Below are 71,822 nucleotides of genomic sequence, written 5' to 3' on the forward strand. Positions count from 1 at the left end.
CATATTTCTAAGTCTTGTTCTTCAAGTGTTTTAATCATTTCCTTTGCATTTTCTCATTTATTGGGATAATTTGGTGCTATGTGACCTTCTTCATCACATATAAAACATTTACATATTTGTTTTTAGGTTTTAGAAGTTTTCTTCTAACAAATCTTTTATTTTATTATAACCAATATATTTTTATTTCTGGTTTCCATCTAACTAGTTTATATCTTCTATTTTTCTTTTATATCTTTTATAAGTAGTAGGACGTCTGTTTTACATCCAAATTCTCATTCATTTTCTAAAATTTTTGTACAATGTTTAGTGCTTAATTTATGCTTAACTTGTTTAGAAGTTTTACTTTGTAGACAATAAAAGTTATTCCTTCTTTTGCAAAATTTATTCTATTTCCTATAGAGTTTATATTTTCGGTTCTACACCACTATTTTACTACGCTTTTCTAAATAAGAAACATATTTTTATACATATCTCATCCCAATGTGGTAGTAATTTATGAAAATATAGGTTTTCCAAAATTCTATATTTTCATTTTTTAATTTTTGATATTCAAGAAGAAATTTTTTAGAAAATTCTTCTAAATATCTTATATCACATAATTTAACTTTTGACAATATATAACTAGATATACTATCTTGATCTTCTTTTATCAAAATAGCCACAAAATTCTGTTTTCAGAATAAAAGTTAATCCTTTTAAAAGATCTTTGGGAGTTCCTATCTGATTAATTAACTGCCATTTTTGTTCTTTTCCTTTATCAGATTCTTCTCATCTTCTTGGAAATTGTAGAACATCTCCTTGAAATGTTCCAACAAAATAGTTTAAATTTTTTTCTTTTGACCACATATTGTTGTTGTTTACAACAATAGTCATAGATTGTGCCCAGTCATCTATGGTTTTTTCATAGTCTACTATAGGAATGTTAATTAAGTCTAAATATATTCCACACATTTCTTTTATTTAAATTATTTATTCTATGTGGAACCTGTTGAGTAGATGATTCTCCTAGATTTTCAGTTTTATTTCATTTGTAGCTATATTTTCGATTTTATTACCAAAAATTCTAGTTGTATTTTCAAATTTTTCAAAATCTTTATTAAAAGATCTCAGATAATCATCATTTTGAAGATTTGACTCTATTTTTCTTTTTCCATAAGAATCTGTTTGATCAAGATCCATAGATTCGGTATTTCTATATTTTCATCTTCATCTGTTGAAATATTTTCTTCATCGATTTATAACTTGTAACATTTAGGTCTTCTAGGTTTATAGAATTATTAGAATTACTAGAACTACTACTGCCTCAGAAGCGCCATAATTTAACATATAATGATAGTTAAATAAAGTAAATAAATTTTTATGTTTTTCATAAAGTTGTTCTATTAATTTTAAATAATCAACTCTTTCATTTTTATCGAACTCTTAGTAAATTTATACTTCCAATGTTCTATAAGTTTTTATAGGATTTGAAATCATATTCTTGTTGATGAGTATATTTTCTTTTTCATGTTTTTATTTGTTGAAAATGATTCTTCCAAGAAGTATCTTCTTCCTCGATAAGGTTAATATTATATTACTATTTTCATAATATAAAGGTCCTAAATCTATTGTGACAAATATTTTGACCTAAAATATAAACTCTCCTAAGAAAATAAAATTCAACACTAACAATTTAATTTAATTCGTAGTTGAACTGAAAAACAATAAACTAAAACTCTTAAAGCTAATTAAAAACTGGTTTTACAAATCCTATATAATTGAATCTCTAATTAAACACCTTAATTAGGTTGTTTATCAGCATTACCAAGGAGCAGCATCCACTAGTGTTCGACACTACTCAATTCATAAACATGTCATATATGGAGTTGGCAAATTTTGGTAATAAAATCCTTAGGTTTTAATCTTTGTTGATAGTTTGGACGTGTGCAAGCCCATCTTTGATATCCAAATCGTTTATAGTAACATATCCTAAAGATTGGTTTGAATCAAATTAAGGAAATCGACTTCGTTCTATGAAGAGATTGGATCAGATCGGGTAAACTTGGAAGCATATCTTGAAGATTCAAGAGTTATCTAGGACTCAAAGATATTATATATGTTGATTATCTTGTTGCTTTATTGGGATGATTGATTGTAATCCGGATGGGATATTAGCAAGTCTTGATTTTTTATAAATTGAGGAGACTGGTATAGATAATGTACGAATTTTGAAAGTACCTATTCCTATTCATTGAGTAGTATTTCTTTAGAGTGTTTTGAGTGTAAAATCAAGTGTGGTATTTGGTTTTTATCCTAAGTTTTCAAGGAGGAAACTTAGAGGAGGGTGTGAGTGTTAGAGATTGTAATCACTTGTTGTACGAGTTACTAAGATAGTGGATTATCTCTCCGAGCAAGGTCCTGCAAACAGAGGAAAACTAAACTACATAACATATCGTATGTTCATTGTTTTTCTTCCTTATTCATTTCCAATGCTTGAAGCAGATGACACTTCTCTTAGCACTGCTCCTGGCATTGCTCAATATTACTTGCAATATTAAATATCTTAAAGAAAATTTCACTTAACATAAAACTCTAAAACTTAACTCTAAAGAATAGCAATTGATGGCTAAAAAGACTTTCAAAGACTCTAACTCGAAAAAAAATTTATATTGACTTGTATAAATATTTATATTTCGCAGTCTTCACTATAACAATTAAAATTTGAACCCTTGGACTTAAATTGATACATTTAAAAATGTATTACGAAGTTAAGAAATATAACTTTGATCCATAAGAAAACAACTCATCCCAAAAATATTCGTATGGCTCGCAAAATTATAATATCTCCTTTAGCAATGTATTATTTGCTAGATGCGATTTTGCACAAGTAGTATGCTTTGGGACCCGTTGTCTGTCAGAGTTGACTATTTCCATCTAGACTTGGTGCTGAAGTAGGAGGAGATGCCCAACTTCGGCTTATTTCATTGATGATATATCTCTTTTATGAATATCTACTTTTCGATTGCTAAGAAGACATGTAAAGCACTTAAAAGTATGATTTGGAATAACAATGTGGACTACTTTTTTTAGTCCTTTTTCTTCTCTTTTTTTTAAATAATTATTTTTATAATAATAGTAGTAGCTTGCATGATGCATGTGGAGAAGCATAACATGCACATGCGACTTCTTTTTACAAGGATTATAGAATTGGAATTTAGGTTGTTAAAATCGAATTAATTAATTGAACTGATTTAATTCGGTTAATTGGTCGGAGGTCGGTTAATAATTTTTTTTAAAGTTTGATTATCAATTAATTCGATTCAAAATCGGGTAATTAACCGAACTTAATAATTAATAATACAAATTATATATAGTTTCAATTCTGTCAAATAAATATTATCATTTTTTATATGTTTTATACTTGTTTTAATAAATATATATATTTGGTTAATCGAATTATAAATACTCAAGAAACTAAAAAGATTGTTTTTCATTTGGGGAATCATGGCCCTTGCCTACCCCTTCTCACTTCGCCCCAAACTTATAGTATCGAAATAGAGAAATGTTGTAAATACTGAAATTCAAACCCTAAAGTCCTTACATGTCATCTCTTAAAAAACATTTACTTAAACTAACAAATAATTAAATTAAACTTGAGGTTTTAAATGGATTTTGTTTTTTTTATAAAAGAAAATTGCAAAAATTTTGTTAATATATTCAAATTCTAAATTTATTAGATCACAAGAATGTTTGCATAAATCAGTTGAGGTACATCATTCAACAGTGTTGCGAGCTATTAAAGAAATGATTCAACGTCCTTTGAGAATTAGGGTGATACATATATTTAGAGAGGATAACCTATTTGCTGATGGTTTGACAGTAATAGCATTCACAATACCTCTGGGCATGTGTAGATATATGTAACTCTAGATAAAATTCTTCAAAAATTACATGACGATTGTTACGGAATAACTTGACTTCGTCTAGTCTAGTTATGATTTTACATATACCAAAAGAAAATAGGTTTCCAACCAACCCTTTTTTATTCATATAGAAATAAGAATTTTTTTTAATGACACTTGGCAAAGATTTGTCATACACTTAGAATTAGAATAAGGACAAAATTTTCATACCAATTTGTCAAAGGGGAATGGCAGCCTGGCAGGGCGCCGGCTCCCCTAATTTCTTTAAACTTTTTCTTGGAAAATTTCTGTTTTAGTCCCCCTACGATCTACATTTTAGTCTTGTTTATAAATATCATTATTTAAATTTTGTTAAAGTTATGCTTTGGTCCTACTTGAATTTTTATTTTTATTTTATTTTATAATTTTTAATTTAATATGATAAATTTAGCTAATCTCAATTACCTTTACATTGATTATTCATAAAAGGAAAACAAATTAAAAATGTAAACCATTACAATATGTAATTCAAACTTTACATTTTGCTTTTGTTCATTTACGTAATTTTATGTTTTTCTTCTGTAATATGAATTGAACGTAGTGAAGACCAGATTAAAATGATAATTTTAATTTAGTTCTTTTATAATTTATAATAATAAAATTACAATTTAACCTCAAAATGATAAAAATTTGCTTTAACCTTTTAAAAAGTATAAAGATATAGGCTATTAAATGATAAAATTGTATTTTTACTATCGTAAAAATATACAATTTAATAATTCGACCTCCCAAAATTTAAGATATTTTAGGTCTTTTGCAATAATTAAATAAGATGCAAGTAATACTATAAATCCTATCACACGTGTATGCATGTGCAAACCGTAGATTTAGAACATAAATATGTGTTTAAAAATAACATACAATAAATAATGAAACGTGTATATATACAATTAAAGGGGCAATAAAGTGTACATAATAAAATTAAAATGTATAAAAATATTAAAATAAAATTTTGGTTGAGCAATAAATTAAAAGTTTTGCTAATCCAATTGGCACATGTTCATATCCCTTAATATGCACATTTTACTGGTTTTTAAAAATAAAATTACTAAAATACCCTCAAATAATATAATTTATTTTAAATATAAAGGGACACTAAAGTAATTTCTCTAATTGAATTGGGACTTGATTGATGCGTGACGACCTCACTAAAAAATTTTATAAACAAATGATGATTCAAAATTGAACTGAATTCCATGGAATTATGACCAACTTTTTTTCTAATTTAAGAAGTAAAAATTAGTAAATTTAGCAATTTCATATGAATATTTTCCTTTATATTTATTTATTTGTTTTAAATATTTACTCTTTCACTACAAAAATTTAAACTATGATCGTAATTGTAAAAGTAACAAATTATCGTAAAAATCGAAAATTAGTATAACATTGTATTGCATATGTTAATTAAATATTTATTTCCACCCTAAAACCTTAAGCAACCTCCACAAACCCTTGCCGGATCTTCTTTCTGATCGGCGGCCGCAGTCACGGCTGCTGACCGGTGATTGAACCTTCATTGACTTATATTTTCTACTCTGTCTCATCTTCATATCCTTAAGTTCAATCTCCATTGGGAACCTTCCAACTCCAAATGCAAACAAATACCACCTAGATTTAACTGGGGTTGCCAACATTGATTCTTTTTTCAACGAAAAATTGAACTTTTCATCGTTGGATCTCTCATTTTCAACCCCAAATTTGTTCTTCGAAACTGATGCCGGCATTGAACATGACTTGTTGAAAAAACCCTTCCTGATCCGTGATTCCTTTGTTGATTTTGATGAAGGAAAAGTCCTCGACTTGTTGAATGGACGCCGTGATGAAATTTTCCAGGGAAACAAACAGCCGAAATCCTTCTTTTTCTCGTTGTTTTCTTGCTTGATTTTGCATTTCAGCCTCTGGGATTTGTTGCCAACGTTGGGTTGGTCTTCTCTGTACGACATAACTTTCCCACAAAAGATTACGTTGTTGCTATTTTCCGGGAAAATCGTAGCAGGAGCGGGAAAATCATCACTGAAGAACTCGAACAAATCACCATTATTATTGCTTTGCTGATTCCTCAAATATTCATCATCGTTCCAGAACTGATTCGAATGATCATCACCGTTCATTGCAAGATCACAAAGAGAAAGTGTTTCCTCTTCATTAGATTCATATCCAAAATCCTGCCATGAATCTTTGATTTGTTGCATGATTCACCCACCTATTGAAAATCAAAGAATCAAAGAAACTATAATATAATGAAAAAGGAAGATGAAATTGAAAAAACTTTGATTTGATGGAAGAATAAATTTCACATATATATACACATTATAAAAATATAGACACTAAGATGGCTTTCTAGAGGAATAAAAATAAAAAGTTATAAGATATTTTATATATCTATTATATACATGTATATATAGATACGACTTCTAGAAGGTGCCTTTTCTAGATGACTTTCTTTTTCTTTTAGTAAAAATAATATATTAAATTCAAAAGCAGTTACTTTGTTTATCTCAGTTTATATTCTAATCACTTATATTTAAAATGTTATATTTTAGTTATTTATGTTATTAATTTGTTACGAAGCAATCACTCTGCCGTTAAGCTCCGTTACCTCTCTAACAGCAATCCTACTTAGATGTCTAACTAGGATGATAATAGTTTTTTCAATCAAAATGGAAAAGAAAAATGAGACAAATGGTTTTTCTTTTCCAGTTCAAGGTATAAATAATTTAAAATTTTCAATTAATTAAATTTATTTAATTAAAAACCTATTCTCGTTCCAGTTAGCGTTTAAAACCCATTTGGACTGCCACGTAGGATTACTATTAGGGAGGTAATGAAATTTAACGGCAAAGTGACCACTTCGTAACAAATCGATAACGTAAGTGACTAAAATCTAATATAAGGTAAACAAAAGTGATTATTTTTATAGTTTACCCATATAATAATAATAATAAAATCTCTCCAATATTATTATACTCAAATTAATAATAAATTGTGATTAAGAAGGGTCTAAACAGGTCAGCTATTGTTGAGACCAATGAGTGGAGCATATAACATTAAGAATTTGGAAAGAATACTTTTTTTTCCTGTGTGAAAATGTGAAATTATTGCGGTGGAAATTAATTAATCATAACTTTTGAATTGTATAAATTTAACATAAAATTCTCTTAATTGAATAAATTAATTGCAACATTTTAGTAAAAGAAAGTTGAAAATGTGGAAATTAATTATGCCCTAAACCTAATTATAATCAAGCCAAAATAGGAAGTCTTTATATTTTGGAGTAAAAACTCAAATTTTGTGGCATTAATATTCTCCATTCAAACCAAAAGACCCAAAATTACTGGGAGATACTTGGAAAATAAAGCATTTTCATTATCATAATTATGTTGTATTTACAAGGAATTCAAACATTTTATAACCCTTAAAACAAGAAATTAGCAAAGTCAATTCAAAGTAAATGGTGAATTCCATAAAGATTTAACTCATGGAATGAATGTAATTTAGGGACAAACTATTGCTTCTTTGAACACAGCTACATGAAATCAAAAAAATTTAAATTATTACTAATTGAGTCTTAATTTGATTGACATAAATATTGTTGTTAATGCAGGAGGGTGTGGGTTTGAGTGTGCTGAAACGTATTATCCTCCTATTTATGAGTTAGAGAGAGGCTACGAATAGTTCTAAGACTTATGTCAAAAAGAACATATATGATCAAAATATGTGTTTTTTAGTGTGGTGGGAGTTAGAAACTTGTTTTAGAGAAGCCAAAAATGAATAAAAAGTTTTGGGAATTGGAGCACAATTTTATCATTGGAGCCTTCGCGGTACGGGCCATAAAATACAAGTTGAATCCGTATAGAACTATTATTCTTCTATTTAACTTTGATTAGAACAGAGTTTTCAACCTTTAAATAGATTTAGTCGAAACTCATATCGTATCTTTCGTTTTTCAACATTAGTGAATTTCTTCTCCTTTGCCCGTAGGTTTTCCCGAAAGGGTTTCCATGTTCTTATTTTTCTTTTCTTATTACTTTACGATTATTCTACAACCATTATTGACGCTTATCATAACATATTGTTTAAAATATTTTTAAAAGCCCATAAATTATTTCAGTTCCCAATTAAGTTCATATATATATATATATATATATAGTATTTTAAGCAAATAAATTATTCAATTTTAATCTAGTAACCTATAGATAAAAGGAAGACTTTAAGGACTTCCAGTAAACACGTCAATGTGTCTTTGTTCTTTCTTTTTCTTTTGTCAACATTTTATAAAGTAATGTTAGAATGTGTTTAGGTTGGGTAAAAGTAATTCATTAAGATTTTTATGACTTATGAATTACGCTAATGGTGTCTGATTTTAGAAATAACGGTATCAGGTTTAAAAATTAAAAAATAAATAAAAAAGTTAATATTACGTTATTTTGTAATTTTTTAAAACTAAAAGGACTAACCAGCAATTTTTTATTTGTAGAACACCAAGGCGATTGCCTGTCCTTTTCTCCATATGGGGTTGTTGCATTAGATGTTTAGGATTTTCAATTGTTAGTTTTTATTTTAACGTAGACCAAGTCATACTAAACCTACACCTAAACTTTGGTGGTTTTTTTTTTTTTAACGTAGACCAGGTTGTAATAAAAAGTAATTTGAAAAATATTTTGAAAATTTCGATTTAAGATTTAAGTGTTTAGTATTGATATCTAAAAGTTAATTTTAAACATAGTATTATAAAGTAACAAATAAATATTTAGTTCAAATTAGTTAATATTATAATATTTTAGTAAGAATATAAAAATAATTTATTATAATTTGTTTTATTTTAATATATGAAATATAAATTTTAAATATTTTTAAGTAATTAATATTAATTATTTATAAAATTTAATTGAATACAATAAAATTTAAATATTATATATTATATATTTAAAATAAATTTCAATAGAAAAGTAATTACGTGCCCAATATAAATATTATATAAAATACTTTATAATGGTTAAAATTGTCATTTGTTCCTAAAAGTGTTTTTGTCAAAAGTAGAAGCTAGAAAAAACTGCTTTTGCTTTCGGGTTCAAAAGTGCTTCTGACTTTGAAAGTTGTCTGTTTAATATTATTTATGGCTCCAAAATCGCTTTTTATTCTAAAAGCACGTTTGAGAAGCAATGTTAAACTAAGTCTTAATCATAATAAACCAATTCAAATTAACCCATCATACACTATTTAATGAGCTAACAAAATCCATAATCTAACAAATAGACTTTTTATTTTTGACAAAATATTTATTTATGTTATTTTTAAGTGCAATACAGTTCACAATTAATTATAATTACAACCAACTCAATACAAAGCTCAATAAATTGAGAATCAAAATATATCCGAAAAAGTCCACACACGATAAAACTTAAATCTAAAATAAATAAGTACCACACAATTCATACTTGATCACTTAAGGTTTCAAGATCTCAACCTTTATCAACATTTCCGAGACCTTATTAACTAATTTATATGATTTAAGTTTAAATAAAAGTATAAATATTTATTTGATTACTAAATTAATCAGTCAAATTTGATGGGTTTTTTAAAATAATTATTTTAGCCTCTCTTTTCCCTACAAATGGGTCAATTTGTTTACTAATTTTCGACTAAATTTGTTTGGAAGGAAATCTGTTTACTCGTACAAGAACAAAGAATACATCATTGACTTTGTTAGAAATTTGATGTTCAAATTTGTAACTAAAATTTGCTTGTTTTGACCGTAATTTTACCGTAAGTTACCTATTTTAAAGTTTGAGGACTAATTTAAAATTAGGGTCATAGTTTTAAGATATTAAGTGCAAATAACTCAATTTAAGGTTATGTTTATTTCACTAAAATAGCATTCTTGTCTGAAAGTTGTTTTAACTAAAACAAACACAATATAAATAATATTAGTTATAAAATATTATAGAAATGTCTCTTTTTATAATCAGAATTTATTTTATAATAATTAATATCTTGCATGGATTTAATAATAAAAATATTTAATTAAAACTTAATATAAAGCTACATATACGAGAGTAGATGGAAGGGACAAATGAAACTAAGGATGATTTAAACAAATACTTATATTTATATTATTAAAACGTTTATATTTTATATTATAAAACACTTATTATTAAATATTTATAAATTCTATTATATATTTATTATTAACATATTAATGTAAATAGTTTTAATAAAATATAAGAATATTATTCAAAATTTAAAATATATTATTAAAATAAAATTGTAACATTAAATAATGTTATTGAAATCATAAATTATATTAATAATTTATTATATTATTAAATAGAAATATGCATATTTAATAATATTGAAAATTTGAATATTAGCAATATTATAAACTATAATATTTGATATAAATATTTTACAAATTTAAATTTTATTATATGGCTTGATTGAAGTTATTTTTATATAAAAATCAAGTTACTCTTAAAAGATTTTTTTTCCAAAAATTATTTGCGTTTTTAAAAGGGATCAAGTCAATTTATATATATATATATATATATATATATATATATATATATATATATATATTATGTTGATTTTGTTTATTAAGTGGTTTTCATAAAACAAACGTAGAAAAATGTAAAAAGAAAAAAAACATTTTCTGTAAATTATTTTTATGAAATAAATACACCCTAAGTATAGCCTAGTTTGATTACCTTAAAAAAGCTAAAAATATATAAAGATTTTATTAACAAGTGAATTTTGTTTTGGTTGTTCAAGGTAGACCTGTCCATGGGCCGGGCCGGGCGCGGAAAAAATTTTCCAAGCTCGGCCCGGGAAAATATCATAAGCTCGAGTCCGGCCCGGCCCGGTCCATTTTTAATAAACATAAAAAATTATTTTAAAAATAAAAAAATTTTGTTTTAAAAGTATTTTAGAATTAAAAAATAAAAATAATATATATTTATTATATTCGGGCCGGGCCCGGCCCGGCCCGGGTACCCATATTTCGGGCCTATATTTTTACCCGAACCCTCCCATATTTCGTGCGGGCCGTCGGGCCGAGCCGGGCCGCCCGACCCATGGACAGGTCTAATCCACCGGAACACCCAATGACTAATCCTTCGTGTCCGGTAAGCCCAATAACTAATATAATAATTTTAAAATTTATATTTATATTTATATTTATATATAAATATATGTATATTTATGTAATTGAGATATATATATATATATATATATATATATATATATATATAATTCAAAGCAATATAATCAAACATGTGGATATCAACGTGCATCAGTATCAAAATAAAAATGGTATAATGTCTATAACTACTCATAGCTTCTTTTCAACTTATAAATAGGCGGATAATGTGCTTCAACGCGCTCGAACTCATGTCTTCCTGCGTTGACAACAATACGCATGACAATCGAGTTAAGACTCAATCGGTAAATATTATTTTTATTTTATTTAGAATATTAATTTGATTTGATTTGATTTAATTTAGGTTTTTATTTTATTTCTTTTTCTATTCTTTTCAATTTCTAGAAGCTTTTATCATAGTGACAGTTAAAATAGTAGGCTGCTATTATATTTGCTGCTCGCAAGTCAAAATATGGAAAAAGAACTTTCATAGGATCCACCTTTTGATTTTCTTTTGCGTTAAAAACATTAAATTTATTCAAACATTTCTCCTATCACGTGCTATTATAATATAAAGTTGTTAAGCAAATAGTTAGGAACTTTTGGAATTATTCATTTTCATTTTTAAAATTTTATTTTGATTCCATTAATCGGTTTATAAAGAAAATTATGTGTTTAACATTGGCAGAACATCCTTACAAGACTTTTTTATTATTATAAATTTTAAGATTTTTTAAAAAAATTAAAAGAAAATTTTAGCATTTTAGGGTTCGAGACTGTTGTCTGCCCCACCATGACATCATTCTTATAGGCAAAGGCGAAGTTAGGGAGGTTGGTAAGGGCCATGGCCCCCCTAAAATGAAAATTTATTATTTAGGCCCTTTAAAAAAATTTAAAATTTTAAAGTAATAAAGGTAAAATTGCACTTTGGCCCCCCTTAAAATTATAAAAATTCAATTTAATCATTTAAAAATTATAAAAATTAAAATTTCATTTGCCCCCCCTAAAAACTTGTTCTAGCTTTCTCCTTTGCTTATAGGCATGATATTTACATATGATGAGACTCGAATATAAAACAATAAGATTTAAAGTTTCAACCTTATCATTTCAATTAAAGTATTATTGGGTGAACCACTTTTACATATATTTGGCATTACTTTTACGTATATTCTGTTTTGCACTAATTAAAAGATACAAGGCACACAAGACCGTGTCACCTGGCCGTGTGTCATACACGACTGAGACACATGCCCGTGTGGACGAAATAGGCCATTTTTCTAGCCATATTTCTCACCCAATTTGTCTTCAACCTACATCAACACTTTTGCACATCATCAAGCCATATAAAACTACTTAAAGCAAGCCAAACTCAAGTCATAAACATAACATATCATCACATATATCCAAGAATCCATACTTACCAAATTAACCAAATACACATATAAACATATTTATACCTAATATACCAATCCAATCCAACCATCAATATGCTTATGAATTATCCATCATTCAACCATGCCAAGAACACATTAAACATGATAATGCCACATACATATACATCAAATTCAAGTCATTCAAATGGCTAATCACAACAAAACAATTGTATGTCATCATTGGCCAAATGAACCTATACATGCCATTATAACCAAAATAAATTTACTATATATACCGAAATGGGCTGATGGATAGTATGGTGTAGCTCCGACTAGCTTCCAACCTTAACGAGTTTTCAAGTTACTATAAAACAGGGGAAATAAAACAAAGTGAGCATTTAAGCTTAGTAAGTTCGTATAACATGGAATTTAACTTACCATTTATTTACATTTAAGGTAAGCAAACAAGATATATCCAAAGCAATTTGGCCAATAGCCTAAACACTTATCATCATCAACCATGTTAGTCATGTATTTCTTATGAATATCAAGAATCATGAATGAGCTCAACAATAATCAAATTTCCATATATATATACTTCCACATCATGTGTACATATAGCATGTACAAATCATATCCATGTATGTCAAGTATATACAGTTAATAATTCGTCTCGAATTCATATTGTCTTATATCAGAACTTTGTCCGTTGAACCATTTAAAATATTGTTGGATACACGGGTAGTACACAAGAAGTGTACAAATCTGTAATCTGATAATTCATATATAAGTATGCCCATACAAGCATGTAATCAGGAAGCTCTTCCGAGTCATGTAACGAGAAGCTCATATGAACTATATAATGAGAAGCTCTTGCGAGCCAATTATCGGGAAGCTCATATGAGCCATAAACGGGAAGCTCAAGAAAGCCATTAATCGGGAAGCTCATGAGAGCCATATAACGGGATGCTCATAAGAGCTAAATAACAGGACGCTCTTGCTAGCTGTGGTATGTCCGCAACACATGCAAGACCACAACCAATTTGGGAACCCTTAATGATTTAGTACTTGTCTGATATGTGATCAGTACTTATACATGACAATTATACATTTCACATACATATCATTCAATTTAACACATAAATATACAATTTAGTTACATGAACTTACCTTGACAAGTATTCGTAGATTTGTAAGCTACTAATCTGATACTTTTTTCCTTTCCTCGATCCAATTCCGTACTAGGTCTATCTGGATCTATACGAATGAATTTAGCTCAATTTAATAAAATTCACATTCAATTCAGTCCAATACACATCTTTGGCAAAATTACTATTTTTCCCATAGACTTTTAATTAATTATGATTTTGTCCCTAGGCTCAAAAAATGAAATTCATACAATTTAATCCTTATTCCAAGCCTAAATGATTTTCATATATAACAATAGTAGCTCATGTATTTCATAAAATTTAGAATTTTTCTATGAATTTTCCATCTTTTCAATTTAGTCCCTAAATCATAATTTCATCAAAATTCTCTTTACAAAAGTTGATTATCTATCAACAACCTTTCATTTTCTACCACAAAACTTCATAATTCAACTATACTAATCCATGGGAAAACCCTAAAAATTTAATAGTGCAACACCCCTTACCCGTATCCAACGCCAGAATGGGGTATGAGGCGTTACCAAACTTAAAATTTCTTACACATGTAAAACCAGGTCATAAAATTTCGTCATATTTAAAACTTTTCTAACAAATGCATTTTGTCTCTTATATGGGCTTATAAAGCCCAAAACATCCTTTAGGATGGTTCAGGACTAAACCGAGATCTTTGGAAACTTTTGGGAAAATTTAGAAAATTTTTTGTCAAAACAGGGGTCACATTTTAATCTATAAGAAATATGACATATATGACAAAATGACCAAGCCTACTATACAAGCCATAACCCAAAAATTAATGTATCTAGATATACCAAGTATTCCAATTGATAGTGTGAGCAAATCTCCAACGTCCATCGATCCCCAAGCAAACTTGGCGATACTACAAGGCAAAGAAAAAGAGGATACTACAAGGCAAAGGAAAAGAGAAGGGAAGTAAGCATAAATGCTTAGTAAGTTCATACGCAAATAATAAGAAATTAATAAACTTGTGTGGACAATAGAGGTGCTCATGGGCCGGACCGGGCCCAGAGAAAAAAATCAGCCCGCATTCTAGGCCCGGGCCCGGCTCGGCCCGAAATATGGGCCTGAAATTTTGTCCAGGCCCGGCCCGGGGAAAAAATACTAAGCTCGGGCCCGGCCCGTTTTTTAAAATAAAAGGTGGTACATAAAAAATAAATCAATTTCATCTAGGCTTCAATTAAATGCAAATTACATGCTCTATAAAAAATAAATCAGTTTTAATCAAAAAACAAATATTTCTATGATCTTTCATCTGCTAAGAACAATTATTTTCCAATTCAAACTGCATAAATCCAATCCAAATTCATGAATAGAAGCATCTCTATTTCTCAATCCCATTATTTTCCTACTAGTAGATAAACAATATTAGCATAACATTACCATAATTTAATCAAAATTTTCTTTCCCTCCAATATTTTGGTAGTTCACTTCTTTTTCAGAGGAATCAATAATCATAACAATCTTTTGAGATAAGGACACAAATTATCATCTACAAAATCTGCTAATCCTGCATTTAATTGCAAAATGTTGTACAAAGTAAAATAAAAGAAAATCAAATTAAATTCTAAAAGGAAAATGTAAATGAAAGCTTACGGGAAAGGAAGCTATGGTAAGCCAAATTGATTTCAATGTCACTTGTTTCTGCAATTAAACAAAGCAAAAACAAAAAAAAAGATGAGATTAAATGAAAAAAACTAAGCTTGTGATCTCAATAAACATTATAATAAATTCATTAAAGTCGAATCCATGCAATTTCAAAATTCTGAGATCTTCATTGTGATATGACAATATCAACTCCAACCACTATATTGGAGCTTGCACAATTATACTGTCATAATATGACTCAAGTATTTTAACACCCTTCATCAAATAAGTGTTGCCTATTTCCTACTCCTCAACTAAACTCTTTTCAATTAAAAATAACTAGAAACTGCAAGTAACATACATAACAGCTCATCTAAAACAATCTAGCTTAATGTCACTATTGAAGTCTATGTTAAAAAAAGAAACAGACAGAAACATCAAACAAACATTAAGCAAAATACAGACAGAAACTTAAAAACAGAATTCGGCAAAATATCCGTATCTGGTACTCGCACCAAATTCCAGTAAAAGAGATCAATGTAATTAGTAAACATTAAGCAAAATAAAGACAAAAACAAACAGAAAATGGAAGAAGAAGAAAATGTAGTTACCCGGATTAACAAGTTATACCAATTGACTCTTAAATAAATCTAGTTGTTAAGTGTATCACTAAAAAAAATAGTCTGTATTGTTTGTTTACTTAAAAAAAATTAAGAACAATTTTTTGTATATAATTTTTGGCCAACACGTTTTATATATTAATTAATGCAAAGTGTGAAAGGAACGACTTTTCAAACAAGTCTCTAACAACTAAATAGTGCTATAGTTAACATATAATGCAAATAGTTAACATTATCATCAATCGTTCTTGTCCGCTTATTTTTAATAGTATAAGAATTAAACTGTTCAATTTATTCTGAAATTAACTAAGTTACTTTTTCAACAATATTAGATAAGAATTTCCTACATATTTCTATCAATTATTTTCTTTACTTAATGAACGATTTTATATATATAGAAAATGAAATACCAATTACCAAATCAACATCATAAGAAAAACACTACCACATCTTGCCAAATCCATTAATTATTGAAGTCTATGTTAAAAAAAGAAACACACAGAAAGTCAGAAACAAACATTAAGCAGAAATATGGTACTCGCATTAATACAGACAGAAACAGAAACTTAAAAAAAGAATTTGGCAAAATATCCACATTTGGTACTCGCACCAAATTCCAGAAAAAGAGATCAATACAATTACTAATTAGTAAACATTAAGCAAAATACAGCCAAACAGAAAATGAAGTTACCCAGATTAACCAGAAACAAACAGACAGAAAATGGAAGGGAATCATCAAGGGATCCATTGTTAATGATTTCTTAAAAGATTCAGACTCAAAAATTAAGCAAAATACAACGATTGTGAATGGTTTATTTTGACAAAATTATTCTCAAAATAGAGCTCCATTTACCTTAAATTGGGCGGAGGATCGAAGGTGGATCGGTGGACTGGAGGAGGATCTGTGGACTGGAGGAGGATCGGTATTTTGGAATTGGGAAAAAAGGGAGGAGGGCACGATAGGTGGTGGAAGACGGAAGTGAAACAAAATTAAAAACATTTAACTTAAGACTTAAAAGTAGATATTTTAAAAACTATAAAATATATTTATATATTTAATATAAATTTGGTCCGGGTCGGGCCGGGTCCGGGCCAAAAAATTTTCACCCGAGGCCCGGCCCGTTTTTAAAACGGGCCTCGTTTTTTACCCAAACCCATATTTCGGGCCTATATTTTTACCCGAACCCTCCTATTTTTCGGGAGGGCCGTCGGGCCGAGTCGGGCTACCCGGACCATGATCACCTCTAGTGGACAAATCCTCACAATAATTTCTTCAGATGATATAATCATTATATCACATGCTTACACCTTATTACTAATGTTCACATTAATCTGTCTACTTGAGTCATTGTCACTAAATTATTTATTTCTTGAGCTACAGATCTCCGAATGAAGAACTGTTAATTTTCCCTGAAACTAGACTCATAAAATTTATTACCATAGAAATTTCAAAATTTTTGGTGTAGCCAATTGATACAGTTTATTCATTAAATTTACCCCTATTTTGCTGTCCAACAGTTTTGACACTTCTTCACTACGAATCAATTTTCTCCTCGTAAAAAAATCATATGATGTTATCGTTTATTTCACTTGAAAATAGACTTATTAAGTATTTCAAGCATATAAATTATACTCCATAATTATTTTTGTACAATTTTTAATGATTTTTCAAAATTGGAATAGGGGATTCCAAAACTCATTCTAACCCTATCTCACTAAAATTCAAATATATCATAATTCACACTTCTTTTGCTTACTCTGTTTCTTTTATGAAAAAATAGACTCATTAAGATTTAATTTCATATCTTACCCAGTCTCTAATTCAATTTTCACCATTTTTGGTGATTTTTCAAAGTTATACTAATGTTGCTGCCCACAACTGTTTTAATGTCAATTTCACTTATTCATTAATTCTTTGTGTTCACTTTCATTTATACACACTTACACCAAAACATATTATATCTTGGCACATAACAATCAAGTGATCATAGACACATCTTACTCGTTTGCATCCTTATCAATTATGCATCATAATCTGAGCACATTATTTATGAGTCTCGTATACATACCTATGCCTAGTCATAATAATCACATATCCTACTCTTACTTATCTTGAGCATACTCCTTGAATTTCCTGTTGAACTACTTGTAATATTAGGGATGTTCAGAATATCTCATACACCTGGTAGGACGCTAATGCCATATCCCAGATATGGTCTTACATGGGATCACATATCAGTGCCGATGCCATGTCCTAGACATGGTCTTACACTGGCACTCATCTCGAGACGATGTCATGTCCCAGACATGGTCTTACACTGACTCTCCTCTGTCCATGCCGATGCCATGTCTCAGACATGGTCTTACACTAGCACTCATCGGTCTGTGTCGATGCCATGTCCCAGACATGGTCTTACACTAGCACACTCACTGCCATGATCCAACCATAGTCTTTTCCGTCAATTCATTACGAGTTGTAGTACGAATGTACTTGACCCTGCATTTCTCACGATTGATTCTTCAATCTAATCTCATACTTGTATAAAGTTATGATTAGATAACAAATATATATAAAATAATACATCATCTCAATCCAAATTTAATAATCGATCACTATAAACTAACCATATGAGCTTACCTCAACGCGAATCGATCATTTTGATTGACATTTCCCCGTACTTGATCCAAATATCGATTTCTTTGATCTAAAATGTCACATTCATTATTCATTAGATCCGCACAATTTGTGCTAAATAATTTGTCGAAGCTATAATGTCGTTGCACAATTAGTGTTCTCTCTTATTTAACCAAATTGATCTTGGTATCGCACACTTAGTGCCCGTTATTTGACATCGCCATTTTTGTTTCGTACACTTAGTGCCCGTTATTCAACATCGTCGTTTTATTTTCTCACACTTAGTGCCATTCGTATAGCCATATATGTTCCATACTCGCACACTCAGTGCTAAATATTGGTAAATCACATCCACGTCTATTTCTGTTACCTGAACTTAAACACATTCGGCTACATATTTATATATTTGCATGTTTTCATTTCAGCATATATATAACTAATATTTATTTAGAATTTATATCATCTATTTGCTTATAAACTTGCTTCAGACAACGATAAACCGGAACGGAATGATTAATCGACGACTTTTGTTTTCCCCAGATCCAAGTCCGATTTCTTTAATTCTTGATCTAAACATATTCAAATTAAACCATTCAAACATAATTTCATTCAATTCAGTCAAAAACGCATAAATAAGTAAATTTCACTTTTGCCCTTGAGATTTCACATTTTTCACAATTTAGTCCCTATTTCACAAAATACAAAATATTTCAAATTTGACCACACTATTGCTTGGCCGAATATTCCCTAGACTCATATAAGTTCATACATGTCATTTATTTCACATATTTAACACCTATTTTATAACCTTTACAAAAAGGTCCTTTTAGGTGTTTTCATGGTAACACCTTTCACAAAAGTTGTTTATTTAACAACTAAGACTCATTTTCTTCCATAAAAATGCAGCAACCAACATAAAGGTTCACATGGAAAAACCCTAGACTTCCAACCATTTTGCAAAATAGTCCTATCATTAGCTAGCTCAAGCTACAAGGGTTCCAAAAGTACAAAAATTATCAAAGAATGATCATCAAAACACTTACTTGTAAGGAGAATAGTTTGCTAAAATTTTTAAGCTCTCAAACCCCTATTTTGCTGCTAATTTTTGGTGGTGAAGGTGGAGAAGAAAAGATAGTATCACTCTTTTCTTTATTTTACGATAAAAATCAATTTAGTCACCAAATTTTTACCTAACCAATTGACCAAATCTTTTCTTTGTCCCTATGGCCGACCACCACCCTAAAAAAGGCCTAATTGCACATTAGGGACCTCAAATTAATATTCTATAGCTTTTAGACACCTTTAGCTTGTAAAATAGAACTTTCACACTTTATGCGATTTAGTCTTTTTTTTCAAATTAAGCACACAAACAGTAAAATTAAATCACAAAATTTTCATACATATTAATTCACAAATTATAAACACAGAAAATAATATTTAAATTTTTTTACTCGGATTTGTGGTTTCAAAACCACTATTCTGATTAGGATCGAAATCAGGCTGTTACAAATAGTTTTGCAAATCAATCCCCGAGATAGCTAGATTAAGCTATTACGATCTCGAAAACATAAAAACGAGACAAGAATACATACCTAATTAAGCAAAAATAGCTTACTTGAACTCAACATCCATGGCTACGGTTTCCATGTATTTTGTTTTAGGAAAGATGATGAAAATGATTATATTTTAATTTGTTTTCATTTATCATCATTATTTTATCATCTTTCCAAAATTAACCTTAATAATTTCTTAATTTCCAATGAAGAATAATCATCCTTATCTACTAACTCCTCAAAATGGTATATTTTCCATATAAGGACCTCCAATTTTAAATTACATAGCTATTTGATACCTTAAGATACTATAATTCAACTTTTTCACTTTGTGCAATTTGGTCCTTTTCATCAAATTAGACATGTAATCGGTAAAATTTTTTAATGAAATTTTTATACGATATTTCTATCATAATGTAGACCATAAAATTAATATTACAATAAATTTTCTTCTGACCTCAGATTTGTGGTCCCAAAATCACTGTTATGATTTCACTGAAAACGGGTTGTTACAACCCCCCACAATACAATAACTAAATAGAACTAGACAATAAAACTAGCAGTTAAAAAAATATAAGTCTTAAACCCAACAAATAAACAAGGCTAGATTGTCGGAAGGTTTCCAGGTGTTTGTTCGATTACTTGAACGGTGAGAAAAAAGAGCTCAACGAAAGGAAATACATATTAAAAAATGGAGGTCATCTGATGAACGGAAAAGAAGATCGGAGACAAGGAAAGTCGAGGCTCAAGGATGGATTTTGAGGTTTTCAAAGAGTTTTTTGAGAAAACAAACTGGAGAACTTGAAAGAAGGGAAAGAAGACAGTATTCTAGAGCAAGGCGGCTTGAACGGCGTTGGACAATAGCGATGGTGAATGGAGACAACAATGATGATGGTGAACAATAGAAATAAAAATAATGGGGAAGAAGGAACTGTGGAAATTGGAAATTAATAATTTTAATACTTTTATATTTCAAAAAAATAATATAATAATTTTAATAATTTTATATTTCAAAAAGATAATAAGTTTAAAATCACTTATTGACATGGCATATAAGACAAAATAGTGCCACATTAGCGTTTAATTACATTTGGACCACCACATCAACGGTTAATGTTAATCATTAGTCAACTAACGACCACTTCAGCATGTTCGTTAAGAATAGATCAATTTGGCAAAAAAATAAACATTAGGAGTTAAAGTGCTCCAAAAAAAAGATAAAGGACCAAAGTGATCAAATAGCCAAATGTTAAGGGGCTATTTTGGTAATATGCCTTACGTTTAATATCTACTAGTATGGTTCACCCATGTTTTGCGCTGGTAGTGGCATATCTAGGGGGTTGGCAGGCCCCTCCTAAAATGAAAAATTGTCTATTTAAGACCTTTAGAAATTTTAAAATTTTAAATTAGTAAAATTAAAATTACACTTTGACCCCTTAAAAATAATAAAAATTTGATTTAATCATTTAAAATTATAAATATATAGGCTATTAAAAATTAAAAATTAATTTCGACCCTCTAAAAAATTTTTTTGCCTTCGCCCCTGCGCTCTAGGTTGATTATTTATATGTATGTTTGAAGATTGAAGTATACTCTAAGGTTTTTAGAATCGAACCAGTGGCCAATTGGTTAGGCCATTAATTTGTATGGTTTAGTTAAATAAATCACTAAAAACAAAAACTAGTTCAATCTATTTTTAACCCGGTTCAACCGGTCAATACAAATTTGCAAGTTAATCGGTCTAATGCCTCTCTTCAAACTAATATCCAAGCAGGTTTCTAATCTAGCCGAACGGTTCGATTCAAACAACCATGACTCTAAGTCTCTACACGTCATACATTTGAAATTCAGTCCTTTTACTTCTATTTTTCAAGAATTTAATACCTCTACTTTTTGGATTTAAAACCCCGCTTTCAAGTTATATACAATCATGTAACATTTTAATTGAAAAGTTAACAATATTAACTGTTTGAACTAATTAATAACATTATAAAAATATAGTGACCAAATTATGTTAGAAATTAAAATATAACGATTAAATCTCAAATTCAAACTCATTAGAAGGACCAAAAATGAAAATTAATCATTTTTATAAAATGAAAAAACATTAGCATGGCGAATGTATGCCACGTGTCAGTATGAGGAAGGCCAATTTGACCTTCCTTTTATATATACAAATAAGAATTTAATCCCCCTACTTTTTGGATTTAAAAATACTCTCTTAAATTCTATATAATCTCGTAATTTTTAATTGAAAAGTTAACTATATTAACTATTTAACTAATTAATAACATCATAAAATATTAAACTAATTAATAACATTAAAAATTAAATTATATTAGAAATTAAAATATAAAGATTAAATCTCAAATTTAACCATATTAGAAGGACCAAAATTAATAGTTAAGCATTTTTATAAAACGAAAAAAAAAGAGAGCACAGTGAGTGTGTGCCATGTGTCGGCATGAGGAAGGTCAAAACATGATCCACCCATGCTTCGCGCTAGATTTGATTATTTGTTTCTATCAATTTATAAGCTAAAACTTTAAAGATTAAAATATACTCTAAACAACGTTTTCAAAACCTAACTGATAGGTTGGTCAGGCCATAAGTTTGTATAGTTCAATTAATTAAATTATTAAAAGTTCATAAAAATATTTTAAAAAATAAAAATCTAGTTCAACCGGTCCGTACCAATTTACGGGTCAATTAATCTAATGCCTCTCTTCGAATCGATACTCTATCTAGTTCCTGATCCAATAAGTCAGATCGACCGGTCTAGTCCAGTTGAAAAAACCATAACTCTAACTCTCTATACACTTCGTACAATTGGAATTTAGACATACATTTATTGTCAAAAGTTTAATCCCTCAACTTTTTAAATTTAAAAATCAATTTTCAAATCATATATAATCACGCAACATTTTAATTGAAAACTTAACAATATTAATTATTTAGACTGGTTAATAACATTATAAAAATATAGAGACCAAATTATGTTAGAAATTAATATAAAGATTAGATCATAAACTTAAGCATAGTAGATGGATCAAAATTAAAATTTAATCATTTTTATATAATGTAAATAAAATAAAATAAAAACCCCACCATAATGCAGCATGTGCCAATACAGGAAGGTTCAAAGGGTCCTTTCTATATATATAGATGTATTCCTGTATTTTTAGATCTAAAAATCGTTTTAAAATTATATATATTTATGTAACATTTTAATTGAAAATTTGACGATATTGATTATTTAAATTAATTATTAAAATATAAAAATAAATCTTAAATTTCAACATATTAAAAGGACCAAAATGAAAAAGAAAGGAAAATGAGTATGGTGAGTGTGTGCCACATGTCAACTTGAGGAAGGAAAGACCTTTCTTTTATATATAGGTACAATAATTAAATCTTTGGACATTTTAGATTTAAAATACACTTTTAAATTATATATAATTATGTAATATTTTAATTAAAAGTTAACGCCATTAAATATTTAGCTAAGTAATAACATTATAAAATATTAAATTAATTAATACCAAATTATAATAAAATTAAAATATAAAGACTAAATCTTAAATTTAAGCAAATTAGAAGAACCATAATTAAAATTTAAGCATTTTTATACTTTTTCTTAAAGAAAAGGGAAGCATGATAGGTGTGTGCCATGTGTCAGGAAGGTCAGAGGAACTTAGATTAATCACTTATGTTTGACTAAAACTATGTTTTGCTCTTTTAAATCATTATATGATTATTAATATTATCAATTTGTGAATAAGAAAAATATTAGGTCAAATTATAGTGCTAGTCCTCTCTACTTTTTCTTTTTAAACAATTTAATTTTTTCTTTAACTTCCCTTTTTCTTTTCTTCTTTCTTTATTTTTCCACCTTTTTAAGCAAAAAAGTAAACCTCCTTAACAAGCTTAGGGACCTCCTCAAACAATCGAGCTTTAGGGTGTGCTTAGTTGAGTGAAAAGTGAAGGGTTGGGAGGAGGGAGAAGAGAATTAAGTAAAAGGAAAATAAATTTTAAGTATGTTTGGTTGGGAAGAAAAGTGAGAGGAAAAAAAAAAAAGAAGGATAACTATTTTTTATCCCGATGTATAAAAATCAATCCTTCCAAATTGGAATGATTAGGATAGAGAAAATGAGAGAGATGTATATATTAGTTCAAAATTAATCATTTTTCAAATGTTTTATTTTATTTCCTTCTATTTTTCAACTATACTAATTATTGGGTGGAAAGAAAATATAATTTTATTTTCATTTTTCCTCTCCATCAAGCATATCTATGGAAAGAAGATTTATGTTTTCCATCCTTTTAATTTTCTACCCCTTCAATTTTCTATCTTTCCAATTTTATTTCCATTCTACCAAACAAAGCCTTAGTTCGAAAAATCTCAACATTTACGCAACAATAGATGTCTTAGATTTCTCCATAGAAGCAAGCTCCGCTTTGATGCGGAAACCCAACATCTAGCACACAAGAATTCAAGAAGTTGGAATTACAAATTAAAGAAAAAAGAATTGAAAGAGGATCAAATTGATAAGAGAATAAAGTTTTATGGCCATTGATTGTAATTTGGCCCAAAAATTTTACTTTTGGTTTGCGCATCTAACCGGGAGAGTTTCGGTAAGAGAAAAAAAGTTATTATTATTTTTTAATTTATAGGGGAAAGGGCTAAAAACAATTCAAAAGAATAGAATTAAATTAAAGGAATTAATCAAAAGATAAATAATTTATTTTAGGCAATCCTTAATGAACTCTAGATTAAATGGATCTTTGTACGTTGACTTGATTGTTAGGGTGTTTATCATTCCAAATGTGGTTTGAGTTCGAATCGTATGAGTGGCATTACTGTTGCTTTGTCCTCTTGTAATTCACAAAACAACCCGGTAAATGATTGCACTCAAATTTGAATTTTTAGAAATATTGTGTCTAATAATATAAAATTTTGCACTAACAATTTAATTTATGATGAAACTTTATTTAATCAATAAACAAAAAAAAATTAAACACTCTTAAAACTAATTAAATATTTAGTTTTACAAATTTTATATAATTGAATATCTAATTAAATGAAATAAATATTTAATATCTTAAATAAACTTGTAAGTAATATAAAACTCTAAAATTTAAGTCTAAAACATATCAATTGGTGGTTAAAAGGACTTTGAAAACCTTCAACTAAAAACCTGTATTAACTCGTATAAAACTTATGCTCGTGCAATTTTCATTAAATATAGAATATTATAATAGATCGAGTAAACATTATAATATTATAATATATTCAATAAATTTATTTATCTTTACTTAAAAATTATTTATCTATTTCCATAACTAAATTATATTCAACAAAAATTTATTAGCACCCATACAAAAACTTTTTGCTATCTATTTTCACGTCATGCCCCATGCAAGTGAAAAAATTGAAGGACATAACTGTCAAAATGGATCTTAAATGAGGGTATTTTAGGGAAACAAAAGATGTTCGAAACTTTGTGGCTTATAAAACTGAAACGACAGTCTAACGCAAAAACCCTTATCAGCCGCTGGGGTTTTAGCTTCAACTCTCTCTCTCTCTCTCTCTCTCTCTCTCTGTTTCCTCTAAGGTTCGATTCTTAGATCTTAAGTTTACTGAAGTCGTTTTCAGTTTTTTTTATCTACTAATTCATTTGTTGTTTGTTTCCTGGATTTTGATTCTTTCGTTTTGTTCGTGGTTACTGTTTCCTTTTTTATTTTTATAATTTGATGTTTTAGGATCTTATTTGCATTTTTATTTTAATTTCGAAGATCCATATGATGTTTATTTTTGAATTGTGATTTAATTCTTTTGTTTGTGTTTCCTAGATTTTGAGTCTTTCGTTTTGTTCGTTGTTACTGTTTCCTCTTCTTTTTTCTTTTTATAATTTGATGTTTTAGGATTTTATTTGCATTTTAATTTTAATTTCGAAGATCTATATGATGTTTATTTTTATGATTTAATCCATTTGTTTGTATTTCCTGGATTTTGAATCTTTCGTTTTGTTCGTGGTTACTGTTTCCTTCTTTTTTAATTTGATGTTTTAGGATTTTATTTGCATTTTTATTTTAATTTCGAAGATCTATATGATGTTTATTTTTTGAATTATGTAGTTCCTTTTTTTGCTTCAATTCGTTTGTGATTTGAATCTGTTATATTTTGCTAGATTCATTGTAATGATAACAGTCGAAGATTTATTTAATAATTTTATGAGATTTTTCCTTTTCTTTTAAGTTCGTTGTATTGACTTTTTTGTTTTATATGAATTTTTATAAAGTAAATTTGTTATTAGATTTTGTTGAGATAATAATTTCCATTAGTTCAGTCATTAATCAAATCATTCCTCTTTTTGTGTGTGTGTACGTTAAACTGTGAGACTGGAATCATTGTATTGTTTGTTAGGTTTGATATAATTATATAAAATTAGTAGACTATTTAGAGTTTTTGTTTTAATCTTTTGTTTTTCTTCTTCTTTTTTTTTTGCATAAAATTACTAATAGTCAAAAGTGAATCTTGGAATCTATTATAATTGTTATATATGAAAGTAAAATCATTGTATTTCTTTTGGTATAGGTATCGTTTGAATACTGCATCTTCTATTTTTTTTCAATATTTCAAACATGAATTGAAGTAATTAAAAATTAAAATGTTTGTTTGAAAGATAAATTGCATGGCTTTGCTATTACATGGAATTGCATATTAGCATTGATATTAGAATTTGAGTCTTTCGTTCAGTTGTAATTCCCCCATGTTGACGAGGCTAAAGTAAATATTAAGATCCCGTTTTAATCTGTTCTTTGTTTCTGTTTAATTTTGTTTAATAATGTTAGTGCAGATCCTAGCTAACAGTGCATAATGGGTAAGGAGAAGGTTCACATCAACATTGTTGTTATAGGACATGTCGACTCTGGAAAGTCGACCACCACTGGTCACTTGATCTACAAGCTTGGTGGTATCGACAAGCGTGTGATCGAAAGGTTTGAGAAGGAAGCTGCTGAGATGAACAAGAGGTCATTCAAGTATGCTTGGGTGCTTGACAAGTTGAAAGCAGAACGTGAGCGTGGTATTACCATTGATATTGCCTTGTGGAAGTTTGAGACCACCAAATACTATTGCACTGTCATTGATGCTCCCGGACATCGTGACTTTATCAAAAACATGATCACTGGTACCTCTCAGGCTGACTGTGCTGTCCTTATCATTGACTCCACCACTGGAGGTTTCGAGGCTGGTATTTCAAAGGATGGGCAGACACGTGAACATGCTTTGCTTGCCTTTACTCTTGGTGTGAAGCAAATGATTTGTTGTTGCAACAAGGTAGAATTTCTTCTTCTTAATTAATACAGAGTTTTATTATTTGGTTTGTTTTTTTTTCTAATTGTTCTGTTCTATACAGATGGATGCCACAACTCCCAAATACTCAAAGGCAAGGTACGATGAAATCGTGAAGGAGGTTTCTTCATACTTGAAGAAGGTTGGTTACAACCCTGAGAAGATTCCATTCGTCCCTATCTCTGGTTTTGAGGGTGACAACATGATTGAGAGATCGACCAACCTTGATTGGTACAAGGGTCCAACTCTGCTCGAGGCTCTTGACCAGATCAATGAGCCCAAGCGACCCTCTGACAAGCCCCTTCGTCTCCCACTTCAGGATGTCTACAAGATTGGTGGTATTGGAACTGTCCCAGTGGGTCGTGTTGAAACTGGTATCCTCAAGCCAGGTATGGTTGTTACTTTCGGTCCTTCGGGATTAACCACTGAAGTTAAATCCGTTGAAATGCACCATGAGGCTCTTTCCGAGGCTCTTCCTGGTGACAATGTCGGTTTCAATGTTAAGAATGTTGCTGTCAAGGATCTCAAGCGAGGATTCGTTGCTTCTAACTCAAAGGATGATCCAGCAAAGGAGGCAGCCAACTTCACCTCCCAAGTCATCATCATGAACCATCCTGGCCAGATTGGAAACGGATATGCTCCTGTCCTTGATTGCCACACCTCCCACATTGCTGTCAAGTTTTCAGAAATCTTGACCAAAATCGATAGACGATCCGGTAAGGAGCTTGAAAAGGAGCCCAAGTTCTTGAAGAACGGCGATGCTGGATTGATTAAGATGGTTCCCACCAAGCCCATGGTTGTGGAAACCTTTTCCGAGTATCCCCCACTCGGTCGTTTCGCTGTGAGAGACATGAGGCAGACAGTTGCTGTCGGTGTCATCAAGAATGTGGAGAAGAAGGATCCAACTGGAGCCAAGGTAACCAAGTCCGCTGCCAAGAAGAAGTGAACCGAACAAATTTTGGGTGATTCAAAAAACCTCTATTGTAGTGACTACAATAGAACTTTAGTTGTGTCCTTAATCCGAACTATAGTTACATGTTTTGATGGTTATCGTTTTAAGTTGTCACCGTCTTCTGGAGGATCTTCACAGAACTGGGTTCTTGATAGACGGTGGTGAGGCTTAAATGATGTCTTTTATGTGCTCTTATTTTCCATTATATCATTCTCGAAACTTTTTAGCTCATTTCCTGGATTCTTCTTGAATGGTTTAATCAATATTTTATATCATTTTAAATTGTTTTTCATTTGTATTATCTCCATGATCCTTTTTATGATTTTTATTAATCTTTTCTATCATTTCATCAGAAAAGTCTTTTTCTTCTCCGATTAAATTTCCTAATTTAATATATTGTTTTTCAGATTGAATTTCTTCTAATTAATTATTAGAACTTCTTCCTATATTAAACATAAATATATATTCATCGTTACTATCGTAATCTCATTTCGATATTAACTCATATAAAATTTCTTCAGATTTGTTTCCTTTTGATAACATATTTCTAAATCTTGTTCTTCAAGACTTTTAATTCTTTTTCCAACTTCTTTTCTTTTGGTAGAAAAGTTTTGACTATATAATCTATTTTATTATCTAAAATATCTTTAAGTTCTTTAGAAGTTTTTCTTCTAGAAAACCGATCGTAATATAACCAAAAAAATTTTATTTTCTAGTTTCCTTTTGACTTGTTTATTATATTTTTCTTTTTATGCCTATGATGAGTATTAGGTTTTACACCTAACCATCCAAGTGAAGTTTTATTAATACATTCTCTATTTTTAGGATTTTCTCATTAATAGCTAAATTTTTATATTACTAGTCAACATATTGGTTGTATATTGAACTTTACTTAAATCTTTAATCAAATAATCATCTGTTTGACTATCTGATTCTATTTTTCTTTTTCAATATGGATCTGGTGGTTCAGTATCCATAAGTTCTGGAATATTTATAATTGGGGGTTGAGAGTATGAGCGGAAGGGAATATAGACTCTTTATTAACAAAAGGAAAATGTTACAAAAGATAAAACTCAAAAGAAAAGTATTTGGTAATTTACAAGATGTTATACAATTGGGCTTTCCTCCCTATTTATAGAGGAATTCTAAAAATTCTATACAATTGTATTTTGAATCCCGAACAGTGTTTCTGATAAGGATCCGGCTTCTTTGTGGATGTGGTTGCTTCCACGTCTCCATCTTTTTGCATGGCTATGGTTGATTAATATTAACTCATATAAAATTTCTTCAGAATTTGTTTCCATTTGATAACATATTTCTAAATCTTGTTCTTCAAGACTTTTTATTATTTTTCTAGCATTTTTTCCTTTATTAGGACAATTACTAGCTACATGACCATCTTCATTACAAATAAAACATTTACAAATTTCTTTCTTTGGTTTGAAAGTCTTTTTCCTAACCACTTTTTGATTTTTACCGAGAATTTTTATTACCTAGTTTCCATTTTCTTAATCTATATTTTTACGTTTTTATAAGTGTTGGGATATATTTGTTTACACCCAAATTCCCATTCATTTTCTAAAATTTTAGAACAATATTTATGACTTAACTTATTTTTGACTTGTTTAGCCACTTTACTTTGCAAACAATGTAAAGTTATTCTTTCTTTAAGAGTACTTATTTGAATATAAAAATAATAGAAAAAATCATCATTTTTATGATGGTTTGTAGTAAAGATTTAACAACTGCTGGAAAATCTTTTAAAAGATGAACAGAAAGATTTTGTACTACTATTTCTCTAACAAATCCCCATTCGATACTTGTTATATCAAACGGTTCATGATCCAATCTAAATTTTATAGCTGGATATTCTTTACTTATAAAATAAAGTCTTAATCAAGTCTTAATCATCATTAAAACAATGATGATGTAAGCAGTGACAAAAGCGGCCGTGACACAAGCAGTGACAAAAGCGGTCATAAATGCAAGCATGACACATGGAATCAACCATAGCCATGCAAAAAGATGGAGACGTGGAAGCAACCACATCCACAAAGAAGCCGGATCCTTACCAGAAACACTGTTCGGGATTCAAAATACAATTGTATAGAATTTTTAGAATTCCTCTATAAATAGGGAGGAAAGCCCAATTGTATAGCATCTTGTAAATTACCAAATACTTTCCTTTTGAGTTTTCTCTTTTGTAACCTTTTCCTTTTGTTAATAAAGAGTCTATATTCCCTTCCGCTCATACTCTCAACCCCCCCGATTGGTATCAGAGGTGCCGGTGTAACAAGTTTCTGGAGAAATAATATCGTAATATTTATTGTAAGTTTTTGTCTTTGATTTACATTTCTGTTTGTTTTACAGTTGTTTGTTTCAAAACCCATATCTGTTTATCTGTCTTCTTGTTGCCGTTGAGTCCAGGGAGGACGTTAGGCGTTGTGTGAAGACGTTAGGATAACAGGCCGGTCTTAGGTACTCGAGACAAACATTATGGAGCAAATCGAGTGTCAATTTAAAGATAAAACTTGTGATCATATTACGCATATAGACTCTAGAAACGAAAACAACGTTTCATCTCTGAGTAAGGGTATTAATAGTCTTGTTGATATGACTTCTTTTTATTTTGGTAGGTTATTTAGTAAAGTAAGTTCTGTAGAAGAAAAAATAAATAACTTAGGTAATATAAAAGATTTAGACTTAAACCATGAGTCTAAAGAAATATTAACTAGTGTTAATAATAAACTAGATCGTGTTTTAAATAATAATATCGAGTCCGATGTAAATTTAGGTCCTTTATATTACGGTAATAGTCAAGATCATATTTTTGTTTTATCGATGAAGAAAACACTTCATCGATGAGTTGTCATCTATGTTAAAAATTATAAAAACATAAAAAACGTAAAAAGATGATACACGAATATGATTTCCATCTTATAAAACACTTATAGAACATTGGAAAGAAAAATTTACTACTAGTAATGATCAACTAGAAAGAGTTGAATATTTAAAACTAATTGAAGAACTTTATGAAAAACATAAAGATCTTTTAGTATGTTTAATTATCATTATATGTTAAAATATGATGATAGTAGTAGTTCGAGTAATTCTGAAAAAACAGAATTATATAAGAAACAATCTGATGAAGAAAAAACTTCAACAGATCAGGATGAAGACATAAAAGTCTCAACTTATAATTCTAATGAAGAAACCACTTCATCTGAAGAAGTAGACGAAGAAATAAATATTCCAGAACTTATGGATACTGAACCACCAGATCCATATAGAAAAAGAAAAATTGAGTCAGATAGTCAAACAGATGATTATTTGATTAAAGATATAAGTAAAGTTCAATATACAACCAGTATGTTGACTAGTAATATAAAAACTTTACTTGAATGGTTAGGTGTAAAACCTAATACTCATCATAGGCATAAAAAGAAAAATATAATAAACAAGTCAAAGGAAACTAGAAAATAAAAATTTTCTAGTCATATTATAAGTCGTTTTCTAGAAGAAAATCTTCTAAAGAACTCAAAAATATTTTAGATAATAAGATAAGTTATATAGTCAAAACTTTTCTAACAAAAGAAAAGAAGTTGAAAAAGAATTAACAGTCTTGAACAACAAGATTTAGAAATATGTTATAAGAAGGAAATAAATCCTTATAAAATTAAATCGATAAAAATGAAAAATATTTTTATTAGAAAATTCTATAAACAATAGAATAAAAAAGTACAGACTATTATCCAACAAATGAAAATTGGGAAAATGATATTAGTACTTTTTCAAATTTTCAACCTAAAAATACTATACTTATATTGAAATTAATTTTCAATTTAGAGAATATAAAAAATATTCTTTACATGCATTATTAGATACTAGAATATAAAAAATGATGACTTTTTCTATTATTTTTATATTCAAATAAGTACTCTTATTGGTATTTCTGAAAAAGAAAGATTTTTTCAGCCATATCAAATATGGGAAATTCGCAGAATGCTCGGAAGCCCCCGACTATCAGCTGTAAATGAAGATAAAGAATACTTGGCAAAAACAATTGACAAGTGTCAAGAAAATTCAAGTTGTTATCAAATCCAAGCCGGTGTTGATTTAATGGCTAAAGCTAAATATCTTCTTCAAGAAAGAAATTATCAATTCAGAACTGATGGAAGAAGAATATTAGCATATCATTCATATCTTATTGAAGAAAATGATGAAGGCATCAATCTGCTAAAAAAGATAGCAGACATGAATATAGAAGATTTTCCATCTAACATTCTGCAACAAATCAGAAGTACATGGGAAAATTATCATCAATATATATCTACCATTCATCATCTTGAGGGATGAATTATGATGGAAGCAACCGTTAATCACATCAAGATAGATTGATGATGCAAGCAAGATGGAAGCAACCATTAATGCTTGATAAAAACATCCAGATGAAGACAAAAAGTCTTAATCAAGTCTTAATCATCATTAAAATAATGATGATGTAAGCAGTGATAAAAGCGGCCGTGACACAAGCAGTGACAAAAGCGGTCATAAATGCAAGCATGACACATGTAATCAACCATAGCCATGCAAAAAGATGGAGACGTGGAAGCAACCACATCCACAAAGAAGCCGGATCCTTATCAGAAATACTGTTCGGGATTCAAAATACAATTGTATAGAATTTTTAGAATTCCTCTATAAATAGGAAGGAAAGCCCAATTGTATAGCATCTTGTAATTTACCAAATACTTTCCGTTTGAGTTTTCTCTTTTGTAACATTTTCCTTTTGTTAATAAAGAGTCTATATTCCCTTCCGCTCATACTCTCAACCCCCGATTATGTACTACTATAATGATTATTTAGTAAAAAATTTACCTCAACTAAGGGTGTATGTAATTGAGTCGAGTCTAAGCAGAAAGAAGCTTGAGTTTAGAATCAGTTTTGAAACCCGTTTTGAGTTTCTTTAATGGCGATTTAATTTAAGATTCAAAAGTAGTATTTAAATTGGTTTGGTTAATGATGGTTTCTATCATTCGGCTTCAGAGTTGGATCTAAGTAGGAGTAGTTCGAGTTAAGGCTGAGTTTGATATTTTGTGATAATAAATAAAATGATCTATTTGAGTGAGTTTGATTAGGTTTGTTTGTATAGTGAATGGGAAATTCAATTATCATGTTCTACCTTTAAATCCAAAGCTCAATTTCGGTATTGGTTAAAATAATAATTTATCTTAAAAATAAAGAATTTTAATTAAGTTCTTAAGTTATTTAAACTGAATACATATAGGCAATTTTTCACTTTTAATCATGTCGTGGAGTATAAGAACTTCTCAACTAGGTTTATTACTTCTTTTGCCTCTTGTATTAATATTTTCACTTTAGTCCTACTAATTTTTAAATGAATAAATTTATTTTGCTCATCATTTTAGCCACACCATCATTTCTATTTAAGAAAATAGAGAGGGTTAAAATAAGAATTTCACTATAATAGACGAATATGTGAATAAGTAGAATATATTTTAACAAAAATGATCAAGATGCGAACATGATGAACGAAATGAAAGTAAAATAATCAAAAATAATAAAATATCAAAGTTTTCAGTTTTCACTAAGTATTAAAACTTCTATATATATCAACAAATATTAGAGGGGGAAGATACTTTGGTTATCTCCGCCTAGCTTAATATGGTGTCAAATATTAAAATAGGAATAATCAGTAACAAAACGTGTCATTTAATCATTTATAATAAAGTTCCAAGCAAACAAAAATTTTCACTACATCAAAACTGGCAAAGCAGCAGTAAAATGAAATTCCATTTAAAATCCATGAAAGTTTGTATTTCTCTGTAATCAACAGGCTTATTATTCAAGCACTTATCATAATCCTACCCTATAGACCATTCGTCTTAACAATGAAACTTTCACGAGCTCCCGAGACCTGATTCCCCACCTTTCAAATGATCAAATCATAAGTTCTTAAGAGCTGACTCATGAGTTGCTTTCTGGGGTGTGAGTCTTGCCAACAAAGCCTTGTTATGGCAATGCTCAGCATCTACAAAGTAGAAGTTCCCATTGGCCTTAAATGTCACGAATGGCCTGTTGGTCTCGGCTGGACGGATGTCTGCAAACTTAATGGTTCGTGGAATATATGTTGCTAACCAAGACATCATCTCCACCTCAAAGCTGTCTGAACCAGGCTGCCACCGGATTTTGTGGATGTAAGGGCTCACGAACCAGTGAAGTGCGGCAGTTGTTGTAGCACTAAGGAATATCACAGAGGATGCTACTGCACCTTTCACAATCACATTCATATCAGGAGAAGTCATGAATGTAATGACAGGGCCTAACGATACCGAGAGGCAGCAGGTCGAAAGTGAAAGCATCTTTACTTTCTTGATTGTAGAAGAAATCGGACCGTGGTAAACAACCCCGGCATCCTTCTCATTTTCGTCGTCTTCTTTGCTTTTACGAGGACCAATGCTGATTTTGTTGTCATCCTCAGTTGTCTTAGCTTGAGAAGCCCATCTTTTTTGGACACTGAAAATGCTCGTTGCATAGTTGAGGTTCGGCTTTGCATATTGGGTGCCAGACAGTGTTGCAAACCTACAACGATAACCTAAAGCAGCGGAGAGAAGAATAAGCAAGAGAAAATGATATTGTCGCTTATATACTATAATTATAGTAGAAATAACATCCAAATCATAGAACGCTAACAAGAATCATGACTGAAACAAGATTTCATGAATTGTGTATTAACATGGATTCATGGAACTGTTGACCATAACATATTATTCACAATCAAATGACGCAGAAATCATGTATACCTTTCCTGCAATAAAAAACTAAGTTTTTGGTTACAATTTTCAACTTAATCCATGGCAGCCTTCCTGAGTTGTACATTTTCATAGTTAGAGTCCTATACATTTTGAAGTTTGCTTCATTACAGCTTGTGGAACAAAGGACAAAGGATACTAAAGAATTCAAGAATCATCAAATCCCTGATCTTTTCTCATATCCAGAAAAAATGGGGTGGTTTAACTGTCTAGGAGTGGGGAATGATTCTAAGAAACAAATTCTGAATGTGGTTGGACAGGTAGATCAAATGCCATAGTGACGATAAAACACTAGTCACATACATCTAATTTCACGAAAGAGAACTATAAGCAAAGCATAAGTAATGGCAAATTGATGCCAATTACAAGCAAACATTTGCAAGCATCAAGTTGGAGAAAGATTTTCATGAATGATTCAATGATGTGTGACATTTCTTGTTTTTCGTACGACCATACAAGAGCAGACAAATGGTTTGGTTTTACATGCCAAAGCTATAAACCACCGGCTAAACGTACACAAGATTAGACCTGGCAACTTTAGATATGACACGAGAGAAACAACTAAAAATGACATGAAAAAGTAATGCAAAATATAACTTGGATACACAAATGAGCCAAACTCTATAGAACACTAATTACTATAAAATATATAACATGCACGAGATTATGACAGAAAAATAACACAAACACTAGATGATATAAGCCATCTTGGTCAATAAAGGGAAATTTTCATGTAGGATTCAAAGATGTGCAACATTTCTTGCAGTTTATCATACAATAACACCCTCACTGCCCGACCTTGAGCAATGGCGCTATTGATACTTGCAAGTAAACAGTTTGGTTTCACATACTACAGCTAGAAAACACTAGCTACACCTTACTCTAAGATTAAAACTGGTAATTTTATATACAACACGAGAAAAATATCTAAAACATGACATGAAATGGCCTGACTCAAAGATATGCTAAGTTTATTGGTCTTTTTCAAAAACTCTATCATACAATAACTCGAAGCCATCACCCTTCTGCTTGGTCTTGAGCCATGAAGCTATAACAACTGAACTTGCAAGCAGTGATTTGGTTTCACATAATAATAGAGCTATAAAACACCAGCTAAACCAAGACTAGATAATAAGGATATACGAATGCGTCAAAATCTAAATAATGTAAATAATTAACATGTCAAAATTTATATAAAATATGTAATAACTTTAACACAGAAAATAACACAAATACTTGATGCTGTAAACGATTTCAGTCTTATCGCAACACCAATTCGAGTAGATAAAGCACTTTACAAACTGAACCACTTCCTATAACTAAAACCAATTAAGATTTTGGGTATCTTTAATTCTAAAATTTTCAAAAGCCCAGAATAAAAATTGGCAAATTCCAACAACATAAAAACTAAATCATTTTTCCCTTACATGTATGAGTTTTTGTTAATAAAACCCAATTTCCAGATCAAAGGAAATGCCCCAAATTTCAAAGATTGAGATCAGAAATAGGATTAACAAACATGGGTATTGAGGTTTTAGACTAAATCAGATGTTTAAACTTCACATCTAAAACGAATGAAGAACAAAACAGAAGGGGGGGTTCCTAAATAAAGAAAAAGAGAACCTGAATGGATGTTTCTGGAAATGAGTTGCTTGGATTGGGATCGAAGCAAGTGGAAGAGAGCAGTTCTCGCCATATTTCTATCGGATTTTGCAGGGAGACTGAAATGTGTGAATCGAACAAGGATTCATCTTGTAAGGGTTTTAGATGGTTTTTGTAATATGTGAATATTTAAAATAATCTTTGGAAAACGTACTTCAACAAGGACATTTGGTCTAGTGGTATGATTCTCGCTTAGGGTGCGAGAGGTCCTGAGTTCAATTCTCGGAATGCCCCATTTCTTAGTTTTATTAAGGGTAAATTCCACACTAGGCCACTAAACTATTAGTGAATTTACATTTTGGTTGTTCAATTTTAAAAGGTTATCACTGAATTATTCGAAAATTTTCATTTAACTCATTGAGTTGTTAAATTCATTGATGTATGGCCTTATTTATTCATACCGCATTCACTAGTCAAAACTTTCCTTTCTCTTCTCTTTTACATTTCAATTTTTTATTCATTAAACAATTTTGAACGTTATGAATCTACGAATCAAAATCCAAACAACTTTCTTTTCTAATCTCCGACACTAATCGTCAAATCAACTTGGATCTATGTTTTTCTACTCGTCGAAGGGTATTGATCCATTGTACCAATCGTTGAATTAAGTGACCAAAATGGTCACTTGGATCTATGTTCTACAAAGTGGTCACTTGAAGCTTGCTAGATAGGCTTTAAAAAATAATAATATTAGTTTATTGACTTAAATAAAAACTTTTGAATAGTTCAACAATCATTTTGTAATTTTTTGAAAATGAGTGACCAAAATGTAAACTTACTAATAATTTACTAATCTTGGGGTAATTTACCCAAAAAAGTATTTAACTTCAAAAAAATTATTATTTGTTAATCAAATATAATAAAACAACTCAAAGGAATTTAGTTTATGCAAAAACAAAAGATATTTAACTTCATTAATATTATTCGTTAAGAATAAGTAAAGATACAACACTGAAATAAAACCATTAAGTTCAAAAAACACTAACATAATAATGGCCTAAAGACTAGAAAAAGCTTCAACCCCAAAACCCTAGCTATAATTTTTTTGTCGCCCCCGCCACAAGTAGAGGAAGAGGGAGAACACTAGGAAGAAAGAGGGTAGTGGAGGTTGCACCAAGCCATTGGCACGCATGCCTATTGATAAGAATAGGATAATTCCTATAAATTTTATCGTATTTATATTGCAGTAGTCACGTAAAAATAAGAAAGATATATAATATATTATTAAATATACACTTAAAAAATATATGATAATATATAATATATTTAGATATTCTTAAAAGATAATATCCCATAATAATATTCTAATAACTACAAATAGAGGCGACGTTGCAGTAAAAGTTTGTTGAAAAGGCACCAAAATCATTGTGAAGTAAGCCAAAACTTCAACTGAGGAGGAACGTCAAGGTAGCCACTTAGCCTTCGACCACTAGAATAAGTTCTCATGCATAGACTCGTAACCTCCCTCAAGCTTCATTCGTTGAGATCCCAACAGAGAATAATAATACCCATAAAACTTGAAGAATAAAGCTTTAGTGTATCGAAACCCATAAATGAAAGGTAAAACCCAAAGAGACTAGAAACAACTCTTAAGTAACAAGCAGGGGTGAAGTCTAAAATTTTTTTTAGTGGCCGAAATTATATTGTAATTTTTATTATAGTAAAAATGTAATTTTTGAAAGATTAAATCAAAATATTATCATTTTTAAGGAGGTCAAAGTGTAATTTTACTTTTACCAATTTAAAATTTTAAAGGGTCAAAATAGAAAATTCTTCATTTTAGGGGGGGCCGGGCCCCTGGCCCCTGCCAGCCCTCCTGAATTCGCCTTTGGTAACAAGGCAAAACTTGATGGTTGGAAAAATAATAGTGTTATTTCGTTGTAAGAAAAACAAGAAAAGAAAATAAGACAAAAAACTAATTTTTTTTAAAAAACTAAAGGAACTAAATTTTAAATACATTAAGAATATAAGAATTCGGCTAAACTTGCTTATGGGCCATGTCACCCATTCAGGCTCGAAGGTCCACTCGAAAAATAGATTTGGATAATATTTAAGGCTTGTTTTCTATATGGACCGAGTATTGGGCAAAATTTTTGACCTAAACCTGGCCCAGCTTGACCCGAATATTATGCTATAAAACAATATTATATTAATTATATATGTTAAATAATAATTATATATATTTATATTTATATTTATATTAAATCACTAATCCAATAACAATTAAACCTATTGCTCAAGACCTAAAAATTTACCCAACTAAATAACTTACCCAAAATATAAAATTTTAAAATTTATATTTAATACAATAAAGCATTTATTATTTTATTTATTTTTAATGTAATAAAACATTTATTACATTTAGGAAAGTATTTTTTTAATATAAATACTTCTTAATGTGTTAGAAAACTTTTGTTTTAGCTTTTTTTAGTGCACTTAGTGTATTATATTTTTTTTAAAAATTAAATAAAAATTAATCTAAAAAAATCAAATATAGACCGATCAAGTCAAGCTCAAGTTTACTTTTCTTAAATCTAAAAAAGTAAACTCATTTTTTGGACCGAATCTAGACTTAAAAAAGTGATCTAAATACCTTATATAAGCCTAACCTGAACCAGATCTGGTCCATAAACACCTCTCGTTTACCTATATTATTTTTTATATTTTTTTCAGTAAAAAAAATTATATTGTTATGGTTGTTTATACGTAACTATGAAATAATTATTTTTAAAAAAATGAAATAATAAAACTTAAAAAATTTCACACATTAATTAAAACCTAAATTAATTTATTTGGGGGCCCATATACTACCCGGCCCATGTAAATTCAATCCTATCATCTGTGAATGTGTTATCTAATTTACCCAAATTCAATTCGGGTCACACTTTCGGAGGTAAAATCGGCCATTGAAGCTTCAAAATATGTCGAACCATTCGCGAACTCAGTCTCTGGTCTTCGGGATACCTTGGCCTGAACTCAACGATGGCTTATTCTATAGCGACGTCGTTCCACATTCCGATTCCGGTCACTAAATTCATTTGTTCTCCTCCTTTTTCCTTTAAATTATGTTTTATTTTTTAAACTGAATATTTTTCATCTCTCTCTCTCTGTTTTGATTTTATAGAGCTTACTTTAATAGATTTTTACTCAAGGAAGTACAAAATTCAGCTCCTTTACAAGGGTAATTTTAAAAATTCTTTTATAATTATATCAAATTTTCAAAATTTTATTTGTTAATTCTCTTTTCCAAATCATTAACGATTGAACAGTTGGTTGCAGCGAATTCAAAATGGACAGGTAGGTTTCTGATAAAAAGAATTAAGTAATTAATAAAAAACAAAAAAAATCAATTTTTGCTTTTTTTCAGATATCAGTTGATGGAAGAGTCGTTAAAGATCCAAATACGATTCTCAGGTTTTTTATTTTAAAATTTCGTTCTAATCATTATTTTCCAATTTATGTTAATTTTTTTAATTCATTTTTTCTTTTTTCTTTTTTTTCAGTGGTGATTCAGTTTTAGTTTACCATAGGCTTCCATGGAAAGAACCTGATGTTCCTCACTTGCTTGAAGTTCTATACGAGGATGATGACATGGTAAATTAATTATTTTAATTATGTTTGGTAAAAATAGAATAAAATCTGAATACTGGAGTGTTTTTTTTAATTAATATTTAATCATGATTAGTTCAACTTTTATAATCCAAGAACAAGTAGGGGAAGATATGAACTTTAATTTCCTTTTAATAAAATCATTACCCGAAACTTCAAAATGTCTAAATTGCTATGAAATATTAAGGTTATCAGGGCTCAGGACTTGGGGTGTCATTGTCATACGAGTATGTGTGTAAGACAGGTACACTTAATTTTTATTAAGCTTTTGCATAAATTCGGAGGACCATTTTCATATGTTGTAACCATATCCAAGTATGCCTAGTCCTACATGCTATTTTAGAGTAAATGAAGCGTTCGGGGTAATATAGGAAGAAAAAAACAAACAAAAAAAAGATGAACTCATGAATTTGTATGCATATATTTTTGTTTATGACTGTACCATCTTTAATCTATGATGCTCGGACAGGCACATGTTCTGGTGGTTATTCCATATCTTTAGAGAGTCGACATTTTCATTTTCCCAGTCCATTCTGCAACATACACATCATACTTTTAAGAGAAAACTTAACAGTCACAGTGACATAATTGTAATCTATATTGCTCAATCTCTTCATTTTCTACATTAAGTACACTGGAGTTTGGTTAAAATTTCTTGTTAACAAATTATTACTACCAAATTCTAGTATCGCATTTGGAACTAGAGTTTGACGTTTGATGTAAATTGAAATGTTTATGTTTAGGTTGCTTTAAACAAGCCTTCTGGTCTTCAAGTTTTGCCTGGAGGCCTTTTCCAGCAACGAACTGTTTTGACACAGCTTTGTTGGAGTGTAAAGAAGCAGAACTCTACACTAAACAGTCAAGAAACACATCCTGTTCCTGTTCATCGCCTAGGAAGGGGCACATCAGGTTCGCATACCCATTATTGCCTACTCGATGTGGACAACATGACCAAAGCATTATATTTCTTTATGTCATTGCTTACTTGTGCATTGCCTAGGAAGGTGTTAGTCAGTTTCGTATACTCGTTACTTCTTACTTGATGTAGATAACATGACAAATGCATTATATTTCTTCATGTTATTGCTTACTCATGCATCACCTAGCAAGGGGTACATCAAGGTTTGCATGCTCATTATTGCTTATTCAATGTAGACAGCATGACCAAGACATTATATTTCTTCATGTTACTACTTACTCTTGGATCGCCTAGGAAGGGATACATTACATTTGCATACTCATTGCTGCTTACTCATGCTGACAACATGACCAAGGCATTATATTTCTTCATGTTATTGCTCGAGAGTAAGACGTAAAGCAAAGGCTAGGAAGCAATAAATGGAGAAATAAAAAGCTAATGTTGTATTTCTTTTGCATCTGCATACTCTATCTTGAGTTGACTAAAAAATCTGGCAATAGTTTGTTGCTGTTTAAGTAACTACTATTTTATTGTTTCTTCCATAGATAACCAGTTAGCCTCTGTTACTTGGACTCTGATGTCTGTCGGATACTGGTGTGTCCGGCATGGGTATGTTCAAAATTTTCTTTTCAGTTTTTCCATATAATTAGCGGATCCTATATCAGTACCCATGTCCCAATGTGTCAGATATGAGTGTCAGGCATGGTACTTAAAGTAAAATATAAAGTCAGGGTAACATAGCTGTTAGAAGTTTATTGTTCTTGCTACGCGTTGTTTCTTGCCTGTTTATGTGCTATTTTCCTTTCCCTTAATTTTCTAATAAGTTATGACCGACATGAATTCTGATTATTATTGTTGTTGTCATATTTTTGTGGGTTGATCTCTTGCTGGTTGGCTTCTAGGAATATTACTTTGTGCAAAGACAAAAGTTGCTAAAACTCGCCTTGCAGCATATTTTGCTGATGGAACATCTCTTGTTGGAGCTACCAGGTAGCAAAGGAAACCAATTGGTATCATACTAGTTTCCACTTACAGTTTTGACTGTGTTACTTGGACATTGGTGAGAGTGTTAGATACATGCATGTGTCTATTATGGGTATGTTTAGCTTTTTCTAAGTTTTTTAATATATTTGAAAGGTTCTAGGAGGATCATGTATCCCCATTCCCCATGTCAGATAATCTATCAGACATAAGTTTCGAACATGGATCTTTTAAGAAAAATAAGTCAAAGCAATAAAGGCTTTTCAAGTGAAAAATAACTATTTTTATTACTGGTAGCTCTTCTTAAATAAATAATAATTTTTACATAAGTTTCTTTCAGACCTGATTATTAGAAATTAAGCTTCATGTCTCAGTTAGTGATTTTTGTTGCAAGTTACAGTAACTATGTTGAAAGATTCTGTAATCCCCAAGTATCTGAAAATAAGTTTAAGTCTAAATTCAATGGGAATTTAAAGATGATAATGAAGGAATTTCACTATATGATGGAGTAAAAAAAAAAATGAAGTTAAATGTACATAGTTTGATGTTGTCAAAATTCCCAAAGAAAACTTGCAATAGCTTGGAAGAAAGTAAAAGGCATTGGAAGAACAGCGGCAATATGAGTAGAGCCATTAGTGGCTCAGGAAGTTACTGATGATTTTTAGTTAAAAAGAGCAACTTTAGGCAAAGCAGTGTATTTAGTTCTCAATCATTTTACTTGGACTCAGATGTGAGTGTTAAATACGAGCATGTACCCGAAAAAGGTATGATCAGATTTTTCTAGGATTTTCATGTATTTGGAGGGTCTTTGAAGTCATATCCATTTGTCAAAGATGAATGGCAGACACAGGTAGTTAAACGAAAATGATGAGTTAGAGCACATGGGTTAAAGTTAGACCATTGAAGAAAGGAATATTGAAGTGCAATGGCATGTGGTTTACTGATTAAGCTATGTGATATAACTAGCTTGAGTAATGAAGATGGAATAATTTGTTAAATCTACGGTACAGATTGAATCATGTCATTTTAGAGCTTTCCTTTTATATTTATAATTGTATTACTCAGACTCATGTGTAAGTGTTGGATACGAGTATGTGCCCATCATGTTCAATTTTTTCTAAATTTTTCATGTATTTTGGAAGGTCCTTGGAAGGTTATATCTCCATATTTATGTCCAAATGTGTCATACATGGGTTTCGGGCATGGATACATCAAGCAAAATTAAAAGTTTGAGTAACATAGATTTATAAACCTCTTTCCAAATTTTAACCATATGTAATTTCTGCCGACTGTTCTTACATGTACAGTAATAGGAAAGCTGCACGAAGTGGTACCAGGAAAATATCAAAGATATACCGAGCACTTGTGACTGGCATACTTGTTGATGACAAGGTAATCTTACAGAATACTTTTGCTCATAAGAATGACTATGGCTTCTTATTTCTATTTGTGTTTTATCCTTATAAACACATAATATTGGTGAATTTGGTCATCTGCATCCACTGACCTTGCATCTCAGTTGAAAATTTTCATGGCATAAAGGCTTTATGTCAATTGAATAATGTTTTTGCATCACAGGTTATCATTGATCAGCCTATTGGAATTGTGCGATATCCCGGAGTGGCCAAAGGACTATATGTTGCTTCACCCTCAGGTTTGTTTGTATCTAACATCATCTGTTCAACAGATATCATCTTTGAAGTTCAATATAGTTTATAAACCATGGATTTAAAGGACCAGTACTGGCTTTTCATGAAGTTTTAGACACTGAGTTGTAAGATTTAGTCTATGTTACTTGGGCTCGAGTGTGAGTGTTGGGTACGAGTATTTGTCTATCAAGGGTATGGTCAGAAATTTCTTTAGTTTTTTCATGTATTAAGAGGATACTTGTAGGTCATATCTCTATATTCATGTGTCGGATACGAATGTTGGACATGGGTATTTTAAAAAAGATGAAGAATCAGAGCAACATAGGATCGAGTTACTTTTTCATGATGTGCTTGTACACTGAGCTTAAGTATCTGTTCTGTTATTGGCTTGTAATTTGTCACTTTTTTTTTTACTTATTAGGGAAGCCTGCTTTGAGCAAAGTTGAAGTTCTTGAGAGAGATGAGAAACAAAACTGCACATTGGTTCAGGTATGTGTGACCATGACTATTTAGGTGGTTATGAAGAAGCTTAGATAGATTTTTGTTTTAATTTGCTTTTACTAATGTTTTAAGTTACGTGTTTGACAGGTTGAGATTGAGTCGGGACGGCCTCACCAAATACGGATTCATCTTTCGTTCATAGGGCATCCCTTGTTGGGTAAGAACTGAAGTATTACTTTGTTTATATAAATTCAATAGTGAATGAAATCTTTGAGTTCTTTTTTTAACTTAATGCAGCCATTTCTAAACGAAAATGTGCCACAAATGACATTTACATTTCTCTGACCATTTTTATTTAAGCATCCATGTCCACACATTTTGGGACATGGTTATGGGTATGACCCTCCAAATACGTGGAAAAAACCTGTCTTGGACAAATACTATAAGATACTCACATCTGAGTTTAAATAACATATAATGGTGTGTTGTATAGAGGCTGTTGTTGTTGTTGTTCAACTGATATGTTTTCGCCAACTTATCAGGTGATCCGCTGTATATTGCTGGGGGCGAACCAAGGTGTTTTGACCCTGAGCTTGTTGATGAAAGTTTTGCACAAGATGGGTATGACTACATTTGCTTGCATTTCCTTCCTGATCTTGTATGATTAATACGATGATAATAGCATCTTCTCTTCTGTATGAACTTTTACTGTGATTTAGATTTACCTTAAAGTTTGATATCTAACTTGTAGATACCATATTTTGTCTGAGTCAAATCTCAATTTGTAACCAAGTTATGAGAGATGGTTGAGGGTTTGTACCCATTAGGCACGATGTGACATAACTCTTATTAGTATCTGTGGCATTGTTTGATTGACCTGTCTCACATATTCGGGTATAAGTATGAGATGTGATCATCTACACTTGTAAATACATGACAAAACCATAGAAAAAAAAATTAAACATATCCTTGCTGGATGAGAAAAATAGGTTAATGAGGTACTTTGTTTATTAACCATAGTAGATGTTTAATTACCTATGTATTATTAAGTTGAGAGTTGAACAAACCTCAGTTGGTGCTCAAATTATGAGCGATGGTTAAGGTTTGTACCCACTTAAGTGCGTTGCGACATAACTTGTTAGTAAATAATAGTTATTCATAATCTCTAAGCTCGTATGTTCTCGTTTAGCACTGTTTAATTTACCCCTGTTACATCTTTGGACATGGGTATAGGATATAATCTTCTTAGGATCTTCCAAATAATAATTATTCGTGGTGAACATATATCTGTATATGATATTGATATTATTTTAGTTCTAGAAGTATGCAAGCCTGGAAATGAGTTACCGAACTGCCGAGTATTTAAAATTGTCATGACAGAGGGTACCAGAGGCCTACGAACCCTGTACCAGGAGACTGCGGCTATTACTTGCATGCTCATCGACTTGTTCTTTCGCATCCAACCACAAATGAGGTAAGTCCATAAGTTACAATGGTTTAACTTTTATTTTTGGAAATACTCTGTATCCGATGATATCTAAGGGTGATAAAGGTCCGATTTGGTTTCAAGGGAAAAAAAAGTGATGTTAATGCGTAGTATTCTGTCTTTTAAAAGCTGAACCCAAATTGAATTGAATGTCATAGGTAACTGAACCGAATTCTCTGTTCAAATCAGTTCGGTTCTTTGTTTTTTTCGAACTTTTTGTCAAAAATATATTCTGTAAAATATTTTAAAGGTTTTTTTTCACTCATTTAGAAATAAAATATCTATTTTTATAATATGAAACTTAAACATTAATTATAAAATAAATTTTGGTTCAGTTCGGTTTGGTTCAAATAATGAGTTTTTTAACTTCTGAATCAGAAACCGAACTAAAAAAAAAAAAAGAGTTTATCTGAACTGAAATCAAAATCAAAATTGAACCGAACACTATGTTTCCGAGTAGTTTTTGATTTTCTTGGTTTTCTGGCTCAGGTTTATGCATATTTGAAAACGAGTGTGGGAATAGAATCTCTCAACATAACCATATATTGTGTTAGACACACACTTAAATCCAAGTAACATAGATCATAAGCATATGAAATCGACATTTGGTTTCCTAGTAAACATGCACATCTATCCATATGCGTACCATTTACTTTGATTGTAATATCACTACTATCTTCGTAACAATTTACATGTTCATTGTTTACATTCTTGTTGCAGATGATTTACATCACCGCGCCACTTTCCACCATCCTTCAAACGTCAGATGAGGCCAACGGCTCGCCGGGATCCGTATCCATCAACTCAGGTAATTGAGAAAACATCGCTCATTTAATGGCCTTTTCTACTGGCGATGCCGGTAAAATTCGATTACTCGATCATCAAGAGTAGTGTTTTCTTTTTTATTAGAATTATCATCACGGGTATAGATAGGGGCAGGCAACGACCTTGGCCCCCAAAAATGGTGAAACCACCATTTAAACTCTTCAGGTTTTGTGAAATTACAAGATAAGACCTCTCAAAAAGTTATAAATCATTTTTGACCCTCAAAACAATTTTCTGATTTCACCATGTATCATCATTTCATGGGGAAGGGTTCCAATATCTAGTAATCTTTGTATTTAAGATACTATAGATTATATAAATCTTAATTATTATATAAATAATTTATATTCCTATAAAATAGGTTATTTAATATAATATTTGTAGTAAGGAAATAATTTAAAACTTGACGTGTACGAATTTCATAGATTGTGAAAATATTAATAATTTTCAGCGTTAAATTATTTACATTAGTGCAAGTAAATCTTCCAATATATTTGAAAAGTATATGTAATATGGATCAAATTAATTAATTTTGTATATTTGAATTTTTAGGATATATATATTATATTATAAAAAAGTTGTTATTAGTACAAACAATCCTCTAATACTACTTAAATTTTAGTGTTTCTAGAAATTTTACATGGAAGTAAAATAATATTATGTTTTCTTACAATATTTTCCTAACTTATATATTTATAGTTTTATTAAAATATTAATAAAATGAAATGTATTTTAATTAACGCATCATCATCTCATGTAAAATGGTTTTAATGCTATCTAAATTTTAAAATTGTTTCTGTAAAATTTATAAATGTAATATAATCAAAATATTACAAATATATTATATTTCAAATAATTTGTATTAGCCCTGAAATAAATACTTTTATTACCCATTCGATTTTGATATAAAGTTGATCTGTATGAGGATTGGCATTCCATTAAGGTTTTTTTTTTTTTAAATTCGAGTTATCTCGAATTATTATTCAATAATAAAAAATATTAAATAAAATTAATTATAAAAATAGATAAAATTATATATTTAATATTAAATGAGTGGTAATTTGGGCTTACGGGTCAAGTTGGGCATAATACGAGCATGGGGCAAAAAATGTATTTTTCGCAACTTAATTTGAGGCAAATCTAGATCAAGTTGGTTTATAGCACGGAGGTTATTCAGTCTATTAAAGTAACATTCTTAAGGTCTTCTTATTTAGCATTTATCAATCGTATTTAGCAGATTTTGTTGGAAATAGTTCAACGGAAATTTGTTCATATTCCTAGAGAAGAAAACATAGAAGTTGATCACATCGCAAAGTTGGCTTTCGACAAGAATGAGGGACTGCAGTTGTTTGCAGAGAATTCGCCTAATAGTAGTTTAACGTGATTTTTTTGATGGGTTATCTTTTACACCAAAAAATATGATTTAATTAATAGATAACATTTTAGAATTTGAGTATAAAATAAATATCAATTTAAAGCATATTTAAATAAATTTATTGAATTTTAAATAATAAAAGTTTAACCTAGATTGTTACAAGGAATTAAATTATTCAACTGTTGACATAAAACTTACGTTTTTTACATTTTTCACATTTAACTCATTTCCATGTAAAACCTCAAAAATTTTTATTGTAAAACCTCATATTTTTCCTTTCATTAAAAAATTTAAAAGATAAATTGAGTTTTCCTTGTAAAAATCTAAGTTTTCCTTATAAATATTCAGGTAATTTTCTATAAAACCTCATGTTTTTCCTCTTATTAAAAAACTAAAATTAATTATTAAAAGGAACAAAAATAAAGGAAATGAAAAAGATAAATGATTTTTTCTTAAAAATCCAAGTTTTATAAATCTTTCCTTCCAAAAATGAAATTAGTTCTAAAAGAAAAAATAAAATAAAAGATAATGGTTTTTCAAACCCAGACTTTCCCTCTAAATTTTCAAATTTCTTATTTATTAAAAAACTAAAATTAATTCTTAAAAATAAGATAAAATAAAAGAAATTAAAAAGATAAAATAAGTGATCAAAATGAACACTTATTAAAATTAAGCGATTAAAATGAGTATTTAATGACAAATTAACGGCGAGTGACTAAAATAATAAAAGTATGTAGCAATAGTGGCTAAAATGATAAGAGAATGTAACAACAATGCCTAAATTGCATTTTATTTTCGGTCCCAAAATGAAAACGTATGAAAGTTAAGTGATCAATTGTGTAATTTACCTTTGAATTTATGATAAAATTAAAAACTACATAAGTACATTTGGCCTTACATATTATATATACTAGATTATGCGCCACTCATAAAAATAAATATTTTATGTAAAAATATTTTATTTTAAAATTTATTCAACAACAACTATAGGTGAAGTGATAAAGAATTTGTAAGTAAATTTTATTAAACACGTTATCGGTATTTGGATTTGTAGTTTTAGTTCTTTTATTTAAAGATTATATAAAAGTATGGAAAGACAAAAACATCATCAAATTAATATTATTTATCATTTAAAAGAAAGAATATATTAGTCTTTTTCCAACTGAATTGATATCCAATTAATCCGTGACATCAATTCAACCAAATACTTTATAATATTTAAAAAAATGTAACATACTGTAAATAAAAATTGAAATTAAAAGATATATGTTTGTATCATGTTCTTATTATATTTTTGCTTCATTTTCTTTAATTGATTTTTTTAATTATTATATTTACTAGTATGGCATACCGCATGCTCATGTAACAAATAAATATATTTAAATTTTGTATAAAATATAAAAGACAAAAAAAATCTCATAATATATTTGATATCTTATAAAATGATTTAAGTATTTGATAATTTCCTAAGCGAGTTGAAACTCGGTTGATAATCGAGACTCAACTCAGTCAACCACTTAATATATAATATAATATTTAAAATTTATATAATTTTAACTATTATTTAACTGATAATTTTGAGATGGTAATTTAAATTCAAAATTTTTTAAAAAAAAGAAAGATATTTATCATTTACCCCTCTTGGCTAAATGGGTAAATTATTCTTTAGGCCCTCCTAAAAGTAAAAGAATTAATTTAGGCCCAATCTTTGGTTAAATGAAGAAGAATTTTAGCCTTTTTAAAAAATGAATAATCTAAAATCTAAACAATTTTAATACAAAATTTTTAGTTTTGTGCCCTCCTAATTTATAATCTTCTTTGCCATGCACAAATGCCACCAAATGAGGAGAAAAATAATTTGTTCGTAATCGCAATACTAGAAGGATTTAGAAACAAACTAGAGATACATCACTTAAATCAACTTTTGATAATTGGATCCTAACCTCGTTATAATCAGATAACTTGACAATGAACTCTGATCAATCAAAAAACCATTACTAAAAGCTTCAACAAACCCACCGCATCAATGATGCATGAAAAGATAAGTCTCAAATGACTTATCCTCTTCTCCATCATCTTGAAATCCAATTTTGAGAGCACCATCACAAAACTCTATCCCAATGAGGTCCTATGAAAACTATTCCCAGTATATCTAACAGTGCCCTTCCCTTGATAAATCACATGTATATATTAGAACACAACTGAAAAAAAAAAAAACTACCACTACTTTCAAAGAGAATAGAATAGATAAGAACCCCATTGCTTTAAAAGAAAGCAAAATGAATTATTATTATTTTTGGTACAAAGGAAGTATTAAATCAAAGATAAATTAGAGAAGACGATTCTCCTCCATCTTAATCATCGTGCAATAACTACAACACTTCATCCGATGGTTGCATGTAAATATGTCTCCTCAAAGGTCTTAAGAATGTCATTTTTGCCAAGCCATCCGCAACCTTATTCTCCTCTCTGAACATATGCCTAACGTGAACCATCCAGGAACGTTTGCAAAGGTCCTTAATGGCACGCCCCACAACTGAATAAGTTTGTTAATCTTCATTTGCTTGGATCACTTCGATAGTTTTAATCCTATCCACCTCAAGTATCACCTTCTCTAAACCAAGATTCCATGCTAGTTGGAGCCCCTTAAGAACACCCCAAAATTTAGCCGGAACCACTGAACAACAATCAATAATTTTAGAAAAACCAACTACCCAAACCCCTGCTGCAGTAATCTTGGACAATTGGCAAATTGCACCATCAATATTAATATTCCAAAGTGAATTATTATTTATGTACAGGTAATGCCCAAAAATTTAAGCTTGGAAAGAGAAAATCCAAAGAAGGAAATGAGAAAAAAGGAGGCATTAAATTGTTATTGCCTAATGGAACTCATTTTCTCAAATAAAAGGAAAAAGAAATTTTTTGTTTTTGTTTTTGTTTGGCGAGGAAAAAAAAGTGAAAGGAAAATGAAAACAAAATGTTTTTTTACATTTTTTATGAAAAATAAATATTATAAAACCTATATACACACACAAAATAGTTAACCCTATTTTGAAGGAATTAAGGGTGAGTTTGGATGGACGGTGCATTTACCTATAATTAATGTAAAAACAGTGGAGCAATGAGCTTAGATGCTATAATAATATTGTAATATAAGACAAAAAGTAAATTAAACTCACCACATCATATCTAATCGCCCATCCAAGGCTCTTCTCTTACCCGATAAGTTGGGAGGTTATCATGTCAACTCCACTGGGCAATCAATAACACGCAAACCCTAATTTGAAGACTTGGTGGGATTTAATAAAATTAAGAAAAAAGGGGCCTAGAAATTTATTAGGAAAATGACACTATTAAAGTCAATTTCTGTATGAGATTTTTAGGGAGGTCTTTGACTTTTATGAATAGCTGATATATTAAATTGGGATAAATTTCAAAATTATATATGAATTTTGATTCAATTTATAATTTGATACATAAACTTTGATTTAGAGCAATTAGACATATGAATCTTTGGTTGTGGTTCAAAATATACATAAAACTTTAATTTTGATTCAATCATACACATTTTAAAAACAAATACATCAATTTATTTTTATATTGGATAAATATAATTATATGTGCATGTATAAACATAAAATGACGTTATATAAAATATTGTGTTAATAATTTGTGATAATTGATTCAAATCAAAATTTTATGTATAAAATTGCACAAAATTAAAGTTCCTGCATAAAGTTGCACATTAAATCAAAATTCATGTATAGTTTTGAAATTTGTCCCTATTAAAAAAAACATGGTAGAACCATAGAAGACACTTGCAAACGAGACAACCTGTAAGTAATGCATGTTGTCCGATGGTGGAACTTGACATTAAGTTTTAGAGGTTTAATTAAAATTTTCAACTATTTTAGAGGTTGAATAAGAAATTTTAAAAATTTTAGGGGGAATAATTAAAATTTTTGAAAACTTTGAGAGGACTAGTGAAAACTTTAGAGAGTTCAATTAAAAATTTCAAAACTTTTGTAGGACTTAATTAGATTTTTTAAGAATTATGGAGGGTCTAGTGAAAATTTTTAAAATGTGAAGGATTAAATGATAATTATCAAGATTTTTGAGGACCGAAACCCTCTATCAAGATAGTTAGTATCACACTGTTTCGGTGTACCGTTTTGGATTTATTGATATTTTTGAAAAAAAATATTTAATATATATATAGAAACATTTACAAATATCAAATATAAAATATTCATGCTTCAGCCGTTGCACAATGTCACGGTAAAAGTTTTTATTACTATTTTGATAAAAGTTAGAAAGTCTATATTTCTAATATTATTCATGCACAATATTCCTGCCAATGCAATTAAGATTAAGCGGAACAGATCAATACGATTGATAATGATTGAAATTTTAACTCGTGCAGAAAAAGAAATTGATTGTACCGATTTATTATTGAAATGGTACGCACCAACCAGAACCAGTGTGGAACCAACTACAAACTCTAAATAACAAAAATATATAAAAATAAAGTTATACTTTACCCTCTTTAAAATTTTCTCCTCAAGAATAAAATTCTTCATCCCTATCCACGTTTGCTGTCACTGTAAGGATAACTTCTTCCATTAATTTGGTATTGAATGGACCAGATTGTGTACTTTTCAATACTAAGATCTGACTTGATCAACGGTGTCAGGGGATAAAGCTTCAATTTCGACAGATATATGCCATTTTCAGTAAAATTTTTCTTTAATGGATTTAATGAAAAATAGTTAAATTGATGAAAATAAATTCAACTTTATTATTTACAATTATTAATTAAATAAGGCTTAAATATTTAATTTTACTTAAATAAACTTATAAGCTTTAATTTATAGTTAAATAAACCCTTTCTATAAATCGAAAATTCATTTGTAATAACAAGTTAATTTTATGAAAATTAAAACATATATAAAAGCTTTTTAAAAATTAAACATAAAAGGTTACTTTGAGTACAATAAGGATAAATATCAGAATTATACATGAACTTTAATTTAGTGTAATTAAACACGTGAAACTCTAATTGTGGTTCAAATGTATACTTAAAATTTTAATTTTGATTTAATCATATATATTTAAAGAAATAAATACATTAATTTATTTTTATATTGGATAAACATAATTATTTATGTATGCAATGTATAAACATAAAATGATATTATATCAATAATTGTGTTAATAATTTTAAAAATTAGATCAAATCAAAATTCATATATTCAATTGCACATTAAATCATAGTTCATGTATAGTTTTGAAATTTATCCCGTATAATAAAAATATATAAGATTATTTTTAAAAAAATGAAGAATTAAGGCTTTTTATGCAATTTTCAAATAAAAATTGAATTATCGAATTTAACATTATTTCAAAAAAAACTAATCCTTTCGAAAATAAAACAACAATATTGGTTAAATTTATTTTCTTTCCTTCCAGATTTAATTATTTTTAAATAATAATAATAATAATAATAATAATAATAATAATAATAATAATAAAACACGTTAGGTTAAAATATTTGATGAATAGGTCAAATAGTAAGCCGTTTTAAAATTCAACGCTGTGTTCTTAAACTGGACTACGTTTACCAATGAATCTAAAACAGTTACGTTTACGTAAATATGTCGTAGTTTCAAACCTATTCTCGTGTTGATTAAAAAAATAATTCCGCCAAGTAATCCAGTTTAAAAAATTTCATACATTTAGTCGGTTTGGTTAAGAAAATATTAAAAATTTATTGAATTAATTTAATTAACAAAAAATTCGAGTAGTTCGAGTAATTTGACCGATTTTAAAAATAAAATATTTAAGTTTTTATATTAAAATTATTGTATATCCTTATACGTATCTATTTTTATTTATAATATAATATACAATAATAAAACTGGTTGAATCTATTTAATTATCGATTCTAGTCAATTGAGTATTAGCTCGATTGACACGAGTATTGTTGCCAATACAGAAGGACAGGGGTACGAGTGCATTGAAGCACATTATCCTCCTATTAAAAAAGAAGAAGATACGATCAGAACTTATAATAAAATTGTTAAAAAAATTATCGATTCTAAAAATAGATAACCAATCAAAATAAGAATGAATTGATATTCTAAGATTAATTGACTTCAAAACCAACTAAACTGAATTAACTAAATTTAATCCGTTTCCTAAAAGTAATAGCACAAATTATCTTAGATAAGTTGAATCCTTTGTTTTAAAATGGATATTAATTTTCACCATTTGAGTGTTGCTCTTTTCAATGTGAACATAAGGTTAGACAATATAGTAATCAACATTAATACAAATTATTAGTAATTGGTCAATCTTGTAGGGCTAAGAGGAAACGGTGATGAGGAGGAGGTGTTGAAGTCTAAGGTCACTCTCACTTTGACGAAGTCGGTCATTTCTTTTTGGAATGATTTTCTCTTCATTATTGTCACCAAACTCAACTCTATAAAAACCCCATTGTTTTGGATCCAATATTTTAAAATTAAAAAGATCAACACAAGATATCCAAGAAGAAAGTTAGCTCTACTTGAATATATCGAGAGATTAGAGAGAGTTTTTGAAGTAACTTGAGTTGCAGAAAGCTTGAAAAATGAGCACGACAATGGCGCCACCACCCCCGGTGGTTGATACTGAAAAATTAGCACGTTCATTGGAGGAGACACCGACATGGGCTGTTGCAGTGGTGTGTTTAGTTATTGTTGTTGTTTCAATCTTCATCGAACATGGCATTCACATGCTCGGCAAGGTATGTTTAATTTTATTTTTTTAAAACCCCTTTTCAATTTTATAAATTATAACTAAATTTCGAGTTTTTACTTGATAACTCAATCAGTTCATTTAATCATCCTTAAAATGGCGATTAAAAATTAATTTTCATTATCAATCAAAAAGTTAATTATTAAGAGGGATTAAAATTGAAATTATCTCATTTAATTAAGGGAGCTAAAGGCTTGTACCAATTTAGGGATCTTCAAAAGGTTAACCGATGGGTTAATTGAACTTTTTGATCTTTCAACTGTTAACTGAAACGGAATTTTTAAAAAAATATACCCAAACTAAAATATCTCAGTTAATTGGGCAGGTTAATCAAAATTTATCTGTTTTTATTTTTTTTTTGTTAAAACAAGTATAAAATATATATAAAAAAATGCATAATGTTCATTTGACCGAATTAACCAAATTAATTGAATTAACCAAAATAGTAATAGCATAATACATATAATATATAATATTATTTATTAAGTTAAGTTAATTTGGTTAATTACCCGATTTTGAACCAAATTAATCGTTAATCAAAATTCCGAAAAAACTTTAACCAACCCTGGTTGAACCAGATCAATTAACTGACTGATTAACCGAATTAGATCAGTTCGATCGATTAATTCAGTTTTAACCGAAATTTGAACACTTCTATACCAGCCTCCACTTTGCCATGTTTCAGAATTCAAATTTTAGTCATCCTTAAAAGATGATATCAAATTATTTCGAAATTCAAATATTAATATTTGTAATCTTATTCTTCAACTTACGATATTTTTTGAGAGTTTTCTAATTTCAATTCGATGATACGAGATTGGATATCACTTTTAACTGTAGTTATATGGTTTGATTGAATTAATTATTTAATTTGTTAATATTTATTCATGATATTTTACGAAAAAATAAGTTTTTTTTCATATATATTACATAGTGGTTGAAGAAAAGAATAAACCAGCTCTATACGAAGCACTCGACAAGGTTAAAATAGGTAATTGATTTTTTTCTTTTTCCTTTTTAAATATTCATATTTAATATATAATTAAATTAAAAATTTTAAAAAATATATATGTGAAAATATGAAGACTTTTGTATTTGTGTGTTGCAGAGCTGATGCTGATGGGATTTATATCATTCCTACTAACAGTATTTAAAGACAGTATAGCTGACATTTGCATATCAAAAAGCGTTGCGGACACGTGGCATCCTTGTGATAAGAATTCCAAGGCTAAATACCCTCCTAAAGAGACTGATAAATGTCGAGAAAAGGCATGCCATTTATTATTCATTTTTCTATAATGGGCCTCGTAATATTATTTTCAATATTTGGACTCTTTTTTTTTTTTTAAATGTAACGTGCTTTATCATATATATTTAATATAAATACAAATATTACTTTTTAGATATATTTCAAAGATTAATTTTGAATTAAAATTTGAAATTTCAGGGAAAAGTAGCATTTGTGTCGACATATGGAATCCACCAGCTTCATGTATTCATCTTTGTGTTGGCAATCTCTCATATTCTGTATTGCATTACCACCTATGTTTTGGGAAGTTACAAGGTATTTTTTTAAACTATTTGATATAAAATTATTTAAGATTATCTTTATCTTATCTAAATAAATTTTTTGGACCGCAGATGAAGACGTGGAAGACTTGGGAAAATGAAACCAAGACTGTTGAATATCAATATTACAATGGTATTTTATAATGAAATTCTCCTTCTTTTTTTTTATTTAGCTTGTTATTTCATAAAATTCGAAAGGACTATATAATCAATTTACTATTTTGGAGGTCCAATGCCACTGCCTCCAGACTTATTTATATACTTAGAAAAATGTTTTTTATTTTAATTAAAACTGAATAAAAATTAATTTTGTTAATAAATAATGAGTATTTTTTTCTTGTTTATGATAATGTAGATCCTGAGAGGTTCAGATTTGCAAGGGACACTTCATTTGGACGTAGACATTTGAGCTTTTGGAGTAGCTCCACTTTATCTGTTTGGATTGTAAGTAAAATCAAAATTTAAATTATTTAAAATAAAAATTATCCAAAACTTAATTATGATAATTAATATTATTATCTATTTAAATATTTATTCATTGTCAGGTGTGTTTCTTTAGACAATTTTATGGATCAGTTACAAAGGTTGATTACTTGACATTGAGACATGGATTTATCATGGTAAGTTAAAAGTCTAGATTTAGGTTACAATTTCATATTTTTATTTATTTGTGGCATTGTTTTTATTGTAATAGATTATGGTGAATATTGATTATAATATCGTGTTGCAATTGTTTTTAGGCACATTTGCCACCAGAAAGGGAAACAAAATTCGATTTTCAGAAATACATAGAAAGATCATTAGAAGATGATTTTAAAGTTGTAGTTGGAATCAGGTTAGTACTCTTTTTTTTTTTTTTATTTGAATTCGAGAGTAAACGTTAGATACAAATATATGTTCTATTCGAATATATTCAAACATGAATTACAAACATAAATACTAACTTATAATGTCATATGAATTTGCAGTCCTATCATATGGTTTATTGCAGTCTTCTTCCTTCTTGCCTATACACATGGTAAGAATTTTCGTATACAATATCCATCATTTATGAATGTAATGAATGTTATCACGATCTAAATAGATTGAAACCCGACAGGATGGAGATCTTATTTGTGGCTTCCTTTTATCCCCTTAATTGTAAGTACAATTTATGCATGTTAAAACATAATGGATTACAATAATGCTTGAATTTGGGTAATAAATAGGGAGCTTTTGCTTATTTCAGATAATTCTAATGGTTGGAACCAAGCTGCAAGTGATCATAACAAAAATGGGGTTAAGGATTCAAGAGAGAGGGGGTGTGGTGAAGGGTACACCACTGGTTGAACCAGGCGATGAACTCTTCTGGTTCGGCCGCCCTAGCTTCCTCCTCCTTCTCATTCACATCGTTCTTTTTACGGTAATAATTTTCGCTTCAAACCTAGCTTTTTATGTCAGATTATTGAAAAACAACATGGTATGAATATCCTGATTTCATTTGTGCAGAATGCATTTCAACTGGCCTTTTTCGTGTGGAGCACGGTAAGCAAAAACCTAAACCCCGTGTTTGTTTCCTGAGAAAATGTTTTGATTAGCTTATCTAACACTTTCTTTTTATCCTATTCAGTATGAATTCACCATAAATTCTTGCTACCATGAGAAAGTTGAAGATATCGTCATCAGAATCTCTATGGGGTGAGTTTTTCTTTTTCAGCTAAGATCATAATAAATATATATATTAAAGATTTGAAAAAAAATGAAAGCAAAATACTGATAATATATTTTTGCAAATTTCAGGGTCATTATACAGGTTCTTTGCAGTTACGTCACTCTTCCACTCTATGCTTTAGTGAACCAGGTAATAAATTAGATGGGTTCAATCTTAGATGAAGATATTATAAATTTAGTTTGATATAGTCTTAATTGTAATAATTATTTTCATCTATTGATATACAATTTTGATAATTCTTTTATTTTAAATTCTAATAAACTCGAATCTAAACCTGAATTTCGAACCCTAAACTCAAACTCTAGTTCAAGGTCTGAATTCGAGGTTCCAACCATTAAATAGTTGAAAAGTATTTTCTCCTATTAATCCAAATAATTTTAAAAGAATATTATATTATTAATTTATATATTTGTATTTGTGTACAGATGGGAACAAAGATGAGACCAACAATCTTCAATGAAAGAGTTGCAGATGCACTTAAGAATTGGCGTGACACAGCGAAGGAAAATACTAAACACGGCAGGCGTTCGGAGAATACAACGCCATTTTCAAGCAGGCCGGGAACTCCAACACGTGGGATGTCTCCGGTCCATCTTCTGCATAACTATCAACGAAAAAGTGAGGAAAGTGGTCATACGTCTCTGGCGCATTCAGACTTCGAGAACGACAATTGGGATCCGGCCGATACGTTTGCCAACTCTTCAAGTCACCGAGATATCGGTGTTCCTGAAGTCAGTCGTGGTGGATCGCAATTAGAAATGAGGGAAGTTGCAGACGTGAGGGTTCTAGAATCTAGAGCTTCACAAAGGGTATCCACGTCATCTCGGATAGCTCGAACACAACACGAGATCGATATTAGTCCGTCGAGTTTTTCCTTTGCGAAAAGATGATCGAAACCAATGATATAAAACGTGTTAAACGGTTGAATCTCGTGTATTGACCTGATGATTAAGATATTCGCGTGATCTAGATTCGAGTTGTGCTACTCGCATTATTATTAGGGTTTTGCTTTATTCTTATAATTCACAAAGAAAAACATGTTAGAATTTGTATTATTAGGTTTTATTAGATTCAATGTTGCATCATAATGTGTTAGAATTTGATAGGATAATTGCTTGTAATTTTGGAAATTACTTTTGAAATAAAATTGCTTAATTTTTATTTTTTATAAATAATTTTAAATAATTTAAAAGAAGAATTTATTGGTAGTTGACGTGGATAATTAAAAAATTGAGTACACTTCAATTTCAATTTTGAAAATAATAAAAGATAATTATCCTTGTTATGTATATATAATACATTGGTATCATCTTCTCTTATTTTACGCTTTGTTATTTATATAAGTAGTTTGTATTCCTTGTAAATTCAGAATTTAGTCTTTATATTTTTATTTTAAGAATTTAGTCTTATTATTAAATTCTAAAATTTAAGTTCAATTCTTAACATTATTAAATTTTTAGGTAAACTATATAATTAATCATAACGTGTTTCTGTTTTGGTCATCGAACTACAAAAATTTTAATTTCGTCACTAATGTTATCGTTCAAATCTATTTTGGTCATTTTATGTTAAATCGTTAATGAAAATGATGACGAAATTTTTTAATATGTTAAATTTTTTTATGAATCTAACTCTACACATATAAATTCTATGACTTTGATGATTTGGTTTTTCACATATGGAAAAATGGGTTGTAAAATTATATGGGGTTGAAAATTGTGAGCAATAAAATTTTTATTCAATTTTGTGGGTTTCGTCTTTTCATTATTTTATTTTCCAATTTTCAAACCGTACTAAAGAAAATATTGATATATTTAAGAATTTGAAAAAAAATGTGTAATTTTTAAGTGTTATGGTTAGGAATCGACCTGTATAAATAATGAAATAATAACAATAAAAAAGAATGTTTTACGTGGAGAACCCTCGAATAGGGAAAAACATAGGCAAAAGAGGCTTAAAATGCCCCGTCTTTCACTGGCCTAGGCTTTGTAAGCTATACAGGGCAAAAATGGACCTATTTTTCTTTTTCTTTGGCAGAAGGTGATATCATTGTGATGGATGCTCTCTCCCATTTACTGAATATCATCTTTGACGACGTTTTTTTCTCCTTTTCACACGGGTTTAGAAAAGGTCGGGGTCCGATTTCTTTTTTTTTGGAAGTTCAGGGGTGGGGGCAGGTCGATAGACTAATAAAGTCTGATATCGTTGGGTGTTTTGACAACATCGATCATGAGCTACTAATCAACATAATTCAATCCTACTTGGGAAAGGAAAATCAACCCTTCTTTGATCTTATATTAGCTTTCCTAAAAACTCCAATCGTAGACAAAAAAGGGAGGGATTTAAATAATAACGAAAAAGGCATACCTCAGGGCAGCCCACTTTCCCCTGTTATGATGAACATCTTTCTTCACCAGCTAGATATTCGAATCAATTCCTTCATGGAAAGGGAAAAGAGCGTACGATATTTAAGGTATGCAGATGATATGCTTTTTGCTATAAAAAGCGGTGTGGACTCAGAACAGATAAACCACAGCTTGAAGAAATTCTTTAATGAAGTTTTGCATGAACTCAAACTCGAGGCAACATCACTAGAGCTTATTCGAGGAAAGAGTAAGCCCCGGGAAAGGTTTGTCTTAGGTTTGTTTTTATCTATTAAACTAAGTGGGACCCTGGTGATACGAACACAAATATTTTACGTGAAAACCCCTTAAAGAGGGAAAACCATGAGCAAATGAGGCTTCAACTTTTCACTAAATGAGCTTAACCATTCCATACGGTCATGTGAGCCACATGAATGTGTGGTAGGCCATGTCAATTTCATGGGATTGCATATCAAACAACAACAAAATTACGATTTTTAGGTTTTTCGGGCATTCTAAGAGGGATATATGACAAAAATAAGAAGATAGGAGAGAGCCGTTAGAGAATACTCAAGAAAACAACTTGAAAAACACCATTGAAGTTGACTTTGAAGCAAATTTCCGTTAAGATTGAAGATTTTCAATTGACCTTTTAGGAAGTTATCATGAGTTTCTTATTTCTTTCGGTTATATATTGTGTCTTAGATGTTTTTATTTTCAAGCATGAACTAATTTTCTAAATACATAAGGGAAATGAACTCTATGATGGATTCTGTCGTTTGATTTCTATTTTACGCAATAAATATTTCTTGCTCTCAATTATGTGTGTTTAATTATTGGTTTAATATTTATAGATTATTGATCCATATTCGATGTGCTTAAATCAATGGTTGAATGGACCCTGTTTAAGAGTAGATATTACTTATTTGAGTGGAGTTGCATGTAACCCTAGAAATAGGACGACATAAATATATCGGATTAGAGTCAAATCTAATAGGGAATCAATATCACAAATTAATGTGATAATAGGGTTTTTAATTAGAAAGAAATTTCAATTAATCAACCTAGAGTCAGTTGCTCTTATGCTCGAAAGAGATATTAACATAGTTTAGGTATTTCTACGGATCAATGTCCTAAGTAAAGAAATTGCGTAATTTAGATTGATATGACAGATGAAATCTAGGCGAATTCTTTCATGGGTATTATTTCGCTTCTTGGTTATTACTCGATTATTTTTGTGTTTTGTTTTTTGTCATGTTCATTAATTAATTAATTAATTTAATTTTAGTTTTTAATCAATCACTTGAATTATTCAGTTAAATAATAGAAAGACAGTAATAATTACTAGTACTTATAGTGCTCGTGGGAACGATATCTTTACTCATCGCAGCTATACTATTAATTGATAGGTGCACTTGCCTTAGTCAAATTTTTAGTTAGTTTTGTGACACATTAGCATTCTCCAAATTAATTTTATATAAGTTATAATAATTAAATCTACAAACTATTTGGATTATGAACTCAAATATTATAAGGTCGGTGTTTATTATGCAAATAGAAAATATTTTATTGTATCATACTGTGAGGTATGATACAATTTGAGAGAATAGTGCCAAACACAAGTACCACAAACAACACGCGAACTCTTTAATTTGAGACATTCAAGGCTTCGGAATATGGTTGAGAAAACATTTGTTGTTCTAAAAAAAATTCACCTTAGTATAACATAAAAAACAATGTTGGATTATACAAATGATGATCTATACTTTGAAGAATATATAGAAGAATGAGATCTTGATAAACTTAATAATGCAGTTTCAAATTCGGATGATGATGAACTCGGTCAATGATCAACAAATGATGATAAGGAGCGTATGTTAAATATTAAAGAGGAAATAACCCAACAAATACAGACTAGAACAATTGCATAAAATTGCATATTATGATTGATTTTCTTACTATTTTTATTAATAATCGTATTATCAACTATTTTTTAGACTAATATAACACATATGATGGTTTGAATTTTAATTTTGTTACTTGTGTAGAAATTATTTTTATCATACTAATAATTTTTATAGTAATTAATATTTTAATTATAAATTACGTAACCGTGTAATTACAATTTGTACTATTAAACATGACATAGATAATTACAATATAATTACACTCTGTCACCAAACACATCTAGGAAATTACAATTCATTATAATTACGAGAGAGTATAATTATTACCTTAGTAGTTACAATTTTATTCAATTACTTGTGTTGTCCAAACAAACCCTAAATAAATAAATAAAATACTTATTAAAAAGGGTTTTAGAGGATTTAAATTTATGATTCAACATATGTGTTTCCGGTCATATCAATTTTATTAATGTTAACCAGTAAGGTGAACAAGAGGAAGAGGATGGTGGCTGGACAAAGGTAAGGTGAAGTCTGGGAAAGATATCAATTTGTAAAGGATTCTAAGGGTTGAGGAAGGAGTGAGTACGTAGTGTGTATGAGTTGTTACATGGCCCTTTTATAGTAGAGGACAAGTTTATCTATATGTCTTGAGGTTGCTGACATGGATGTTTCATTTGATACTCTTGGCAATGATGATGATGCTATGTCCTAAAATAAAATACTTTAGGATGACTGGCAACCAGTTACCCTGGGCTCTATGTGGTCCACATATGTTCTCAGCAGAGATGACCGACTCCAAAGTTCGCCAAACTAAGGTTCGCAAACTGACCCACGGTTCGCTATGTTGCCAGCTCCATTGAGAGACATATGTTAGATTCTTTATGGGTACGTTAGAGGTCTACGAAGTCTGTTATATAAAGTATAAAAATTGCCCTTAAGTGAGAGAAGGTTATAAAGTGCTCTTCGTGAACTTGTTGGGGAAGCTGGTAACGTAGGTGTAAGGTTTGCTTTGAAGTATTGTATATTTTATTGATATCTTTATTTTATTTTTTCAGAAATGATTATTTTTTAAATTTGAATTTATGGGGTAAATATATTCTTATATGCACACTGGTATATATTTAATGATGAATGTTTTTGAAATGTTCAATATATTACAGCGTATTTATTGGGTTCCCCATGAAACTGGCATTACTATTACCATGCGAGTACACGGTCAAGCTCGGATTGGAGCGGCTTTTTGGATTTGGGAAATAGCGCATGAGTGAGTGAGTGCAACTTACTTTATAAATTTCGAATGAACTTATAAATATGGACAAGAGTTTGTGATTTATTTCATCGTTTGTTTTTTGAATTTCCTGGTGTATGTAATCTTCTTCGTTTGTTCTTCTGGTGCAGTTTTCTTTAGTAGGTTTCCATTGTTCTTACTTTTCTTATATTGTTCTTAAATTTTATTTTACTCTTAGTGAAATATGCATGGTCCCTAGCTAGGTTGTTTAGTGTTCCCATTGAGAATGAGAAATTTGAGTGTTTTACATCGTTAGAGAAGATGTGGAAATTGTTAGAATGTAAAGGAATTACATGTTTCGATAATTTTAAATACAAGTTTGATATAAAGGGGAAACATCGATTGAGTGAGATGAATAATTGTTAATTGCAAGAGAGAAAATAGTCAATTTCTGTTACCCCTATATGTGTTTAAAGTAGGTTTTCATTTGCCTCCACACCCCCTTTTTGTTGAAATGTTGGTTTTTAATCGGATGGCTCCTGAGCAGTTGATAGGCTCTTCATAGTGGAAGTTAATGGCATATTTATTAGATTGCTGGTTACATGGAGAAGAAGCCTTTGTGAATGTGTTCAAGGGAATATATATATAGTAACTCTTATAAGTGAAAGTAACCAAGGGGGTTTTGTGATGTTTACCACTCGAAGAAGGGGAAAAGTCGATGATAAAACCACTAGTAATATGCGTCTGATCTGAGATAAATACACCAAGATCGAACAAACTTGTGGTGGAGAATTTCCTTTACCTGAAACCTTCCAGTGAAAAAAGTACTTGGAATACTTATTCATTGAGCAAAGTAGAGGAGGCCAAATTGAAGAGATTCCAAACAAGTTCGCCCATAAGATATGAGTAAGTCCACAGTTTGAGGAACATTTGGCTCAATAATCAAACTCGGTATTGGGAGGATCACTGCTACTTGGGTTTGACATGTTTGTCCATGTTAATCACACCAATTGTTAATCAGTAAGGTGAATAAGAGGAAGAGGATGGTGGTTGGTCGGAGGAAGGTAAGGTGAAAATTGATAAAGAAATTAGTTTGTAAAGAAGTTTGACAGTTGAGGAAGAATGAGTGAGTACGCAGTGCATATGAACTGTTGTAAGGCCCTTTTACAGTGGTGACAAGCTTAGCTACATGTCTTGAGGTTACTAACATGGAAGTTAGATTTGAAACTCTTGATAGTGACAAATATGCTATGCCCTAGAATAAGACATTTTAGGATGACTGACAATCAATTACTCTGGGCCTCTATGTGGTCTTTCATATAATCTCAATGAAGATGGCCAGCTTTAAAGTTCGCCAAGCTGAGTTTCGCAAATTGACCCAAGGTCTGCCGTGTTGTCAACACCATTGAAAGACACATATCAGATTCTTTATGGATACATTAGGAGATCAATGAAATACTCTGTAAGGTCTACTATATAAGATACAACAATTGACAATAGAAAAAAAAATCCAATCCCTCTCAAATATCAATTCAACCTATAATTAAAGATTTCACCAATGTAATCTTTCAATCCCATTTTTTAACCTTTGATTAAAATTTAAAATCAACCAGGTCAAAGACAAATTGTTGTAAATAGAGATGTTCATTGATAAGTCAAATTAAATTTAACTATTTTTGTCAAATATTTTGTTCCAACTCTCTTAAATATCCAAACATATGTCGGTGCCTAAATCTCATTTTATTTTATTAAAGTCTATAAAATTTTAAAAGATGTGAACGTAACCTTATCTAAATCATTATCATCATTATTGTTATTATTATTTATCGCCAACATCATATCTCATCAAGTTAAAATATACATCAAGTCTCTATACTCTTCGTACATTTGATAAAAAAAGTTTTAAGGATTTTAATAATTAGATTTAAATTTCAAATTTTAAAAAATAAAAATTAAGAGAATAAATTTTAAATATACGAAAGAAAAAATTAGATGTATTTTAATTAACCTTTTCATCCTCAACATCTGGTCAACCTTGTAAGACTAAGGGTGAGTTTGGATGGGCGGTGCGTTTATCTGCGGTTAGTGTAAAAACAGCGGTGGCGGTGAGATTAGATACTGTAGCAATACTGTAGCGTGAGACAAAAAGTAAACTAAACGCACCGCACCGCGCCAATCGCTCATCCAAACTCACCCTAAGGCGGAAAGTTCAGGGAGAGGAGGGGATTAAGTCCACAGTCGCTCTCATCAGTGACAAAGTCATGTCTTTTTGGAATGTTTCTATGATTTCCTCTCCATTATAGCAAACAATAAAAAATCCATTATTTTGATCTAAATTTTTAAATTGAAAATCACAAAATATTTTTCTATTGAAGCATTTCTAAAATATATATATAACGTTAGATTTATGGGTCGGGTTATCCGTTTGAAATTTGAGAAGGTTCGGGTAAAAAAATTAGATCTGTTTAAAATATAGGTCGGACTCGGGCTTGAATATTCAAGGTTTGAGCTCAAGCCCAAGTCTGGTCCAACTCTTTTTTTAAGTTTATAGTACTTTATGTTATGTTATTTATAACACATTAAAAAATAAACTTATACTAAATATATAATACTACTCTAATGTAAATATTAAAATAATGTTAAAATAATTATATAAAAAATTTAATAAATAAAAAATATTAAATTAAAATAATATAAAAATGTAAAAAATAATATGGGGCAAACTTTTAGGCCCATATTTCGGGTCGAGCTAGGCTTAGGCAAGCATAAAGTATATTAATATCATGGTTAGACCCAACCTGAACCTCGCCTGACCAAACCCATAAGCACCTCTAATTACAAATGAAAAATATAAATAATATGCCACTTGGTTATTAATAAAAAATTGTCACTACGCATAGTGATAAATTGTATCTCTTGGTTATAATTATTCAAGTAATATGTAATGAATAAATGTGTTCATCCTTAATAGATGTGACTATCCAAATAGGCATCTCTTGAATTGTTACGCCTCTAAAAGTCATGAAAACTCCTATAAATAGGAGTGGAATTTCGTTTGCATTGTACACAAAAAAATCTTTAGAAAAAGAATTTCTCTTATTATTCATCTTTTAATATTTAAAGATTATTCTATAAAGAATTGCTATCAAAGTTTTTCTTTTAATTTGATACTCTTGCTATGTGATGCTTCACTTAATGTTCAATGCTCAATGGATTATTTTATTAATACAAAATGTCGACAGACGTTGGGCTTCATCATATCTTTAATATTCATTTGCTTGTAACTTTTTGCATACCAAAATATAAGTAATGTGAATAGAATGTTAAACAAAGTGACATGATTACAGATATTGAAATCTTCGTTAATTTCTTATTAGTTTATTTGTATTTTATGCACCAACATCAAGAAAAAAATTAACTCCATTGTAAAATCAATCAAATTAATTTAATTACAAATATTGAAATCGATTAATTTAATTACAAATTAATTTATTTGTTTCAAATTGTGTTTTCATATTGGAATTATATATTACTTATATAAAATAATTATTTAGTACACTAGTTGTGAAAATTTTGAACTCCACAAATAGGTTGAGATTCCACCATGTATTTTTAAATTATATTTAATTTAAAAAAAACATGTGATGAAATCTCAATCGTACTTGTGGAGTTCAAAATTTACAATACGTGTACAAAATATTTCCAATTATATAATATAAATGCGATATAATAATTTTATTATATGCTTATATTATTTATAATATTAAAATATATAATAAAATAATTAATTAGTTCACTAATAAGTGTTAGGTATAATGGTAAGGCATATTATATTTCTAAGAGGAGACAGGTTCAAACTTTGGAGACGATATTGTTGGGAGGAGCAGCAACAAACCCCGAACATGAATAGTAAAACAGACATGAAGAATACCAAAATAAATTAACTAATTTAATCTATTATGCTAATGATTTCAGATAAATTGATTTCAATTTTTTATATTATTCCAATATAATATCAAACTCACATAGTTACATCCACACAGGCTATTTAACATTACTTTTGAAAAGTGACGTAGAAAAGTACTTTTTAGAAGTACTTACGAAAAGTACTTTGGAAAAGTTTGATTTAAGATTTAAGTGTTTAGTATTGTTATCAAAAATGCTTTTGAAAAATAATATGTCCAATTTAGATATGGTATTACAGAGTAACAAATATACATTTAAATAATATTCAAATTAATTAATATTATGATATGTTAGTATGAATATAAATTTTAAATATTTTAAGCAATTTATAAAATTTAATTAGACTATATAAATTATATTTTAAATATTTAAATATAACAATTAAATATTTGTAATTAAATATTAACACATTAGTATTATTTTAAAAAATAATATTACGAAATAACATGTTTTTTCCTTCTCTGCAACGAAAAAAAAAAGAGGGAAAGGGATGACGGAAATAATTAAGTAATTAAAAGTACTTTTGGGAGAATAAAAGCTACAGATTTTATCCATTTGACCAGAAGTACTTTTGAAAAGTCAAAAAATTTAACCTAAAGTTGTTTGCTTAACACAACTTTTCTTCCAAAAGTGCTTCTTCAGAACACTGTTAAATACAACTTAAATAAGTGACTTGTTTAATGAATCTTTTAACAATGGTAATTAAATTATATTTTTGAATAATTAAAATAAAAATTACCCATATTTAAAATAACTAACGAGGTAGTTAAATTAGGGAGAAGGTAGAAATTTCTTTTAGGGGGTGCAAATTATTTAAATTTTTCGATACTAAAAATACAATTTCACTATTTAAATAACATATATTTTTATAGTTTTTAAAGAATTAAATTATTTTTTATTATTTTTATGGAGAGCAAGTGCAATTTTGCTTTTTCTAATATAAAATTTTAAAAAATATAAAAACCTAAATAAAAAAATTTCCGGTACGGGGCCCTGAGTTAAACTATTATTATTGTTTGGCGATTCTTGTAAAGCTAAGCGAAAGGTGATGGGAAAGAGGCGTTTTGGAAGTTTCTTATTACAAGGTCTTTTAGTTTTGGAAGTTTCTATGGTTTCCTCCTCGTTATGGCAAGCAACTCAATTCTATAAATAGCCTATTATTTTGTATCTAAACATTTAAATTAAAAAAATATCCAAGAAGAATACTATCTCTATTTGAATATATAGAGAGAATTCTTGAAGCACTTTGAGTTGCAGAAAGCTTGAAAAATGAGCACAAAAATGGCGCCACCGTCGCCGGTGGTTGATACTAAAGCACGTTCATTGGAAGAGACACCAACATGGGCTGTTGCAGTGGTGTGTTTTTGTATTATTGTTGCTTCAATCCTCATTGAACATGCCATTCACATGCTAGGCAAGGTATATATATAAATTTTACTTCTTTTACTTTTGTAATTAAATTTTGGGTTTTCATTAGTGATAATTTAAACTTATTAAGAGGATTAAAATTGCACCGAAGAAGCTTAAGGCTTGTACCAGCCTCGGTTTAGCTTTGTTTCAGAACTCAAAGTTTAGCCACCCTTGAAAATTTTATATTTTAAACCTTACCTTTTATCTCATATTATGTTGTTTATGGATAAAGTCATTCGGTTTGGCTCGAAGGCCTATTTGAAAAGTAAGAATAATTGTATAAAAATATAAGCTTGAAATACTAGATTAGACAAAAAAATAATGTCTGTTTTGAAAACAGATTGGGTCTCAGCAAGGTTTTTTTGGCCCGACACGAAGTTACAATAAAAAAAATCATGTTATTTTGCTACCACTTCATTATTATGTTATTACTATTTTATTGTTATTGTTTGGATATTGTATAACTCTTGTTTTATTATTAATTTTGTTATTATTTTAGAGACATTTGCTTGTTAAGTTACACATTTTTTAGTAATATTTAAATATATATATTTTTAAAATCTATTTTTAATTATTTTAATGTTTTTAGTGTATTTGATGTATTATTTTTTTATTTTTATATAAAAATATAAAATAATCAATCTGAATGGGTTAGGCTTGGGCTTGGGCAAAAATTAAATCTAATTTTTGAACTAGATTGAAGCTAATTAATAAGACCTAAAATTTTATTAGGGCTCGACTCGGTCAATCTTATTGTATACATTTTTAAAGTGTAATTATTTGAATTGATAAAAATAACTTATTTGATTTATTAATGTAATCCTTATTAATTTTATTCCATGATATTTTTATGGGAAAAATTAAGCCTTTCCAAATATATATTTTGTTGGAGATTATATAATATAGGTTATTGTTTTGCAAAGACTTTTTACACAGTGGTTGAAGAAAAGCATAAACCAGCTCTTTATGAAGCACTGGAGAAGGTTAAAACAGGTAATTAATTAATATTTTTGTTTTAAATATTTATATTTGATAATTAAAATAAAATTAAACAAAAATATATGTGATAAAATGAACACTTCTGTAATTGTGTATTGCAGAGCTGATGCTGATGGAATTTATATCATTCCTACTTATAATCACTGAATTTTGTCCGGGAATAATTTCGTGTTTTTAAAAAAAAAAAATTTAAAAATTTTGCATTTTGACCACTGAACTTTTCTAAAATTACATTTTGACCCTTACTTTATTCAAAATTACATTTAAACCCCTAAACTTTTCTAAATTACATTTTTACCCCGAAACTTTCTCAAACTAACATTTTGACCCCTAAACTTCATAGAAATTACGTTTCAGCCCCAAAACTTTTCCTGCATTTGCAGTTTAGTCCTTCTGGCAGCAACTTGCACACCTACCCCCGTGGTTTCCGGCCACCGGCCTAAGGCATGGCCTCCCTCTCCCCTAGCCACCTAATCCCTGCAAAAAGAAGAGAAAAAAATCTATAAATGGGTTTAAAAAACCCCAAAATGAGAACCCCCGACCCACGAAAAAATCAAAGAAAAACTTGCAAAAAAAAGAAAAAGAAGAGGAAAAAGGAGAGAAAGAGGAGAAGAAGAGGAGAGCCTCCGACGGCGGCTCGACGGTGAAGACGACGGCGATGGCATAAGCGACGGCGCGGCGCGGCAGCTAGGGTTTCCGAAAGAAGAAAAAAGAAAGAAAAAAAATTATTATAATCGGGTCGACCCAACCCGACCCGTATGACCCATGACCCGACCCGACAGCACCAGCAGCTTAGCAGGCCACAGTAGCAGCCCAGCGGCCCAAATAGCAGCCCAAAAAGAAAAAAAAGAACAAAGCAAAAAAAGAAAGCAGGCCATCTTTAGCAAGCCCAATAGCAGCCCAACAGCAGGCCTACAGAAAGCCCACCAGCATCAGCAGACCAGTAGCAGGCCCAGGCCCAATCTGAAGCAGGCCAAAGAAAAAAAGAAGGAAAAAAGAAAAGAAAAAAGGAGAAAAAAAGAAGAAAAAAGAGAAGAAAAAAGAAGAAAAAAGAAAAAAAAAGAAAAAAGGACGAAAAAAGAAAAAAAGAGGTTCAATTCGTGTAACCCGTTCGACGAAGCTCGTGTTTCGAGATTTTTTCGGTAATTTCGTTTTTTAATTTTAATTTAATGCTCGTATTTTTTTCGTTTTAATATTATTAGTATTTTATACATTTTTGTATTTTGGCATTTATATTTTTAATTTAATTTAATTTTAATTTTAATTTTAATTTATTTTAAATACTTTTAATAAATAAGGCAACGAATCGATTAACATGAACTCGTTGATTTCATCGCTATGTTGGATGAATATCACCGGTTCGTGTTAAAATCGATACGCCCTTTTAAAAATCGAAAATATTCAAAAAGTCACATATTTTCAAAAAAAAAATTATATTTTGCAAAACTTTTCGTGTCTTCAAAAATTTTTCTCGTGTTTCAAAAAAAATATTCGCGTTTCCAAAAAGTAAGGCAACGAATCGGTTTGACACAAATTTGTTGATTTCATTGCTATGTTGAGTGAATATCACTGGTTCGTGTTAAATACGATACGTGCTTAATAAAAAATCGAAAAGTTTGTGTAAAAAAAATCTTTCTGTGGTTTCAAAAAACATTCGTGTTTTAAAAAAATAAAATAAAAATAAAAAAAGATTTTGTTTATCAAAATTCTCCTGTTTTCAAAAAAAATTATTTTTCAAAATTTTCGTGTTTTCA

At 29.6% G+C, this 71,822-nt stretch overlaps 6 protein-coding genes, 2 long non-coding RNA genes and 1 other non-coding gene across 10 annotated transcripts in view; 6 read left to right on the plus strand and 3 right to left on the minus strand.

Moving 5' to 3' along the window:
- Window positions 1-5,353: 5,353 nt before the first annotated feature.
- On the minus strand, window positions 5,354-6,133 carry LOC105772115 (uncharacterized). Its single transcript, XM_012593440.1, has one exon. It carries the CDS (start codon window positions 6,131-6,133, stop codon window positions 5,354-5,356), a length of 780 nt encoding a protein of 259 aa, XP_012448894.1.
- An 8,619-nt stretch (window positions 6,134-14,752) lies between these two features.
- On the minus strand, window positions 14,753-16,833 carry LOC128041955 (uncharacterized). Its single transcript, XR_008197138.1, has 3 exons — window positions 16,694-16,833; window positions 15,230-15,277; window positions 14,753-15,143 (listed from the first exon to the last, which is right to left on the minus strand). It is a non-coding gene; the product is annotated as an uncharacterized LOC128041955 (long non-coding RNA).
- Window positions 16,834-25,544: 8,711 nt separating this feature from the next.
- Window positions 25,545-28,629, plus strand: LOC105773359 (elongation factor 1-alpha). Its single transcript, XM_052632761.1, has 3 exons — window positions 25,545-25,643; window positions 26,889-27,370; window positions 27,450-28,629. Exons 2-3 carry the CDS (start codon window positions 26,909-26,911, stop codon window positions 28,329-28,331), a joined length of 1,344 nt encoding a protein of 447 aa, XP_052488721.1. The 5' UTR covers window positions 25,545-25,643; window positions 26,889-26,908; the 3' UTR covers window positions 28,332-28,629.
- Window positions 28,630-30,514: 1,885 nt separating this feature from the next.
- On the plus strand, window positions 30,515-33,757 carry LOC128041836 (uncharacterized). The gene is made up of 2 exons (XR_008196727.1): window positions 30,515-30,665; window positions 32,313-33,757. It is a non-coding gene; the product is annotated as an uncharacterized LOC128041836 (long non-coding RNA).
- A 297-nt stretch (window positions 33,758-34,054) lies between these two features.
- LOC105774098 (hypothetical protein) lies at window positions 34,055-36,946 on the minus strand. The gene is made up of 2 exons (XM_012596442.2): window positions 36,794-36,946; window positions 34,055-34,953 (listed from the first exon to the last, which is right to left on the minus strand). The coding sequence occupies exons 1-2, from the start codon at window positions 36,864-36,866 to the stop codon at window positions 34,304-34,306; spliced, it is 723 nt and encodes a 240-aa protein (XP_012451896.1). The 5' UTR covers window positions 36,867-36,946; the 3' UTR covers window positions 34,055-34,303.
- Window positions 36,947-36,994: 48 nt separating this feature from the next.
- On the plus strand, window positions 36,995-37,066 carry TRNAP-AGG (transfer RNA proline (anticodon AGG)). The gene has a single exon. It is a non-coding gene; the product is annotated as a tRNA-Pro (tRNA).
- Window positions 37,067-39,698: 2,632 nt separating this feature from the next.
- On the plus strand, window positions 39,699-47,021 carry LOC105774239 (RNA pseudouridine synthase 5). The gene is given in 15 exon segments (XM_012596647.2): window positions 39,699-39,856; window positions 39,957-39,992; window positions 39,995-40,013; window positions 40,102-40,129; window positions 40,200-40,246; window positions 40,336-40,426; window positions 41,185-41,350; window positions 42,263-42,350; window positions 43,649-43,733; window positions 43,920-43,995; window positions 44,412-44,479; window positions 44,579-44,648; window positions 44,974-45,052; window positions 45,812-45,905; window positions 46,638-47,021. Coding segments are annotated over 15 exon segments (1,146 nt in total). The 5' UTR covers window positions 39,699-39,753; the 3' UTR covers window positions 46,734-47,021.
- A 7,612-nt stretch (window positions 47,022-54,633) lies between these two features.
- LOC105773706 (MLO-like protein 6) lies at window positions 54,634-59,356 on the plus strand. Its single transcript, XM_012595790.2, has 15 exons — window positions 54,634-54,904; window positions 55,850-55,906; window positions 56,024-56,184; window positions 56,363-56,479; window positions 56,557-56,617; window positions 56,840-56,928; window positions 57,030-57,104; window positions 57,225-57,319; window positions 57,453-57,502; window positions 57,584-57,624; window positions 57,713-57,886; window positions 57,973-58,008; window positions 58,094-58,161; window positions 58,264-58,324; window positions 58,621-59,356. The coding sequence occupies exons 1-15, from the start codon at window positions 54,826-54,828 to the stop codon at window positions 59,083-59,085; spliced, it is 1,629 nt and encodes a 542-aa protein (XP_012451244.2). The 5' UTR covers window positions 54,634-54,825; the 3' UTR covers window positions 59,086-59,356.
- Window positions 59,357-68,843: 9,487 nt separating this feature from the next.
- Window positions 68,844-71,822, plus strand: part of LOC105773708 (MLO-like protein 12) — a 2,986-nt gene continuing 7 nt past the window's right edge. The window contains exons 1-3 of one of the 2 annotated variants that reach the window (XM_052632230.1): window positions 68,844-69,078; window positions 69,993-70,062; window positions 70,170-71,822. The exon at window positions 70,170-71,822 is cut by the window's right edge and continues 7 nt beyond it. In XM_052632230.1, the coding sequence (XP_052488190.1) occupies window positions 68,929-69,078; window positions 69,993-70,062; window positions 70,170-70,246 (297 nt within the window). In that variant the 5' untranslated portion in view covers window positions 68,844-68,928 and the 3' untranslated portion in view covers window positions 70,247-71,822. The remainder of the gene's footprint in view (window positions 69,079-69,992; window positions 70,063-70,169) is intronic. The other variant, XM_052632231.1, reaches the window with a different exon arrangement.

The sequence above is a fragment of the Gossypium raimondii genome, chromosome 6 (genome assembly GCF_025698545.1).
Source record: "Gossypium raimondii isolate GPD5lz chromosome 6, ASM2569854v1, whole genome shotgun sequence".
Lineage (NCBI taxonomy): Eukaryota > Viridiplantae > Streptophyta > Magnoliopsida > Malvales > Malvaceae > Gossypium > Gossypium raimondii.

Bases quoted from the DNA above. Each gene is read 5' to 3' on its own strand.
- LOC105774098 (XM_012596442.2), bottom strand. From the start codon at position 36,866: ATGGCGAGAACTGCTCTCTTCCACTTGCTTCGATCCCAATCCAAGCAA. The intron at 34,954-36,793 runs GTTCTCTTTTTC...CCGCTGCTTTAG, and splicing joins TTCCAGAAACATCCATTCAG to GTTATCGTTGTAGGTTTGCA.
- LOC105773359 (XM_052632761.1), top strand. From the start codon at position 26,909: ATGGGTAAGGAGAAGGTTCACATCAACATTGTTGTTATAGGACATGTC. The intron at 27,371-27,449 runs GTAGAATTTCTT...TGTTCTATACAG, and splicing joins TGATTTGTTGTTGCAACAAG to ATGGATGCCACAACTCCCAA.
- LOC105772115 (XM_012593440.1), bottom strand. From the start codon at position 6,133: ATGCAACAAATCAAAGATTCATGGCAGGATTTTGGATATGAATCTAAT.
- LOC105773706 (XM_012595790.2), top strand. From the start codon at position 54,826: ATGGGCTGTTGCAGTGGTGTGTTTAGTTATTGTTGTTGTTTCAATCTT. The intron at 56,185-56,362 runs GCATGCCATTTA...TTGAAATTTCAG, and splicing joins CTGATAAATGTCGAGAAAAG to GGAAAAGTAGCATTTGTGTC. The intron at 58,009-58,093 runs GTAAGCAAAAAC...TATCCTATTCAG, and splicing joins CCTTTTTCGTGTGGAGCACG to TATGAATTCACCATAAATTC.